This window comes from Bacillus rossius, chromosome 1 (assembly GCF_032445375.1).
Source record: "Bacillus rossius redtenbacheri isolate Brsri chromosome 1, Brsri_v3, whole genome shotgun sequence".
NCBI lineage: Eukaryota > Metazoa > Arthropoda > Insecta > Phasmatodea > Bacillidae > Bacillus > Bacillus rossius.
Window position 1 is genome coordinate 158,782,027 of NC_086330.1, and position 72,089 is coordinate 158,854,115.

The 72,089-nt window shown below is 36.1% G+C and overlaps 1 protein-coding gene across 2 annotated transcripts; it reads left to right on the top strand.

Annotated features, from left to right (window-relative positions):
- The first annotated feature begins 11,858 nt into the window (after window positions 1-11,858).
- On the top strand, window positions 11,859-58,965 carry LOC134546345 (nucleolar complex protein 4 homolog B). 2 transcript variants are annotated; one of them, XM_063389119.1, is made up of 10 exons: window positions 11,859-12,136; window positions 18,486-18,591; window positions 23,370-23,575; window positions 28,088-28,343; window positions 44,640-44,831; window positions 45,358-45,418; window positions 47,324-47,434; window positions 48,439-48,602; window positions 53,963-54,156; window positions 58,566-58,965. In XM_063389119.1, the coding sequence occupies exons 1-10, from the start codon at window positions 12,047-12,049 to the stop codon at window positions 58,686-58,688; spliced, it is 1,503 nt and encodes a 500-aa protein (XP_063245189.1). In that variant the 5' UTR covers window positions 11,859-12,046; the 3' UTR covers window positions 58,689-58,965. The 2 variants fall into 2 exon arrangements, with proteins under 2 accessions (XP_063245189.1, XP_063245190.1); XM_063389120.1 differs by lacking the exon at window positions 11,859-12,136 and having other exon boundaries at window positions 18,549-18,629.
- Window positions 58,966-72,089: the final 13,124 nt, after the last annotated feature.

A 72,089-nucleotide genomic window follows, 5' to 3' on the forward strand; every position in this document is an offset into this window, starting at 1 on the left:
TGAGTAACGATATTTGTCAATTCCACCTGATAAAAAAAATTGCAAGTTTTGATTTAGTAGCAGAAACTATCGAATTAAATGTAACTCCAATTAAAATGACATGTCTCATTAGAAAAAAAAATCCATGCAGAGAGCGGTTCCTCAGAATAGTCAGAAACACTTGAAGAAACCACAGGAATGATTGCAAGAACACGGGAAAAACCATCAAAATATTGACATTAATAATCAGGAGCACACGGAGAAAACCATCATAATATTGGCAAGAATAATCAGGAGCACACGGAGAAAACCATCATAATATTGACCAGATTAATCAGAAGTACTCGGAGAAAACCACCACATGTTTTCCTTGATATCATAAAATTACAGGAAAAAATATTTAAAAATAAAAATAAATTTAAAAAAAAAATAAAAAAATGCATAAATTTCTGGCTTGTACAAGAACTCTATCTATAGAATTGAGACGACGACATGGTGTCATGTAACTCTTCAAGCTAAAGCTAATTGTTTCCAGGAATAGATCAGTTCTGCCGAAACCCAATCCTTTTGACGTGACGTCTAATAAATCGATGAACGCCGGCTGCACGCACGAAAGTGTCCCGTTACACTGTGTCCCGTTACGCTCATTGTACGCTTGCGCCGCATCTATCTCTCTTCCACTCGATTGGAACAACCATCGATTTGACTTTTTCGAGGCACATTTAACTTGAAACACTCTCATTCGTTTCTTACTTTTCCTATCATCGTCCTATCATTAACAGAATAACACAGATTGGAAGAAGTTAAATAGCAAATATGTATAAAAATAGTTAAAATAATCTCTTCGTTAAAGTAATAAACATATTTGAATTAATGAGTGCAAATAAAAGTACATTTATCAATTAAATTGTAGATTTAATTTCACTCCTTCTTTGTATCCATACAAAATAGTGATAATTCAATAAAAATGATTCAATTTTATTCATAAAAGTATGCAATCATTTCATCAATGTTTTGTTATGACGTTGTCACGTTAATTTATCGTCCGTAAACCGACATTACAGACAACCAATTTTTTTATTCACTTTTTTTTTGTACTGTCGAGCTTCGAGCATGATTTATGATTTTAAGTAGACGTAAACAAGACACTTGGATTGATAAAAAATATCTTTAATTAATTTCTTACTTCATCACTAAAAATTTTTTTTATAAAAAAATTAATAATATTTTTACTATTTCAATATTTTATGTTAAGTACCGAAAACTGCTAAAATAGCACTATTTTACACCTTAAAATCCACATTTTTTCCGGGGGTGGGTGAACCCCCGGACTCCCTCGTTTTAATAGGGGGGGGGGGGACCATGCTTCTCAACCCCCCCCCCCCCCCCAAACACAAATCCTGGCTACGCCACTGTACTCAACACATTTATGTTTATAGTATACACGTAATTGATAGGTCAAGTTGCGATATCTGTACGCGTGGTGGTGTCAGGTATTACATTTGTGTTTACATTTTTTTCCACTAAAATACTACAAAACGATTTGTTTGTGTGTGTGTGCGCGTGTTTGTGTGTGTGTATATATATATACACACACACACACACTACTATTGCTTTGAGGCGCAGGTTGGTTACGGGAACAGAAGGATGGTTCAGGAAGAAGAGTTGGACAGAGTAGAAAAGCTCTTCTAAGCAAAGGTGAGGAGCTTGGACTCTTTGGTCCGCATTTATTTTGGATGGCACTGATTTTTAGGGGGCGGTTTGCGCCGTTTCCCGCCATGCTGCCAGCCAGCACACATACTTAAACTAGAAATATCAGTAAGAATTGTAAATGTGTAGGAGATTATTCTTGGGCGCTTCGCCAGTTAGGGTCTCGGGACCCCAAAAAGGGAAAAAAATCAGACTATAATTAGAGCCCCGCTGGGCCAAAGCACGACAGTATTTTTAGATGGCTGCGTCGGTGTTGGGAATTGTATGAGTAACTTAAAACTACGATTATACTTAATTAAACTTAATAGTATGAACTGCCAGCATACAACTGCAAGGACTGTGTTTTTGCGCTCCGCGTGCACGCGCGCGACTAGGCGGCTGGTGGGCAAGGAACGATTTCGGTCGCTTGTGTTTTTGTCACTCTACCATTCGGGTAATAAAACATGCGGGGAAGGTCGCAACAGTGTTGTTGGAAGGTTTGTCAGCAGGGGGCGGGGAAAGGACAAGCAAACCCGCTACTTCCGGGCAGCTGTCAAGGCAACTGACGGGCGGGTTAGATTTATTGCTCTAGGAGCAAAGAGGCTCTTGCCATAAAATCACTGTAAATTAAGAACGGCCAGTTAACAATTTTGAGCACCATAAACTTACTTCCCAAATCTTTCTCCCATTTACAAAAGAACAGCTTTTCTGCTGCTTTTGTCCTTGTAGCAGCCTGACGTGACGCCATGTCAAAAGCAGGCCAGTTTGTAAAGAAATGTTTAAACGAAAAGGTTTATTTTTACCAATAGGCCATATCTGAAAAATTGCCGATCATTACGATAACCGATAACGGGCCATCATTAGTTAGTATTTGGTGGAAATTCTATCAGAGAGGTCCTTACCAAAGTAAAGTCTTTGATGGCGATGTATTTTATTTTGTTTGTCGACTTTGTTGGTGGCGAATTTTCGGCGATGCGTCTTTTCTTACACATTAAACAACACTTAACCACATAGATGGCTACCAATAATAGCTCGTATCCATTAGGGTTCGAATCTTGTCAAACTGTTATTTTCTTTATTAATTAATGATTTATATTAATTCCAATACTACAATCAAGCTGATGTACATGTATATTTTAATACTTAATCAATTCATATTGATTACTCAATTAGTAATGTTAAAGTCTTGCTTCCATTTCTAAACGAACAAATGAAAAAAAAAACTTATGCTGTAAACAGAGAAACCCTAGGCTATATGAATTGGTTCCGCTTATATGATAAACAAAGGCTATCGCTTGAATGAGTTAAAATTAATTTCCCTACAGCGTTGAGAAAAACATTAAGTTCTGATAAAAACAGTCTTCACCTGGAAGGAGCAGATATTGCAAATTAGCATAATTACAGTTCTCCCTTTATGGAAATGCAGCCCGGATGACCTTATTGTGTGTCGACAATATAAATTACCTACACAGTTATCATAGTAATTTCACACGAGCCACGAGTAACTCTATGCTAGCAATCCCCGTGTATTCTTCCAAACATATTGCAGCGACGAGAATCAGGCTCTGGTCCAGACTTCAATGCATTCGGAAAACTTAGCTATTCGCCTTAAATATATATTGTATGTATTTGTTCCCGGAAATCATATCACAAGTGCCGTCCGAACATGAAACGAAGTATGCAAAAAATGTATTATTATTTTGTGGGCTGCTTACAACGTGAATCTGTGTATGAATGTGCGTGTGATAACTAACTCTTATTAGCTTATTTAGGCAACGAGTGATTTCATACCCTTTGTTACATTTCAGTAGGTGTATGCACAACTATGATTTATTTTTTGATACATGTAAATTTGCTTCTTTAGTTAGATTTGTACATTGTCATCCATTCCATTTAAGACCGTATCCAAATTCAAGTGGGCAGTAGTGTAATTGTGTCCTCGCGTACAAAATTTGCCCATATGGAGTACTTGAATAATACGGAAGGGATTAATTTTAAGCCTCTACACTACTAGCCAGCTACAAAGGAAATAAATTTCTATATTTTCAAAACTTAATTTTTTATGTTAGCACATATATGTGTAAAGATGGTAAAATGGTACACTCAATTGCAAACACATGAATGTATAAGAAAATTCTAAGTTTCTACAATCATTTCAAAAATTACATTTTAGGCCATGCATAAAATAGTTTTCACTCAATAATATATATGATAAATTAATCATTAAGAACTTTATGCTTGTTGAAAAAAGAAGCTGCTAGTGATTAAACGTATATTATATTGCCTTAAATCTACAGTCAGATATCGTCGTCTAGGAGCGTATGACTGCGACACATGAAATCTTTATATATATATTTCTTGTGTGCGTGTGTATGTCACTGAACTCCTCCTAGACGGCTGGACCGATTTTGATGAAATTTTGTGTGTGAGTTCACGGAGATTCGAGGATGGTTTAGATTCACAATTGGATATTTTATCTCGATTCTGAGTTAAGAAAAACTAAAAAAAAACACGCTTTAAAAGCAAAAATTGCAACGCATTATTAGAAGCCATTAAGTTTTGCTATTGTAAGGAACTAAGTAGAGAGTAAGAAAATAATAAAGATCCTGACAGTTTATAGTGTCGCCATATTTGTTTCAATTTTCAATACCCTTTTTGTATATTACAATTTAAATTGCAGAAATAAAATCATGTTTCATAGCCACACAAATAGTGAGGATGGTTTAGATTCACAATTGGATATTTTATCTCGATTTTGAGTTAATAAAAACTAAAAAAACACGCTTTAAAAGCAAAAATTGCAACGCATTATTAGAAGCCATTAAGTTTTGCTATTGTAAGGAACTAAGTAGAGAGTAAGAAAATAATAAAGATCCTGACAGTTTATAGTGTCGCCATATTTGTTTCAATTTTCAATACCCTTTTTGTATATTACAATTTAAATTGCAGAAAAAAAATCATGTTTCATAGCCACACAAATAGTGAGGATGGTTTCGATTCACAATTGGATATTTTATCTCGATTCTGAGTTAATAAAAACTAAAAAAAAACACGCTTTAAAAGCAAAAATTGCAACGCATTATTAGAAGCCATTAAGTTTTGCTATTGTAAGGAACTAAGTAGAGAGTAAAAAAAAAAATAAAGATCCTGACAGTTTATAGTGTCGCCATATTTGTTTCAATTTTCAATACCCTTTTTGTATATTACAATTTAAATTGCAGAAAAAAATCATGTTTCATAGCCACACAAATAGTGAGTGTGTGTCATTTCTCTATGTCCACGAGGTCTCGCCGCGTCAATTTTCTCCTTGGAGCGAACCCGTCCGCTTAATTAAATAAACAGCTTTTATCGTTGAATGATTTCATGATTTATTTAATGAAAATATGCTCTCATAAAAAAATTAGTTAGATAGACATTCAATAGGTGTCTTTCTCTCACTCTCTCTCTCTCTCTCTCTCTGAAATGTATGTAGCTTGCTCGCGGGTCAGTAATGCAGACAATCTTTACATTCTAGCTCAAGACGGAAAAAACAGTAAATGTGGTTTACAAAGACATTTTATGAAGTGTCTTCCCGTCATTAAATTTGAAAGTAGAAACATATTTACTCAAAATTTAGGTAGTAACATATTTTTATTGCAAAGACTGAAATAGAGGTGAGAAAAATTATCATTTGTGAACATAAGAAAACTACTACAACTGTATCAACTGTTATGTTATAATGTTTAAATTTCTAAATGGTGCAAGATAATACAAAATTCCATGCGGAAAAAGTCGTGGGCAAAAGATACGTATAGTTATAGGTGTGGGGCTATGCATGCTGATTTTTCAGCATCTATCTTACTATAATAAAACAGTACTTTTTCTGTCTGTCTGTACGCGATTTTGATGAAATTTTGTGTGTGAGTTCACGGGGATTCGAGGATGGTTTAAATTCACAATTGGATATTTTATCTCGATTCTGAGTTAAGAAAAACTAAAAATACACGCTTTAAAGGCAAAAAAACTAAGCATTGTTGATAATTAGCCTCCATGGCAACGGGCTTTTGCATTGTTGTTGCCTTCTGCGTAACCATGGGAAAGGTTTTTGGTAAAGGCAGTGGCGTGCCCAAGAGGAGGGGTATGTATAATGAGAAGATACAAAATGTCCAGCGTAGAAATACTTACCGCCATATCCATATCTCACAAAAAGTACATTTGGGCAGGACAATGTCTGTCGGGTCCGCTAGAAAGATATTTAGAGAGATAGAGATATAAATAGAAAGATAGAGAGAGTTATAGAGATATACATAGAGAGATAGAGAATTAGAGAGATAAAGAGAGATGCTTAGTATACGTTTAAAAAATTACAAAAAAAATTGATTGAGGCAATGCAACGCATGCCGGGCATTATCTAGTATCAATATAAATTGAGACCGTGTCAGTCATTCGGCGTACATTATTGTTGGTAAAAGTATATACAGAAGATCTCACGGCCTAGCTAAAAATTAAGGATGGTACAAATTGTAAAGATAGCCTTGGGATAGCGATAGAATAAAGAGTTATGTTTGGAAAATACTTCGTTTGATCCATACAAATTAAAATTTAAAATAAAAATTTCGCTGCAGAGGTCCTTGTTAAGATAGTGTTTATTTTTTGTACTTATATTTGGAAACCAAATATTTTCTGGTTAAATGCTGAGTATAACCTTCACTTTTGTATGCTTATTGAAAAACAATTTTTTTCTCGATTGAGAATGAAGAAAAAATTATTCAATTGAAGCACTTTTCGCGTCAGCTACTTCAGTCATTCGGCGCACTTTTTTGTTGGTAAAAGTATATACAGAAGATCTCACGACCCAGCTTAAAATTGTGGATGGTACAAAATGGAAAGAAAGCCTTGCGCTAACGCTGTAATTATAAGTAATGTGTGGACAATCCTTAGTTTGATCCCTATGAAATAAAATATATAATAAAAATCTGACTGCTGTGGTTGATGTTTACATAGTTTTATTATAAAGTACTTATTTTTCAAACTTAAATAATCTCTAGTTTTTTGCTGAGTAGAACATTCACTTTTGTATGCTTAATGAAAATAAACTGTTTACTTGACTGACAATGAAGAAAAAAAAAATTAAATTCAAGCATATTTTGCGCAGGCTACTTCAGTCATTCGGCGCACTTTTTTGTTGGTAAAAGTATATACAGAAGATCTCACGGCCCAGCTTAAAATTGTGGATGGAACAAATTGTAAAGGATACCATTAACTAACATTGGAATCATGTGTTATGTTCGGACAATCCTTAGTTTGATCCCTATGAATTAAAATTTATAATAAAAATCTCGCTGTAATGGTCCATGTTCAATAAGTGTTTTTTTAAGTACTTATTTTTAAAACTAAAATTTTATCTTGTTTATTGTTGAGTAGAACTTTCAAATTTGTATACGTATTGTAAAACATTTCTTTCTCGGTTGAGAATGAAGAAAATAATTATTTTATTCAAACACTATTCGCGCAGGCTACTTCAGTCATTCGGCACACTTTTTTGTTGGTAAAAGTATATACAGAAGATCTCACGGCCCAGCTTAAAATTGTGGATGGTACAAATTGTAAAGGATACATTTAGCTAACATTGGAATATTGTGTTATGTTCGGACAATCCTTAGTTTGATCCCTATGAATTAAAATTTATCATAAAAATTTGGAATGCAATGGTCGAGGTTTAGCTAGAGTTTTTTTAAGTACTTAATTTACAAACTTAAATATTTTCTGGTTTATTGCTGAGTAGAACCTTCACTTTCGTATGCTTAATTGAAAATATATTTTTTTAGATTGAGAATGAATGGAAAAAAAATTTTAATCCGAGCACATTTCGCGCAGTCTACTTCAGTCATTCGGCGCACTTTTTTGTTGGTAAAAGTATATACAGAAGATCTCACGGCCCAGCTTAAAATTGTGTTTGGTACAAATTGTAAATAATACCTTTAGCTAACATTGGAATCACGTGTTATGTTCGGACAATTCTTAGTTTCATCCCTATGAATTAAAATTTATCATAAATATTTGGCTGTCGTGGTCCATGTTCAGCTAGTGTTTTTTTAAGAATTTATTTTTCAAACAATAATATTTTCTGGTTTATTGCTGAGTAGAACTTTCAATTTTGTATACTTACTGTAAAACATTTCTTTCTCTATTGAGAATGAAGAAAAAAATTATTTTATTCAAACCCATTTCGCGCAGGTTACTTCAGTTTTTCGGCACACTTTTTTGTTGGTAAAAGTATATACAGAAGATCTCACGGCCCAGCTTAAAATTGTGGATGGTAAAAATTGTAAAGAATACCTTTAGCTAACATTGTAATCATGTGTTATGTTCGGACAATCCTTAGTTTGATCCCTATGAATTAAAATTTATCATAAATATTTGGCTGTCGTGGTCCATGTTTAGCTAGTGTTTTTTTAAGAACTTATTTTTCAAACATAAATATTTTCTGGTTTATTGCTGAGTAGAACCTATACTTTCGTATGCTTATTTGAAATATATTTTTTTTATATTGAGAATGAAGGAAAAAAATATTTAATTCGAGCACATTTCGCGCAGGCTACTTCTGTCATTCGGCGCACTTTTTTGTTGGTAAAAGTATATACAGAAGATCTCACGGCCCAGCTTAAAATTGTGGATTGTACAAATTGTAAAGGATACCTTTAGCTAACATTTGAATCATGTGTTATGTTCGGACAATCCTTAGTTTGATCCCTATGAATTAAAATTTATAATAAAAATCTCGCTGCAGTGGTCCATGTTCAAAAAGTGTTTTTTTAAAGTACTTATTTTTAAAACTGAAATATTATCTTGTTTATTTTTGAGTAGAACTTTCAAATTTGTATAAGTATTGTAAAACATTTCTTTCTCGGTTGAGAATGAAGAAAAAAATTATTTTATTCAAACACATTTCGCGCAGGCTACTTCAGTCATTCGGCACACTTTTTTGTTGGTAAAAGTATATACAGAATATCTCACGGCCCAGCTTAAAATTGTGGATGGTAAAAATTGTAAAGGATACCTTTAGCTAACATTGGAATCATGTGTTATGTTCGGACAATCCTTAGTTTGATCCCTATGAATTAAAATTTTAATAAAAAACTCGCAGCAATGGTCCATGTTCAATAAGTGTTTTTTTTAAGTACTTATTTTTAAAACTAAAATATTATCTTGTTTATTGTTGAGTAGAACTTTTAAATTTTTATACGTATTGTAAAACATTTCTTTCTCGGTTGAGAATGAAGAAAAAAATTATTTTATTCAAACACAATTCGCGCAGGCTACTTCAGTCATTCGGCACACTTTTTTGTTGGTAAAAGTATATACAGAAGATCTCACGGCCCAGCTTAAAATTGTGTTTGGTACAAATTGTAAATAATACCTTTAGCTAACATTGGAATCACGTGTTATGTTCGGACAATTCTTAGTTTCATCCCTATGAATTAAAATTTATCATAAATATTTGGCTGTCGTGGTCCATGTTCAGCTAGTGTTTTTTTAAGAATTTATTTTTCAAACAATAATATTTTCTGGTTTATTGCTGAGTAGAACTTTCAATTTTGTATACTTACTGTAAAACATTTCTTTCTCTATTGAGAATGAAGAAAAAAATTATTTTATTCAAACCCATTTCGCGCAGGTTACTTCAGTTTTTCGGCACACTTTTTTGTTGGTAAAAGTATATACAGAAGATCTCACGGCCCAGCTTAAAATTGTGGATGGTAAAAATTGTAAAGAATACCTTTAGCTAACATTGTAATCATGTGTTATGTTCGGACAATCCTTAGTTTGATCCCTATGAATTAAAATTTATCATAAATATTTGGCTGTCGTGGTCCATGTTTAGCTAGTGTTTTTTTAAGAACTTATTTTTCAAACATAAATATTTTCTGGTTTATTGCTGAGTAGAACCTATACTTTCGTATGCTTATTTGAAATATATTTTTTTTATATTGAGAATGAAGGAAAAAAATATTTAATTCGAGCACATTTCGCGCAGGCTACTTCTGTCATTCGGCGCACTTTTTTGTTGGTAAAAGTATATACAGAAGATCTCACGGCCCAGCTTAAAATTGTGGATTGTACAAATTGTAAAGGATACCTTTAGCTAACATTTGAATCATGTGTTATGTTCGGACAATCCTTAGTTTGATCCCTATGAATTAAAATTTATAATAAAAATCTCGCTGCAGTGGTCCATGTTCAAAAAGTGTTTTTTTAAAGTACTTATTTTTAAAACTGAAATATTATCTTGTTTATTTTTGAGTAGAACTTTCAAATTTGTATAAGTATTGTAAAACATTTCTTTCTCGGTTGAGAATGAAGAAAAAAATTATTTTATTCAAACACATTTCGCGCAGGCTACTTCAGTCATTCGGCACACTTTTTTGTTGGTAAAAGTATATACAGAATATCTCACGGCCCAGCTTAAAATTGTGGATGGTAAAAATTGTAAAGGATACCTTTAGCTAACATTGGAATCATGTGTTATGTTCGGACAATCCTTAGTTTGATCCCTATGAATTAAAATTTTAATAAAAAACTCGCAGCAATGGTCCATGTTCAATAAGTGTTTTTTTTAAGTACTTATTTTTAAAACTAAAATATTATCTTGTTTATTGTTGAGTAGAACTTTTAAATTTTTATACGTATTGTAAAACATTTCTTTCTCGGTTGAGAATGAAGAAAAAAATTATTTTATTCAAACACAATTCGCGCAGGCTACTTCAGTCATTCGGCACACTTTTTTGTTGGTAAAAGTATATACAGAATATCTCACGGCCCAGCTTAAAATTGTGGATGGTACAAATTGTAAAGGATACATTTAGCTAACACTGGAATAATGTGTTATGTTCGGACAATCCTTAGTTTGATCCCTATGAATTAAAATTTATCATAAAAATTTGGAATGCAATGGTCCATGTTCAATAAGTGTTTTTTTTAAGTACTTATTTTTAAAACTAAAATATTATCTTGTTTATTGTTGAGTAGAACTTTTAAATTTTTATACGTATTGTAAAACATTTCTTTCTCGGTTGAGATTGAAGATAAAAATTATTTTATTCAAACACAATTCGCGCAGGCTACTTCAGTCATTCGGCACACTTTTTTGTTGGTAAAAGTATATACAGGATATCTCACGGCCCAGCTTAAAATTGTGGATGGTACAAATTGTAAAGGATACATTTAGCTAACATTGGAATAATGTGTTATGTTCGGACAATCCTTAGTTTGATCCCTATGAATTAAAGTTTATCATAAAAATTTGGAATGCAATGGTCGATGTTTAGCTAGAGTTTTTTTAAGTACTTATTTTTCAAACATAATATTTTCTGGTTTATTGCTGAGTAGAACCTTCACTTTCGTATGCTTAATTGAAATATTTTTTTTTTTTTAGATTGAGAATGAAGGAAAAAAATCTTCAATTCGAGCACATTTCGCTCAGTCTACTTCAGTCATTCGGCGCACTTTTTTGTTGGTAAAAGTATATACAGAAGATCTCACGGCCCAGCTTAAAATTGTGGATGGTACAAATTGTAAAGGATAGCTTTAGCTTTCATTGGAATAATGTGTTATGTTCGGACAATCCTTAGTTTGATCCCTATGAATTAAAATTTTTAATAAAAATCTCGCTGCAATGGTCCATGTTCAATAAGTGTTTTTTTTAAGTACTTATTTTTAAAACTTAAATTTTTCTTGTTTATTGCTGAGTAGAACTTCACTTTTAAATGCTTATTGTAAAACATTTTTTTTTCTTGATTGAGAATGAAGATAAAATTATTCAATTCAAGCATTTTTTGCGTCAGCTACTTCAGTCATTCGGCGCACTTTTTTGTTGGTTAAAGTATATACATAAGATCTTACGGCCTAGCTAAAAAATTATGGATTGTACTTATTGTAAATAAAACAATTAGTTAACGCTGGAATTATTTTTTAATTTCGGAAAATCCTCTTTTTTATCCCTATGAAATAATAAATACTTATTGTTTTTGTGAGGTTAATATTTAGTATATTTTTCAAGTTCGTTTATTTAAAACAAAATTATTTTCCGGTTAAACAATTTTTTGAACTTTTTTTTTACATATTTAAGTTATTTTTATTCATTTCTGATTTTTTTTAATTAAAAAAGTGTGTCTATTATCTTGGGTTGATGTTTTTAATTAGAGGTTTTTAGTGTAAAACCATCATGGAATCCTACAGTATGTATTGTGTTGGTGTTGGTCATATACATATACATTTCACTTTAACATGTGAGCGGGAGCATGTGAATATTTGTACAATATTTGGTTAAAGAGTTGAATTATTAGTTTACAATTGCAATTTGTTTTATCGGGTGTATATTTTCAATAAATTAGTTAAAATGAAGAAAGAAATACTCCTCAAAGCTCAACAGTTCTTACAAAACAGGAAGAATGCTAATAAACTTGTTGACATCGTAGAAGAACTTGAGGTACAGTATGATTATCAAGTAACAAAAATTTTAATCAAACAATAAAATAATCTTAAACTAATAAACAATGTATAACATTCATCAATAGTAAATATTGTAAAAGAAAATCGGGAAAAAAATTATGAGAACTTAGAATACCTACATTATACCTAAGTAACTGTCAACAATCAAGATTTACGAAATATTACCATTAATAATTTTAAGAGAGTTTTGGGTAAATATGTAGTTGGGCGATATGTGTTAAAAAAAAAAATTGGTAAATATGTATAGTAGCGGTATATGCAAAAAAAAAATGCTAAAAATACGAAAATACTTTTATTATATGCTCTTTCACTTCCTCTTTTCAAAACAACCGGCGGAGATAAGAAATTCCAAATACTTTAGGAGATATCAAATTTTTTAATTTTCATAGTTCGGCGATAGTTCAGAGTTACCCAGAAAGGTGGCGCGACACTAACACACTATGCCACGGGCTACTGTATGTAGACCTAAATACCTTGTGAGATATTATATGCACCGTAGAGGCTACTACTCCTTCGGCCGTCGGGGGCGTTGAAGGCTGTCTTTGGGCGGTCTGCTGGGCGGAGAGGCACTTGCTTTATCCCGACTTTAAGTCGAGGGATGAAAAGATGGTGGCATCGCCATGACAGAGCGTCTGTGATATTTATTAACGAGGGTGGCGCCGGGATGGTGACAGAATTTATGGGTTTAAAATTGACACATAACCTCAATGTCCCATCCTTTATCCGGGCCATGACTACCCTGCTGTTATAGGGCCCCTCGCTGGGCTCAATAACTCCGTTCCGGAGCATTTCAGCAATCTGCTCCTGTATGACCTGTCGTTCCTTGGGCCCAAAGTCGTGGGGTTTGACAAAAATCGGGGTGTGTTGTTTGGTTGGTATACTATGCTCAGCTACCGTGGTCCACCTCAGCATGTCTGTGGTAGCAAATACCCCCGGCTGCTGGCCCAGCATGTCCTCGAACAGCTCCTGGTACTCCTGTGGAATATCATTGCGGATTTCCGTGAGTTTGATAGGTGTAGGAGGGACTTGGGGGTGTGGACGGCCAACGCACTACACTGTGTTTAAACCCTGCTTCCCCACATGTAACTTACCCTCACTGACGTCAATACTCGCTCCTCCTGGATCAGCCACGGGAGGCATAAGATCAGGTCCTCCCGTAAGTTCCGCATCACTAGACAGGTGGTCCGACTGCATTGGTCACGTATTTCGATGGTTACCTGTGCGCGCCCAGACCTGGGCGCGCTGGCCCCCTCCGTGGCTAGCCGGACTTCCTGTCGCTCCGGCTGACAGCTCCCCTCCATCACCAGGTGAGCCGCGATGTATGAGTGGGTCGCCGCCGTGGACTGCCGTGCCCCACGGACACAGACACGTCTCCTTTGCCTCCCCTCTGACGTCACTCGTTGATGGATACGGTAAATCACACCACGCACATGTCTTTCCCGGGTTCCCTGTCGCCGACAACATGTTCTCCTTTTCGCGGTTGTTATCTCCATGTTCCATGCTCGCCCGACACTTTCCCGCCCGGCTAAAGTTACGCGATAGCTCTGCCGCCTTATCGCTCCACTCAACCGATCCCGGCGTGAGACGCGCCGTAATACAAGCCGACTCGTTATCTTGCGCTCCGCGCCGCACCATCGCGCCGACTTACGCTCCGCGCCGCTCCGTCGCGCCGGTTTCCGCTGCACCTGCGCGCCTTTATTCCCGTCCTGTGGCGTACGTGACTTGCCCTTTCACTGTCTTTGCTGGAATTTTCCCAAATTAGAAAAAATTTGAAACTTTGAAAAAATTTTAAGTTAGAAAATTTGTGATAGGCCACCAAGTTGGGCGACACTTGTCGTCGCTCCGCTCGCCCTCCCTCGTCGCTTGACGCCCGGTTGCTCAGTTGTACTATAGCCCGTCCCACTCTTAGATTGCAGTACACGGCTTATGGCGCGCGCTGTTGCCAAATCTCTAACACATTACGAATTTCAGGAGATGCGTGTATTTGTAATTTGGATCGAACAAGAAGCATTTTAAGAAATCATATCGTAATTTATAATATTTTATACTATCACACATATAAAATTGTAATAATACCACTTTTATGTAAATTTCAAATAAAAACTACCTATTGTAGACAAAAATTTCTTATAGTTTACTTTTCTGTTCTAAAAATCCCATATATATATATATATATATATCACATTTTCATGGGCCCGATAAATGCCGTATTTTTGGACAAGTCATGTCCAAAATGATAAATAAAATACAGTAATGGAAATTCTCGGTCGAGTAAGTTATGGGAAAAATCCGAACAATTGGTTCGAAATGGGGAAGATTTTTTGAAAAACAGGAAAATCGCAACAACTCCCATAATATGAATAATATCGAATCCGTTTTAACGTATGATAACTCGGATTACCTAATGCCGAAAAATGTTTTCTAAATACATTTTTGATACGACCAGCCATAACTGCATGGGTTCGAAAAAAATTTTCACCGGACAAAAAAACGTAACTGCCTTAGTAGACACCTTATCAAATCTGTTTAAATTGTTTGTAATAATATCATAGTTATTTTCCAAAACTTTGTCTAAAACAATGTTTGATAAGATGCTTGGTGTTGAAAAGGATAGAAAAGTAATTAAAAATTTTCTACCATGATCGCTATTGAATTCCTTCGTATTTATTTCATACATTTTACATATTATGTTCAAGAATCGATTATAATATTTTTTGTTGACTAAGGAAGCCATGTATTTGAAATTGCTTGTAGGACAGAACCCCACTTATCTAAACACACGACCCTGTTTCCTCTTACGATGGCAGCGCGCGCTCTTGTACTGATAAGACACATCTTTAACAGCTATTTCCACGGAAACTGTAGAAGCAATTGAGATGGGGCTGCTTTTAAAAACTAATTCAATTCATTGTGAACATTTTTCTCACTTTCGTCCCCCATCTATCTTTAATAGAAAAAAAATTTTCCGCGGGTCAACTTTTTGATGTTTCACTTTGTGAGAAAATGCATTTCAATATATTAAAAAAATTATTTAAGTGAAACCTGTACAGTTTTTGCCTTAAAATTTGTTCGGTGGCGTCCTAAGGCATTAATTTACTAATAAAAAAAATCTGAATGAAATACACATGTAGGTTTTCTTTTTTTGATGTGAAACATATCGGAATACTTCAAAACAGTTCGCAGCGAATAAGTTATGTTTTTTAATTTTTTCGGACACTTAAAATATTGTTAAGTATTCAAAATAAGCATTGCCTTATGCGTATTTTGATTCTATACAATATGAAAAAAAGCTTGGTCCAAAAATTAAAATTTTGAATTTCGTTTGATATTTGGCAACAACGCACGAAGAAACAAGGACAGTGCTAACGGCAATCGGCGTGTGTTAGAGAGAGAGAGAATGCGCCCATTTACTTCCACACTGCAATCTAAGAGTGGGATGCTCTATAGGTAGAGTGGGGTTCGGCCAGTGTGGCCAGGGAGAGACAAGCAAGACGTATAATTAATATCCACCAGTCTGCGACGAACACCCGATTTATTGATACAAGGCCCTGTACATGGGGCTGTCCCAACCCCGCCTGCGACAGTCTGGTTGGCGCGCGGTGACACGAGGGTTTATCCCCTGACGGGATACTCTGCATTACGCTCTGGCTAACCTGCACCGTACTATGTCCGGTAGTTCAGAGGCACCCGGAAAGGTGGCGCGACACTAACACACTATGCTACGGGCTACTGTATGTAGACCTAAATGCCCCGTGAGATATTATATGCACCGTAGAGGCTACTACTCCTCGCCACATCAAAGAACAAGTTATAATTCGGAAACTGACTCCTAGCTGCCACTATGCCTGCGTCGCGATGCACTTATTACTGGTTGGCTCACAGCTCAGCGACCGTCTCGAGGCACGACTCCTCTCGTGACGCGACCGCTCCTCGTGCCTGCCTGGCAACGACTAACTCCCCTCCGCGCTGCGGTGCGGAGCGCGACGGCTCATCCCTTCCCCTCCCCCGCGTCGCCCCTGACGTGTCGCAGATGGGTGTGACGTAGTCGCCCTGTGAACATGATAAGAACTAAACATAAGCTCTTCAAATAAATATTTACAATAAAATAATGTTAATAAATATTTACAATGAGTTGTCTTGCTGTAACACAGCGTCCAGTCTTTACGTATTTTACCGTTGATTCCCCTGGCATGTGCGAATATCTGTTGCCCCCCCCCCCAGCCGCACTGCACAATTCGGCACACACTCGACACAGGGCAGGAGAAGGCATTGGCGTGGCATAACGGGCTGTGAGAGCTGGGTCGACACTTGGGTCGACGTTAACGTTTAAAATTTTAACGTTTTATTTATTATTTGGATATTGTTGTGCAAGTAATAAGTAAAAAAAAAAACATTACGTGAGTTTCTACTGTTCATCCTTTGTCCCGGTTTGTTAGGTCAGGTCAGTTACATTATACCTATATTTGTAATGTAACTAACCTGACCTAATTGACCATTTTAATTAATTAGACATTTATGAACACATGGCAAATTAAAAAATTGTAGCGGTCAAATGATTGCACAGGTCTTGTATTAAAAATAAGAACGGTGATATCTCGTTAAGTATTTGTAATTTCTTATCTCCGCCGGGTTTTAGGAAAAGAGGAAGTTAAAAAGCATAGAATAAAAGTATTTTGCAATTTTAAAATTTTTTTTAACAAATATTGCCCAACTACATATTTACAGAGTTTTGCTCTCTGCAATAAGACCTCAAAAACAGAAAAGCGTCTAAACTTTAATCATTCAAACGTGACTTAATTTTGTTGCACAGCATGCCAGCAGAGGTAAATTCTCTTTCTGGTTTGACACTTAGTCGGTGGAATCGTAATATGGTCGTATGCCTGAGACAAATAACGCCCACGATCTTCACCATTTTCAAACAGGGCCATCTCTATCCTGACCATCTTACCAAGATCATCTTCACTTGATACTGGTCTTGTACATTTCATTTTTCACTAACAGCTTTTGCAAGCTCAGCATTTAACTTTTCAGCTTTTGTTAGAGCACTTCTTTGTACTTCTGATTCAGCTTCCTCTTCTACCAATTTGAAGCTGTGAGCTTTGAGGTTCGGATGTTGATGTGGGTGGTGACCACGCTTTAGTGTTTCTAAGCAGGGTGACTATTTCGCAGCAAATTTATTCTTTAGTTGGGTGGGAAAATTCTGATAAGTTGTCATCATTGGATTGAAGAAAGTATTTTTCTGGATTCTTTAAGTTATTTAACGTTGCTGCTGTAACCTTCAATTGACGTTCTCTGTATCATATTTTTAACATGTTTAACATTTTTCGCCCACATAATTCTTTCATATTATATAATTTTTTAATTGAAAACTTAATACCCACATCTGCAGTCAATAGTGTGGCATTGCGGTGACAAAGAGCCTTTAATGCAGTTTCATTATGTCAAGAACTTTGTATAGTTTCTTTATTATTTCCCACTTCTCTTCTGAAAATTGTATGTGTGAATTTATGTCAATAAAGGTTTTTACAATGCACGTTTGCAGCTTCAAGAAGTGTTTTATTGTTGTAGCAAGACTACTCTAGCATGTCATTAAGTCACAGGTTAGTAGATTTTCCTTGTGAAAGTCTGCAGTGACATATTTTTGTAGAACATCATTTTTTGTAGGTGATTTGCGGAATAATTTGACTACCTTAATTTTGTGAAAGCAATTTGTGGTATTTAAATTGGCGTTCTGAAAGTACTAGTCATTTTTGTTATGATTCCTCCCCGTTACTTAATGCACAATTTTTCAAATCCTAAATATAAATTTGAAAAAAATACTAAACATTATCATGGCCATAACTTTAAAGGTTATCTGTGCACATTGAATAACTTGTAAGGTTTCCAATGGGTATTATTAGCAAAAGACTTTAATTGTTGTCCTACTATCAGGGTAAACATACATGTTAAAGAAAATATTTTGAAACTTAACCGGGCTGGGCGATTTTCCCCCCTCCCCTTATGCTTCACCCTCTTCATGGGCTTGAGTTTGGTTCATTTATGATACTGTTTAATTGTAAATGGTTGGATAGGTTTCAGTAGGTAAGCTAAGATAGATTAAAAATACTTAATACATAATTTTTCAATACAAGTAATTCTCAAAAATACAATTTTTGGAAAAAAAACATTTCTTCTGAAAAATTCATTATTTTTTGGAAATCGCATCAAAATTCAATATTCTTGAGAAATATGTGTAGTAAGGTTCATACATAATTAAATGTGTATTTACTCACATTGGGGAAACACGTAATGAAAATGGTGAAGAAATGTATGTGGACTTTTTCCAGGTTGATAAAGCTGTGCCCTCCACTGTTCTGGCTACGGATATGGTATTCATGGAAGTTTTGAATAGGGGGAGCATGTGTGAAGAGAACTTAAAGATAGAAGCAGAAGGTGTGTTCCTTTATTATAGTTTTTCTGTGGGATGAAGGGTGAGTTAATAATATAAAAATCACTTGAATAGCCTAGGTACTACTGTTAGTTTACACTATTATTTATTGTATATGTTTGTTTAGATAACATTTGGAGAAAATATGGATTTTGATTGCATCCAAAATGTTTATCGGGTTGTCACGAGTTTGGTTTGTACTCATATTAAAAGTATCCAGATGGTGGTCTTTTTGAATAGAGATGAACGTTTGGTAGACAACCACTATGTTTGGAATATTTAACTGGAGTTTTTAACATGAATTAAGTGATTTCTCAGGGTGTTCCTGTCTTCTTCCCCATCTTCAGCTTACTTTGCCCAATCCATCTCCACCTTCACATCTTGGTGGCCAGCTGGGAATGGCAGACTTATCGTCAAATGATCTAAACTGTAGTACGGAGGGACACTGCTTTGCTGATATATAACACCTGTTCCAAATTTCCCTTCTTTTTGTGGACATGCGTGAAGAAACGATACAATGCAAGTTGAATTTTGGTCTTTTACAGTTCCATATTATTTTATGGTCTACCAGTAATCAACATGGGTTTCCATCAACCTTAACATATAGATCACTTCACATATAGATCACTTCACATTACTACAGATGGAACAAATGCATACTTTTCCTGTTGTGTTTTTCAATTACATTGGCAGTTACTTAAGGAAGAACTAATTCTATATGCTTAACACCACTGTAAATTGTTGTGCTGAAATTGCTGACAAATTGTTCACTTTCTATTTGATACAAATTAGATCGAGGATTTCAGTAAGAATGAAAAATTAATGTTTTCACAGCTCCTCACAGTTGACAATAAAACACGCTAGGCTCAAGCATACATTAATCGATGGATTGAGCTGGACCTACAGTAGAACCTCTTTAAGTTGAACCTCGATAAGTTGAAAACCTCCCAAACTCGAAAAAATGTTGTGTTCCCTTCCATTCAAACCCCAAAACCTCCGTTGCTCGAAATCTCAACCCTCTATTAGTCAAAATTATCAGTGAGTCCCTCCAAGCCATTTTGGTACAGATTTTCCCTCCATAACTCTAAAAATTACATTGGACCTCTGTATTTCGAACATAGCAATGTAATATTTTACAACCTTTACAACTCAATTATTTGAAACTTATTAACTCTATAGTTCGAAGAAAAATAAGTTACCGACTTTAAGAATTTTTCGACAGTGTAAGTACACCATTGTTTCTTAGAAATTAATTTAGGAGTACACAATAAATAGGATTACCATGAATTTATGACTTACGTTTTTGCTTGCTTGGTGTCAGGTGTTTAATTTTATTATTTTTGATTTCATTTGAACTTTAGCGAAGCAAGTCATTTGTTGTTGACTGCTACACATAAATTTGTAGTTGTAGTTAAAACATGAGTGCTGTGAAACGTAAACTGAAAACTTTGAGTCTCGCTGAAAAATTGGGAGTGTTCGAAGCTGTGAAGAGCTGTCAAAAGAAGAAAGATGTTGCTGAACAATTTGGCCTGCCAATGAGTACTCTGTCAACAGTAATTATTAAAAATAAATCAGACATCATGATAAAAATACAAAACGGTCAAAGTTTGTCCTGCAAAAGACGACGAATTGCAGAAATTCCGGGCTTGGAGGAGTTCATTCTTAAATGGTTTTAGCAGTGTCGGAGCCAAAATATCAGTGTTAGTGGACCACTGTTACAAGAAAAAGCGGAAACATACTCTAAATCATTGGGACTCGCTAATTTCAGGGCCAGTAATGGATGGCTAAAAAAAGTTCAAAAGAAGACATGAACTTGTTTTTAAAAACGTTTGTGGGGAAAGTGCAAGTGTCAACATTGAAACCTATAACAAATGGAAAACTGAATTGCAAAATTTGTTTCATGGTTAAAAAACTGATATTACACCTATCCCTCACTTAGCACGACTAATTCGTTACTAAAAATGCTCATGTTATTCGAAATTGCGTATTCTGAAGCATTAGTTTCCATAAATAGCAAGGCTAATTTATTTAATGTGTTTCAAAATTGTGTAGGAAAATATCCTTTACGTGATATAAATGTGTTGAATAACACTCAACTATAAATATGTCACACCATTTATCTTTATATGCCTCCCATCAAACTTTCTATTGCAAATACGACACTGCGTAATGGGAGATACGTGGTTATGTACTTTATCGTCAGTCAGCTGGCTGACTTGCCCACCTGGACGTGGCCTTTAACTCACGTCGCGTACCTTTCCGAAAAAATCCCTTACTGACAGTGAAACCGATATTACTGTCTGGATAATTACATTTTAATTTTTCAAAAATTAAAAAGCTTATTCGCGTATCACCACCTTGTTCACACCAATCGTCTCAGGCCTATGATTATTTTTTTTTTCATTGCAAACCTTCATTTAACAATCTTTTCCATGTGAATCATCTGTTCATTTCTGTTCCGGTATCTAATGTCAAATATATTCCCGCTCGTACAACCAACAGCATCAGACTTATATAAAGGTGAGAGTCCTTATTTTGTACGATTGTGTGCAAATTTGACTGCTTAATTAAAACTAAAGTGCGACCAACATAAGCGTGGCCTTCATGACAATATGTGCGCCGTAATATGTACTTATAGTTTTGTCTCAAATACTTGAACTCGATGCATTATGAGTGATCAAGCACGTACAGTTACCGACAGCTGTATGGGTATACGTTGCTTTTGTTTGAGTGAATTTCCTGCCATTGGGTAGACTGAGTTCACAGCCCGGTTTGTGGCCAGGCGACAACGGTACGGCACGGAGGCATACGCGCGGACGTAAAAACATTTGGTCCTTTACACTCCATAGCAGCAATTTAACTTGCCATAGCTGATGTTTGTACAACAGCCGATAGCGTAGACAGACCTGCGTGCGCATCTCTTCCCCCCTTGTTTGGCTGACTGTATCCCAGTGCACATCTGTTGTTTGCAGAAGTTGAAACAGACTTCGTAGCATCGTGCTTAACTTATTTTTCTTTTTGCCTGCCTAGATTTCATGCTAACTGAAATTTACAGACGTGCTATTCAAGACTGGGGCAGTAAGATTCACATAGTGCTAAATGAATCCGCGCAATCTGAAGATGTGCTAAGTGAGGGATAGGTGTATCTTTAATGCTGATGAAACGGGGCTGTTATTTAAATGTCTTCCTCTAACTTTTAAAAATAATAAATTCCATGGTGGGAAGTATAGCAAGGAACGTTTGACTATTCTGCTAGCAGCAAACATGTCGGGCACAGAAAAACTCTCACCATTGGTCATCGGCAAATATAAAAAACCTCGTTTTTCAAGATGTAAATCACTGCCTTTGCAATATGAAGCAAATACAAAAGCATGGATGACTTCTGGAATTTTCAAAAACTGGCTTTATAAATATTGATAAGAAAATTGCCAAAGAAAAAAGAAAAATCTTGTTATTCCTTGATAATTGTACAGCACATAATGATATTCCACAAATGAGAGCTGTTAAAATCCTATATCTGCCCACCAATACCTCATCGAAATTACAGCCTATGGATCAAGGTATCATTAAAAACTTAAAGTCATTATATCGGAAAGAAGTTGTCAGGAACATGTTGGATAATATGGAAGAAAAAAAGAATTCTACTATAGATGTATTGAGAGCATGAGAATGGTTGATAAAGCTTTGCGAAATGTAACTGGGACTACTATAAAAAAACTTATGTACACTGTGGTTTTTCATCGTCAACAAAAGAAGCTGAAACCGAAAATTATTCTATTTCACCTCCTGCAGAATGGAATATAGTGGTGTCTGAATCAGGATTATCCTTTGAGGACTTTGTTAAGTGCGATGATGGAGTTATGACTGCTGGGACATTATCTGATGATGAAATTATCAATTCAGTAGCTCAGAAAACCGATACTAATGATTTAGATGACATAGAAGACTCGAACAATACTACATGCGCTCCATGGGTTTCCATCAAAGAGTCAAGAACCGCATTGAATACTTTACAGAATTTTATAGAGGAAACCAGCAACTCTGAAGAACAAGAATTTTCTGCTCTTTATACCAGAGAACAACCAAATTATCTAATGGAAAAAAAAATTACTGACTTTTTTTAATGCCATATTTTTTTATTTTAAGGATGTTTTGAAATAATGTTGATTTATAGTAAATAAAAATATGTTTGTCACCTCTGCAACTTGAATTTTTATTTATTTTACCACTCTAACTCAAAATGTATAAGAATGAATCTCAACCTCTTTATGTCGAATCAAAATCCGCTTAAGTTGATACCCTCCATAAGTCGAAAACTCTATAACTAGAATATTTTGGCATCTCCCTTCGAGTTCGACTTAGAGGTTCTACTGTATTTATATCTTCAACAGGGCTCCCAAAAACATTAAATAAAACATTGACCTGCTGGCGGTTGTGTCTCTCTCGCTCGCTCATTCTCTCTCATGTTATCCCTCTAATTTCTCTCATTCTGTTCATTCTCTCTTATTCACTCACTCCTGCATGTGTCTGTGTCTTCCGACTGAGTTTTAGTTCAGTTTCAGGTGGTTGTTAGGTTAGTCAGTGGCTATGATCGCTAAAGTTATGTGCTTCTATGGCTGTGGTAGAAAGTTTGATCCTAACACCACAGCATTACTCAAATAGTATATGAGCGCTCAGTTGGTATCCTAGAGGTTTGGAGCCCACTAGTATAATCTTTGAGGTATGTGCATAACTGTATGATGTAAAAACTATATCAATTAAACCATTAGATGGTGTGTTCCAGAAGTGGATGCGGAAAGTGAGTACTGTCAGTGGCTGAGAGATTGTTACGATGAAGCATGGACCAAGTTGTTGTTGTTACTCGTGAAGCACAAGACGAGTGTTCAAATCCAGGCCGTAAGCACTCTGATGAAGCTGGTGTGTCAGGAGGCGAAGCATCCTTATGTGTCTTCGTCCACGAAGAAGAGCTTTCCTCTGAAGAGGTTAAAGGTGAGGGCTTTTGAAACTGTTTGGTCGACTGTCAGTTATCATTCAGCCCGTAAGGCTCTCCAAGTATTGGACCTTCCATACAACAATGGTTTTAAGAAAATTTTGATGACATGAGGGGAATAGTGAGGTACGTGGTGGGGGAACCGGTAGAGGAGGAGAATGCATCAGCGGTGACACCACTCCAACACATGCGCTAGCATCTAGCATGCTATATGCCAGTTGTAACCGCTGGAATGGGAGACGGCAGGGGAGAGGTAGGAATGATGCAGCAGTGATACTGTGGAATTCTTGTAAAGCTGATTATGTTTGTCTACACCTCTGTTTTCGTAATGGCTAACAATTAACGCTACCCTATTTTTTTTAAATTTTATTTAAAGTATCTACAATTTATTTATTCATGTGCAAAAGAGTTATAGATTTATGCAATTAACTGTATAAGTATCATTCTTTTTTATGTGAAGAGTGAAATTGAAAATGTAAAAAAGACATATTTAAGAAGTTAGCTTTATAAGTAATTTATTTTTGGTCTGTGAACACTGTGATTTGAAATGTCAAAAGGACATAGACTCGTAAGATAGACTTTATCAGTGTAACTTATGTCCGATTGTAGTATCTTATTGTTCTTTCATTTTATTCAGCTGAAGATTGTGAATTTGCATCATGCCTAAAAATAATAAAAAGGCAGATGCGGTTAAGAATGAAAGGCAATGTGTGAATAAACAGCCAAAAGAGGCGCCAAAAAGTGCCAGTGATGCGAGAGTTCAGGATGCATAAAAAGGCTTTTTTTTTTCAATTGAGATCATCCTTACTATTCTCAATTATTATCTCTTGTTCGATAAAAAAAATATTAATAATTTGTAATGTTGCAAGACCCAGCCCTCCTCAGTTATTACAAGAAATTTTTAAACAGATTAAATATTATATTTGTTATCTTAATGCTGTAGATCAGATTTCAGTATTTTATTGCTTTTAAATGTTTATTTTATAATAATAAATTTGTATGTTTTATAGTGGTTTTAATACAGTGAGTATTGTGTGTAGAGAAAAACAGATGTGCGGCGAGACAGCGGCGCCGAAAGAAGATAATTTATCGCATCCAGTGTAAGAGAGAGAGATGTTAGCCCAGACTGTGGGAATATCTGACGATAATCCCAGAATTCGGTGTTAAATTAAAAAGAGATGGAAGGTGTGGTAGAAGGACAGAGATATGTGACTGAGCAAGGGAAGACCTCAAAGAAGGGGGTTACTTCATGATACACCAGCCCCTCGAAGTAACGCTGTTCGATTAGCGCTGTTTTGAAGTAACGACGCCAATTAATTAGGGCATGATTTGTAGTAGCGCGGTCATATATTCGAAGTAGCACTTTCTCGTCCACATAATTAATTTTATTTTCATACTTGCACAATGTAACAAACAAAATGCAACAAATTAAAAATAAAACGGCACTTGTGTAACATAAACATTATGACGAATCAAAATAAGATATTACCTTTTTATGTCATAGTTATTCGCTTCCATCGCATATTTAAAGCCTAATTAAAATTGCACAGTAAATAATATTTCGTAAATACATTTTCCAACGCCTACGTGTGTGTTTAGCTAATGTTTATACATACTACGCCGTCTTGCAACTCAGTAGCAGCTCTAGTGGGAAATGCCGGAAGCTTTCGAGGCTAGTTCACATCTTGCATGACAGGCTGCACTGACTCCTAGTCGTGCTTCGTAAGGAAATATGAGGTTAGTAGGCTATGTACAGTTCAATTATGCCGCCTGTGATTTAAATATAGTATTATTTTAGGTTATTTGAACTTTAAATGCAATTTATACATTTATATTTTTCTTAAATTGTATTTAGATGTGTTAACAGTATGTAAATACGTACATTTAAACGAAATAAATTTCATATAAGGAATAGTAAACAAATGGATTTCAGTGGCTAGAGAACCAATTATTATGAATAACATGCACTCTTATGGTATAAACGTATTTGATTAGCGCTGTTTTGTTTAGCGCTCTATTTTCCTGGAATGAATTAGAGCGTTACTTCGAGGGGCTGGTGTGATTGTAAGAGTAAATGTTGTAGCCAATAATAAGGCAGTATTTTGGGGAAGTGCCCAGCTAACTGAAATTTTCTTAGTGAGTTGTGATGTGCTGCGTTTCGTAAGTCATTGTCTGGACGAGGTACCGATAGGCCGCATGTTGGGCAGCAGCTCACTAATTATAAAGTTATGTAGTTTAAGAGAGCATTTCACGGCTGTGGTCCGGGCGCTATCATATATTATCAAACTTTTTTTTTGCGTTTGGAACTTAAACTAGAATTTTTGACAACAGTCGTCAGTAATTGCCCAAAATAAGGCTTGAGTGATCGTGACTTTGTTCGAAGGATGTAGTCCTGCGGCTTCATACCGTGGGCCTGTGTGGAACCACGGGACTTTATTACAAACTGTCAATTTAAAGAGTTATCCTTTCGGTACCTGCGAACAGTTGACATGTGTTTTCTTTCAGAGTCAAAGAAGAGTTTATGTGAGAAAGGTTGTATGTTCTACCTGTACTGTGTTTTGTGGTCGCAAGATGGCTACCTGGCTGACTGAATTGTTCTTCGAGTCTTACTAAAAAATTCATTTTAATCAGTTTGGTGTTTGGGAGACATTATTTAAGTAATGAATCAACGATGATAACAAGTGTCTGAAACTTTTATAATTTTGGCCCCAAGATCATTTTTATTTGCAAGTGTTTTATGTATGTCCACTTCAGACCGAATTTCGAGCTAGACGAGGTGGTCTGGGGTGTTACAAATTTATCTCTATCTATACCTAATAAGCAAGAAGTTTCACTTCTGTTGCATGTGGACTCCACTCACTCATTTTTTATTTTTTTTTAAGTGTCCCAAATGTTTTGTATATTAAGCTACTCTATGTAAAAGCCAAACAAAAAATGCAGTCTGTCTGGGAAATGTATTGCATCCATGCTGTTGTCATTTGTTTTAATCATTTTGTGAACAATTATTTACAAAAGTAGAAAACTTTCATCAACTCAGTATTTTTGCATATTGCAGAGATCTAGAACTTGTTTCTCATACTCTTCCAATATTAAACATGTCTGCATTTTGCACTATCTTTGACATTTTTCATTTATATAATTTTTAAGATCTATATTTTGTTATTGTTTGAGTTCTATTTTGGATTTATTTGTTGCAATGAATGCTGTTTCTTGTACGGTAAGCAATTATGGCCAAAATAAAGTTGACTTTTATTTTATTTGGGATTTGACATAAAGAATTCAAATTAACACTCTTGACTAAAAAATTTGATTGTAAAATTTTGAGGGTACTGATATAGGACGTGGGTTTTAAAATACTATAACTGTGGTACCTATAACCTCAGCTTAATGCTTCCCCGTAGCAAAACCTCTGTCCTAATTGCCATAATATGCTTTCATAATCATGTTTCATAAAAGTACAATCATTTCCTGAAGGATGTCAGGAGGGTTTTGTTGATACCAATGATGTGCACCACTCACACTATAGCATGCATCATTCTTAGTTTTCGGTGTCTATTTTAATGGGCATTTACTCTCTTTCCAATGCACAATATCTGCTATTAGTGCTCTCCTTTTTTTTAGCTGTGATCTATTACCAGTTATATCCAAACAGCACAAAATCTATAGATAAAGTGTGTAAAGTAATGATAGTGTTTTTTAAATGTACTTAAAAAAAGATTTTTGTAAGGAAAGTTTGGAATTATAATTTTCAAAATACAAGTTTTGGTTGTACTTCATCAAGAGAATCATACAATAATATTCCATTCTTACTTCTAAGGAAATGTAACCAAAATATACCATCTTGGTTTCAGCCATTTTTAGCAAATTTTTATATCATTTAGTATTTCAAATTTAACACTATTTGACCATATTGTATAGTTATTGTGATGCCATGTTATTAATAGTGACCGACAGCTACAAAATAGATTTTCCTGTGAAACGATAATTGCTGTTTAGACTTTACCTTTCAGAATGTGTACAACTGTAATACCTAATACTTTCATGAGACACTATTCTATGGTCTTAAAAAAACCACAAACAGTAAAATTTAAAAAAAAGTTATTACTAGTTATAATTATTGATGGTATACAAAATAAGAATGTTAACAAGCCAGGAAGTATCAATCTGGCAACAGTGTGTACAATTTGCTTTAATTTTACATTTTTTACAACCTGGTAACTATGCCCTGTTTTAATGTGTGTGTAAATTATAGTTTGTAAACTGCTCTGTTTTATTGTAGTCTTAAGATTTGATCTCCCCTATAGTGCTATAATTATTTTTTTTAAATTGTGTGTTTATCTTTTAATTTTTATATTTACTTATACCGTAATTATGAATTTGAACCTCATTCACATTTTTAAAGTACTTTTCAACTGTTTTAAAAATTCCTTACTGCTTTTGTATTAAGACTAATTCTTTATTGAGTTTTGTCATACTTATTTTGAAATTAATTAATATAAATTTATTTTCAGCTTATTTTGCTAGCACTTCTATCATCAGAAAAAAGCATGTCTCTTGCGTTGTCAAGGTTTCAAGAGTTCACAGAAAAACCAAATGTGTTTTATTTTGTTTGGAGTTTGCTGCCTAATATTGCCAGAACAGTGAAACATCCAAATCAAATATTTATCAAGAACTTTCTTGACTTGGTTAGCAAAGTTCCAGTGCCAAAAACTAGTCCAAAAACCAAAGAAAAGGATGCTGAAGCTACAGAATCTCTTGTTGAAAGCGGTGAGTTAACATATAGTTTACTAGTCATAAAACTGACAATTTAGGTATGAATACAAATACAATTGTTTTTTCTCTATAGTGTTACTTTAATTATATTTGTTTTTGCTGTTTATATTTGTAAGTCTGGTTGATTGTTTGCCTTTATGTTTAGGTTTTTCAAGTGGGCATAGTTTTCAATTTTTTAGAGAGCATCCCACTTCAGTGAAAGTATTTAAGTGCCCCACCTAATTGGGCACACACATACGGTGTGCAGAGCTTAGGAAAATACCACGCAATTTGAAAACTGCTCAAGATATCTGAGAGGGGTCTGTTTACGAAAAGCATTTCAAATTTGCGGAGGGCCGATTTTGTTTCCAGAATAAGTTTTTAAACAATATTTTTAAAAAAGTTAAAATTGCTAAAAGTAGTATTCTCAGAGTAATTTTTTAGGCATGAAACAATGGGTACAGATTATTGAAACCACTTAAGGGACTTTGCATTACAGCTTTATCTTCAATCCTCTGTCATATAATATCATGGTCACAACTCAAGTATCGTAGTTGCCCTATACATGACGAGAAGACTGCCCGCCAGACCACAGCCTTGCGTTTAGAAGCAATACCATTGAAGGTTGCTGGGGTTCAAATCCAGCCAGCGACCTCCAATCACTGCCGTCACTATAAATAATTAAAAGTTAGATAAGTAATACTAATTGAAGCACAGAACTGTAAACGACCGTAATGATACAGGATGAAGCCAGATTAGTGAGTCCACAAACAAAATTATGTTGCAAAAATTTTGACAAGCTACTTTAATGAATTTTGCAACCAAGAAATAAACAGAACATATTTTATATCAAAGCATTGTATTAATGTTTTTTTACAATAGTAATTATTCTCATTGGATGAGGTACAGCAAAAATAATATAATACACACAACCCTGGGATTATACGTGAACCATACGGGGGTGCGGCGTTTGTCCTAAAATCGTTTGTCCTAAAGCGTTTATCCTAATTTCATTTGTCCTAAAAATTAGGACAAACGACTTTAGGACAAACGACGTTAGGACAAACGACTTTAGGACAAACGACTTTAGGACAAACGAATTTTAGGACAAACGACGGAAAGGCTTCAAAATATTTTTACTCTGAGTTTTAGGACAAACGACTTTAGGACAAACGACATTAGGACAAACGACTTTAGGACAAACGACTTTAGGACAAACGACGGTTCCAGTATCGATAAATCCTTACTCTGAGTTTTAGGACAAACGACTTTAGGACAAACGACATTAGGACAAATGACTTTAGGACAAACGACATTAGGATAAACGACTTTAGGACAAACGACATTAGGACAAACGACTTTAGGACAAACGACATTAGGACAAACGACTTTAGAACAAACGACTTTAGGACAAACGACTTTAGGACAAACGACTTTTAGGACAAATGATTTTAGGACAAACGACATGAAAAACCAAGTTAGGACACATGACTTTAGGACAAAAACTTTGAGTCAAACTATTCTATTTAAAAACCACATAGCATGTGAGAACTTACAGTAAAAGAAAACGTTTGAAAAAATAATGTTATATACTGGGGAAATACTTTACATTCTATGTAAAAAAAATTCAGCGTTTACATTCGTTACATTTTTAGACATCTAGGATTGGACGACTACGGTTTCAACGACCTAAATCTGTTTTTTTTTTTTTTTTTTTTTTGCCATCTTGGATCCGCCATATTTAAATAGAGTGCCCCACTCATTATGATGAAATTTTCGTCATGACCGCCATATTAAATTTTTCTGTTCCACTGGAGGCCGCCATCTTAGATGCAGTCGACTTTGTTTCTGTTCTTTGTTCCTAGATAGTGCCAGCAACGCTCTTGATTTTTTTTGTTCTTCTGGAGGCCGCCATCTTGAATACCGTTGACTTTGTTTCTGCTTGCTGTTTGTTCCTAGAGAGCGCCAGCCTAGCTCTTTATTTTATTTTATTTTTGTTCTTCTGGAGGCAACCATCTTGGATACCATTGACTTTATATCTGCTGTTTGTTCATAGAGAGCGCCAGCGTCGCTCTGAATCATCACATAAGGTCGATGTTCCATTACCTACCATATTAAATTTAATTTTTTTAACAAAATACATTGGAAGCGCTGTGATTCGAACCATTGCAGCTCTGATCTCTAGGTTGGAAAACATACGCCTTTAACCGCACGGCCATCGAGACATTTACCAAACTTAGAATAAAATAAGGTATATATAAAAATAAATTGCATATTCGGACTTGCATTTTTTTTGATTTGAAGTAATAATAGCACCACCTGTTCGAGACAGAACCACCATCATGTATTAAGACGTAACTGTAACAATTATCATTACGGTCACAATCTTGAATATCCGTAATTGTTTTGTTAGAAGATCGGGAAAAAATTTAAAAATCATTAAAAAATTAATATATCGAATTAAATAATAATTTTTTTTAAAAAACACCGTTGCACTTTTCGTTACGGTCGCCATCTTGAACATACATAAGTTTAATGCTAGAGATTCGAGAAAAATTCCAAAATTCATCAAACAAATTACTTATTAGAATACTGATTAATTAGTTCGATTCCTGTCCTTGCTTCGAAACTATTAGAGCAAAAAAAAAAAGATCCTTCCTCCACAGAAGCCGCCTACAGACTGATCTACCGCCACCAATAGCAAGGTATATATATATCGTCAGCTGGTATGACGACATGTCCGCCATCTTGTCTTCATCCACTGGAGACCACCATCTGGTTTTCGTCTGCTAGAGTTTGCTGATACCATGTTAGTATAATATTCTGTTCACCATAACTTTGTACTCAACTGTTGGCATTGAACTTTGACCTTGACCTTGAAATTTGACCTTAACCTTGACCTTGAAATTTGACCTTGAACTTTGAACTTGACCTTGGAATTTGACTTTTACCTTGACGACCATCATGGATCCGTCATTTTGCGTTCAGTACATGCTACCAGGAGCTACCACCTGCTAGAGGTCATTGCCACCATCTTGTTTTCGTCTGCTGGAGGACACCATCTTGTGCGTGTACTCGTCTTATAGAGTACATTTCCATCATACTTGTCTAAGTTTTACTTGCTAGAGTGCAGTAATCATTTATTATTACTGGAGTGCCTGCCATCTTGAAATTTGGGTGCCATCTTGGAATCGTGTAATTATTTAGCTAGAAATTCTGGAAAAAATTCCAAAATTCATTAAAAAATTCACTCATTAAAGTAATGATTGATTATATCAATTCCCGTTCTTGGTTCGATCCTTGGATGATGCGAAAAATTAATATTATGGAAAAAATAATTATTATAATAAATTATTATCAAAGTTCTAAAGGAGACTTAAAATCATCTATTACCATCATCCTTTAAATCATTACGACCGCCATTTTAGATATTTGTATTTATTGACTTATTAGTTTGGGAAAAATTCCAAAATTCACCAAAAAAATCACACATTATTTTACATATTGAATCGAAACTATCTTCAATCTATGAACGAAGCTGAAAATAAATTTAATTTAAATACAAGAAAAATGTCAGGTTCGAGAAATAAAACACCGCAAGTTCTTTTACAAACATAATATTTATTACATAATTTATATCCTACTAAAGGATCACTTGCGAAAGCCAGAAATCTTATAAACATTTAGTCCTGCATAGACGTGAAATGACTAATTCTTAGATCCAACAGCTCCAGAGGCTCCAAATACTCCAAATGCTCCAACAGCTCCAAATGCTACAAATGCTACAAAGGCTCCATATGCACCAAATGCTCCAAATGCTCCAACAGCTCCAAATGCTCAAAATGCTCCAACAGCTCAAAATGCTCCAAATGCTCTAAATGCTACAAATGCTCCAACATCTCCAAATGCTCCAACAGCTCCAAATGTTCCAACAGCATCAAATGCTACAAAGGCTCCAAATGCACCAAATGCTCAAACAGCTACAAATGCTCCAAATGCTAAAACAGCTCAAAATGCTCCAAATGCTCCAACAGCTCCAAATGCTCCAAATGCTCCAACTGATTTCAATTACTTTTTTTTATCTAACTTTACATGATTACATGTATGACTTTATTAGTATACATTTTAGATGTCAGTGGTAACTTTTTACACCTTTAAGTTATAAATTTATTTAGAAATGAGCTTTCGAAAAATGATAAAAGACATTTACAAAAATCTTAATTTTTCTTCAAGTTTATACACATGCAATTAATGGAAACCATTATTTTATGTAGCCAGCTTCCCTCAGTTCTTTAAGTATGAAGGATTTTTCTTTGATGCTCGAATAGTTTCCTGCACAAAGTGAACCATGTAGAAGTCTTAGCCTGTCAACCAATATGTTAAAACCTTCCCATGAGGTATAATCAATCTCTCTGCTATGTTCATCTTCCTTGTATGTTTATAATAAATATCATTATCCCTGGTGTCTTCTGTTTCAACACCAACCACAAGGTCACTTTCGTCATCGAACCAGTGATTATCACAAGCTTGATTAGGATAATTTATTTGGTTCCGGAAATTAGGCATTTCGTCACCTTTTTTTAATTTTTCTATAATTTAATTTTTTTGTTGAAAATCTTATTTTTTTAATTTATCTTGTTGTTAAGGGGGTGATTTACTCTTTGTTAGGCCGGTGTACGCCACGTGTTTAAAATTTGTGCCAGTGGACCAAAGACCCCTTTCCCAGGGGGCCTATCTGATATTTTGCTTTCAAATGTGGACGTGGGTAGCCCTGTTGAAATTTCTGTCGACTGCAGTCACGTCCCGAGTTTGTAATTTTATTTCTTATCATGACCAAAATTGCATAGAGCAGCTTCTGGGCTGCAAGCTGCTACTTCTTAGAGGCCTGCTGAGAATAGCAAGTCTCGTCACGAATGGGTCTCCAGTGTACCTGTGTTCCCACCTTAGTGGCTATTTCTGTCCCCCACATCCTCATACTCCACCTCACCTTAGTTCTGAGAAATCAAGTCGGGAGCAGTGACCTGACGTGAACTTAGCCAAGACGATGGGCTAATTCAAGGACTTTCTCCCTGGTCTCACAGAGACGTCCACGACATCTAGCGGCAGAAAAAGTAACGGCGGACCTGGTCGCCAGCGTGTAGAGCACACCCTCGTGACACCTGGTGGCAAGTCAGCTCTCCGCCTCAGTTAGTTCCCCTTTACGCCACTAGAATGCAGCGCCGCGGCGCCATAAGGCACTATGTTTCTTCTCGCGGCCTGTAGAAGTCGATTGTTTGTTGCCTTCTGTACTTGCCGGTAGAGAGCGCGCATGTCGTGTTTTTGTCACGACTGCCTCGGACTCCTTCGCATGTTTTCGGCCATGAGCCGAACCTTCCCCCTCTTTTTTCCTAGGGCCGACCACCCGATTTAATTAGTAGCTTTGACCGTCATCGCCGGGACTCAGTAGTCTGACCTCGGCTGTTGACCACGTCTTCTCGGCGTCCTCTGCGCTAAGAGGATTTTCGCGGGAACGGCGATTTTCGGTTGCATAAAAGATGTAGTAAGGTGCTTAAGAGATGTGATCCCATTTGTACAGTAGCCAGGCAGATGTAGTTTTTAGAAAAAGTCATGTGTAGTTAAAATGTTTATTTTTTTTATTCTTTAAAAATTTGTTTTCCTAACGCGCATCCACGATTTCTCGGTGCGTGTCATCCTGATGACGGCGCGAGACACCTGGGAGGCCCTGTTTCCACACCCTTTTTGGTGAGTAATTCGTTTTTTTTCCTCCCCATATTCCCGTTTGTTGGCCCATCGCGCCGACTGTGTATGACTGTCTGGAAGCAGGTCTAATTCGTTTTGAATTTGACTTGTGTTTCAGACAGGTTCCAAGTTTATGAGGAGAGAAATTGCTCTCCGCATGATCTTCGGGACCTCCAGCTGATTTCCCCCTTTAGAAGAGTTTTCGTACGGTCCGACGTCATCCTGGGAAGACCCGGGTGATAAGTGCTATATATGTTTTGATCTCAAGCCACCATCACTGTCTTTGCTCTTGACCGCTTTAGGTGCTTCATCACAGTACTCAATTATGTCAGCATCACAAGCTTGATCAGGAAATTAATTTTATTACATCGTTTCCATCGTTTTGGTCTCAAGCCACCATCACAGTCTTCGCTCTTGCATGATTTAGGTGCTTCAGCATAGTACTCATTGATGTCAGCATCACAAGCTTGATCAGGATAATTTATTTTATTACGACGTTTCCATCGTTTTGGTCTCAGGCCGCCATCACAGTCTTCGATCTTGACCGCTTTAGGTGCTTCAGCACAGTACTCAATCATGTCAGCCTTAGATTTGTCAGCACAGTCATCGATCATGTCAGCCTCAGATGTGTCACCACAATCTTCAATCATGTCAGCTTCAGATGTTTCATCACAGTCTTCGGTCTTGTCAGCTTCAGGTGGTTCTCCATCTTTCACATTTTCATGGAGACGACTAGATATTGATGTAAATATCTTTTATTTCTAATGAGGTTGCTACTTTAATCTTTTTTTTTTTTTTAATATATTGTCTTGATCTGTATCAGTATTTTTGGCATTAGCTTTTTTACATTCTTTATAATCATTATTGTCGTCTAATATTCTGCCTTCGTTCCTCTTCCACGTTGTTGGAGCACAGTCTTTGTTATCTTTATTCATCTTAGTTGTACAGTTCTTGCAATGTCTATCCAAGTAATATCTTCAACTAAAGGATTTATGATACTGACTGCAATTATATGGTTTTTGACAAGGACCCAAATTATACTCCTTCTCTCATGTCATTTAGCATTCTTTCTCAAGGTAAACACCTTGCTGCAGTATCTACAGTGATGTCGTTTTGATACAGCTACAGGCAACGAACCAGGGTACATGTTAGATTCTGCGACTAATGGCAGATGCAAACTAAGAGTTTTAAATTAAAACCATTACTTAAATAGAATTTTTTAAATATTTCGTCAGCGAGAGTCAAAATATCTAATGCAAAAGTACTGGTTGTAAGTAGTTATGCTTTTCAACAACAGATGATGCCACGTGTTGCTGCAGGTAAATAATATTTATTTCTTTTATGCGGGATGCGGATGTTCACTAACGATCGCAAAAGAAGGATGGCTTTGCTAGACTCCAAGGAGAAGGAAGTTTGTTCATCCAGTTAGTGTTTCTCAGATTTCTCAGGGCATATTATTATTTGACTGAATAATGAATTTTTTAAATTCCACCTGATAAAAATATTGCAAGTGGTGATTTAGTAGCAGAAATTCACTAATTAAATTTAACCTTTAAATAAAATGACATGTCTCATTAAGAGCAAAACTCCTTCATGGAGAGATCGGTTTCTCAGAAATAACCAGAAGCACTTGGAGAAACCACAGGAATGATCGCAAGCACACGGAAAAAAACTATCAAAATATTGACAAGAATAATTAGGAGCACATGGAGAAAACCATCATAATATTGACATGGATAATCGGGAGCACATGGAGAAAACCACCACACATTTTCTTTGATAAATTACAAAAAAAAAAAATCAAACAAAAATTACAAAATATAAAAAACTGATTCTGCTACCTTATGAACTTCTCATTATTGAGCAAAGATAGAGTTCTAGTCCAAGCCAGAATCAGTTTTTGTATGTTTTGTAATTTTTGTTTAATTTTATTAATTTTTTTTTTGTAATTTATGAAAGAAAATGTGTGGTGGTTTTCTCTGTGTGCTCCCGATTATCGATGTAAATATTTTGATGGTTTTCTCCGTGTGCTCCTAATTATTCTTGTCAATATTGTGATGGTTTTTTCCGTGAGCTTGCGATCATTATTGTGGTTTCTCCAAGTGTTTCAGGTTATTTATGAGAAACCGATCTCTCCATGAAGGAGTTTTACTATTAATGAGACATGTCATTATAATCAAGGTTAAATTTAATTAGTGAATTTCTGCTACTAAATCACTACTTGCAATATTTTTATCAGGTGGAATTTAAAAAAATCATTATTTAGTCAAATAATAATATGCCCTGAGAAATCTGAGAAACACTAACTGGATGAACAAACTTCCTTCTCCTTGGAGTCTAGCAAAGCCATCCTTCTTTTGCGATCGTTAGTGAACATCCGCATCCCGCATAAAAGAAATAAATATTATTTACCTGCAGCAACACGTGGCATCATCTGTTGTTGAAAAGCATAACTACTTACAACCAGTACTTTTGCATTAGATATTTTAACTCTCGCTGACGAAATATTTAAAAAATTCTATTTAAGTAATGGTTTTAATTTAAAACTCTTAGTTTGCATCTGCCATTAGTCGCAGAATCTAACATGTACCCTGGTTCGTTGCCTGTAGCTGAATCAAAACGACATCACTGTAGATACTGCAGCAAGGTGTTTACCTTGAGAAAGAATGCTAAACGACATGAGAGGAGTATAATTTGGGTCCTTGTCAAAAACCATTTAATAGCAGTCAGTGTCATAAATCCTTTGGTTGAAGATATTACTTGGATAGACATTGCAAGAACTGTACAACTAAGATGAATAAAGATAACAAAGACTGTGCTCCAACATCGTGGAAGAGGAACGAAGGCAGAATATTAGACGACAATAATGATTATGAAGAATGAAAAAAGCTATTGCTAAAAATACTGATATAGATAAAGACAATAATTTAAAAAAAAAAACAAATGATGAAAGTAGCAACCTCATTAGAAATGAAAATATATTACATCAATATCTAGTCGTCTCCATGAAAATGTGAAAGATGGAGAACCACCTGAAGCTGACAAGACCGAAGACTGTGATGAAACATCTGAAGCTGACATGATTGAAGATTGTGGTGACACATCTGAGGCTGACATGATCGATGACTGTGCTGACAAATCTAAGGCTGACATGATTGAGTACTGTGCTGAAGCACCTAAAGCGGTCAAGATCGAAGACTGTGGTGGCGGCCTGAGACCAAAACGATGGAAACTTCGTAATAAAATAAATTATCCTGATCAAGCTTGTGATGCTGACATGAATGAGTACTGTGCTGCAGCACCTAAATCATGCAAGAGCGAAGACTGTGATGGTGGCTTGAGATCAAAACGATGGAAATGACGTAATAAAATTGTAACGCTTCTCTTGCCCAAAAACTATATTATTTTAAATTAATTAAAAACACCTTGGAAACTGCTGGGCAAAATATTAAGAAAATTAAAGTTAATTTCCAGAGGGGACACGAGGCGGTGAACAAGACAAAATTTACACTCCCTGCACACTAGTAACTTGGGAGTTCGTGGATCGTTATGTAGAAGAAGGTATAAGATAAATAAATACACTATATAAATAATTTGGTCTCTAGGTTTTCCTGGTTTATTATTAAGAGGTTTTGTTTTAGCATTATTTCGACATGATAATAAAGATCTTAGTAATTAACAAAGTTAAGGAGAAGCCCCTACATTATTTAAAACAATACATATTACACCTTAACAAACAAACGATTACATTAACAAAATTTCAAGTATAGCACCAAAAATTTGATTCTCCCAACGATTACATATATATTAGTTTCCTTGATTTTACATGTTCTTGAGGATTACGTTCTTAAAGCACTGCTCGCTGGTATCTTTTTAATGAATTTAGTTCCTTCTATGCAAGCAGAAAATATATATATCTCATATCACCCAGGTCTTCCCAGGATGACATCGGACAGAGAGGAAAACTCTTCTAAAGGGGGAAATCAGCGGGAGGTCCCGAAGATTATGCGGGGAGCAATTTCTCTCCCCAGAAACTTGGACCCTGTCTGAAACACAAGTCAAATTCAAAACGAATTAGACCTTCTTATGACAGCCGTACACAGTCGGCGCGAAAGGCCAACAAACGGGAATATGGGGAGGGAAAAAAAATGGATTACTCACCAAACAGGGTGTGGAAACAGGGCCTCCCAGGTGTCTCGTGCCGACATCAGGATGACGCGCACCGAGAAATCGCGGATGCACATTAGGAAAACAAATTTTAAAGAATAAAAAAAATAAAAATTTTAACTACACATGACTTTTTCTAAAAACTACATCTGCCTGGCTACTGTACAAATGGGATCACATCCCTTAAGCAACTGGCTAAATCTTTTATTCAACCGAAAATCGCCGTTCCCGCGAAAAGCCTCTTAGCGCAGAGGACGCCGAGAAGGCGTGGTCAGCAGCCGAGGTCTGATTACTGAGTCTTGGCGATGACGGTCAAAGCTACTAATTAAATCGGGTGGTCAGCCCTAGGAAAAAAGAGGGGGAAGGTTCGGCTCATGGCCGAAAACATGCGAAGGAGTCCGAGGCGGTCGTGACAAGACACGACATGCGCACTCTCTACCGGCAAGTACAGAAGGCAACAAACAATCGACTTCTACAGGCTGCGAGAAGAAACATAGTGCCTTATGGCACCGCGGCACTGCTTTCTAGCGGCGTAAAGGGGAACTACCTGAGGCGGTGATCTGACTTGCCACCAGATGTCACGAGGGTGTGCTCTACACGCTGGCGACCAGGCCCGCGGTTACTTTTTCTGCCTCTAGATGTCGTGGACGTCTCTGTAAACCCAGGGAGAAAGTCCTTGAATTAGCCCATCGTCTTGGCTAAGTTCACGTCAGGTCACTGCTCCCGACTTGATTTCTCAGAACTAAGGTGTGGTGGAGAGAGAGTGAGGGGGGACAGAAATAGCCACTAAGGTGGGAACACAGGTAAACTGGAGACCCATTCGTGACGAGACTTGCTATTCTCAGCAGGCCTCTAAGAAGTAGCAGCTTTAAGCCCAGAAGCTGCTCTATGCAATTTTGGTCATGAAGAGAAATAAAATTACAAACTCTAAACGTGACTGCAGGTGAGAGAAATTACAACCGGGCTGCCCACGTCCACATTTGAAAGCAAAATATCAGATAGGCCCCCTGGGAAAGGGGTCTTTGGTCCACTGGCACAAAGTTTAAACACGTGGCGTACACCGGCCTAACAAAGAGTAAATCACCCCCTTAACAACCGGATAAATTAAAAAAATAAGATTTTCAACAAAAAAATTAAATTATAGAAAAATTAAAAAAAAAGGTGACGAAATACCTTATTTCCGGCACCAAATAAATTATCCTAATCTAGCTTGTGATAATCACTGGTTCGATGACGAAAGTGACCTTGTGGTTGGTGTTGAAACTGAAGACACCAGGGATAATGATATTTATTATAAACATACAAGGAATTTGAACGTAGCAGAGAGATTGATTATACCTCATGGGAAGATTCTAACATATTGGTTGACAGGCTAAGACTTCTACATGGTTCGCTTTGTGCAGGAAACTATTCGAGCATCAAATAAATATCCTTCATACTCAAATAACTGAGGGAAGCTGGCTACATAAAATAATGGTTTCCATTAATTCCATGTGTATAAACTTGAAGAAAAATTAAGATTTTTAAAAAATGTATTTTATTATTTCTCGAAAGCTCATTTCTAAATAAATTTGTAACTTAAAGGTGTAAAAAAGTCACCACTGACATCCAAAATGTATACTTATAAAGTCATGCATGTAATCATGTCAAGTTCGATAAAAAATGTAATTGAAATCAGTTGGAGCATTTGGAGCATTTGGAGCTGTTGGAGCATTTGGAGCTGTTGGAGCATTTGTAGCTTTTGGAGCATTTGGAGATTTTGGAGCATTTGGAGCTGTTGGAGCATTTGGAGCATTTGGAGCCTTTGTAGCATTTGGAGCTGTTGGAGCATTTGGAGCATTTGGTGCCTCTGGAGCTGTTGGAGCTGTTAGAGCATTTGGATCATTTGGAGCAGTTGGAGCTGTTGGAGCTAAGAATTAGTCGTTTCACAACTATGCAGGGCTAAATGTTTATAAGATTTCTGGCTTTCGCAAGTGATCCTTTAGTAGGATATTAATTATGTAATAAATATTATGTTTGTAAAATAACTTGCGGTGTTTTATTTCTCGAACCTGACATTTTTCTTGTATTTAAATTAAATTTATTTTCAGCTTCGTTCATAGATCGAAGAAAGTTTCGATTCAATATGTAAAAAAATGTGTGATTTTTTTCGGTGAATTTTGGATTTTTTCCCAAACTAATAAGTCAATAAATACAAATATCTAAAATGGCGGTCGTAATGATTTAAAGGATGATGGTAATAGATGATTTTAAGTCTCCTTTAGAACTTTGATAATAATTTATTGTAATAATTATTTTTTCCATAATATTAATTTTTTGCATCATCCAAGGATCGAACCAAGAACGGGAATTGATATAATCAATTATTACTTTAATGAGTGAATTTTTTAATGAATTTTGGAATTTTTTCCAGAATTTCTAGCTAAATAATTACACGATTCCAAGATGGCACCCAAATTTCAAGATGGCAGGCACTCCAGTAATAATAAATGATTACTGCACTCTAGCAAGTAAAACTTAGACAAGTATGATGGAAATGTACTCTATAAGACGAGTACACGCACAAGATGGTGTCCTCCAGCAGACGAAAACAAGATGGTGGCAATGACCTCTAGCAGGTGGTAGCTCCTGGTAGCATGTACTGAACGCAAAATGACGGATCCATGATGGTCGTCAAGGTAAAAGTCAAATTTCAAGGTCAAGGTCAAAGTTCAAGGTCAAGTTCAAAGTTCAAGGTCAAATTTCAAGGTTCTAGGTCAAGGTCAAATTTCAAGGTCAAGGTCAAAGTTCAATGCCAACAGTTGAGGACAAATTTATGGTGAACAGAATATTATACTAACATGGTATCAGCAAACTCTAGCAGACGAAAACAAGATGTGGTCTCCAGCGGATGAAGACAAGATGGCGGACATGTCGTCATACCAGCTGACGATATATATATACCTTGCTATTGGTGGCGGTAGATCAAGTGTAGGTGGCTTCTGTGGAGGAAGGATCTGTTTTTTTTTTTTTTTTGCTCTAATAGTTTCGAAGAAAGGACAGGAATCGAACTAATTAATCAGTATTCTAATAAGTAATTTTTTTTGATGAATTTTGGAATTTTTCTCGAATATCTAGCATTAAACTTATGTATTTTCAAGATGGTGACCATTACGAAAAGTGCAACAGTGTTTTTTAAGAAATTTATTATTAAATTCGATTGATTAATTTTTTAATGATTTTTAAATTTTTTCCCGACTTTCTAACAAAACAAATACGGATATTCAATATTGCGACCGTAACGATAATTGTTACAGTTATGTCTTAATACATGATGGTGGTTCTGTCTCGAACAGGTGGTGCTGTTGTTACTTCAAATCAAAAAAATTGCAAGTTCGAATATGCATGTTATTTTTATTTATACCTTATTTTATTCTCAATTAGGTAAATGTCTCAGTGGCCGTGCGGTTAAAGGCGTATGTTTTCCAACCTAGAGATCAGAGCTGCAATGGTTCGAATCACAGCGCTTCCAATGTATTGTTTTAAAAAATTTATATTTAATATGTCGATAAGGACCATAATAGCTATGGTAGGTAATTGAACATCGACCTTATGTGATGAATCAGAGCGACGCTGGCGCTCTCTATGAACAAACAGCAGAAATAAAGTCAATGGTATCCAAGATGGTGGCCGCCAGAAGAACAAAAAAAAAAAATAAAGAGATAGGCTGGCGCTATCTAGGAACAAAGAACAGAAACAAAGTCGACGGCATCCAAGATGGCGGCCTCCAGTGGAACAGTAAAATTCAATATGGCGGTCATGACGAAAATTTCATCATAATGAGTGGGGCGCTCTATTTAAATATGGCGGATCCAAGATGGCAAAAAAAAACAGACTTAGGTCGTTGAAACCGTAGTCGTCCATTCCTAGATATCTAAAAATTGTAACGAACGTAAACGCTGAATTTTTTTTACATAGGATGTAAAGTATTTCCCCAGTATATAACATTATCTTTTCAAAAGTTTTCTTTTACTGTAAGTTCTCACATGCTCTGTGGTTTTTAAATAAAATAGTTTGACTCAAAGTTTTTTTGTCCTAAAGTCATTTGTCCTAACTTGGTTTTTCATAATGTCATTGTCCTAAAATCATTTGTCCTAAAAGTCGTTTGTCCTAAAGTCGTTTGTCCTAATTTCGTTTGTCCTAAAGTCGTTTGTCCTAATGTCGTTTGTCCTAAAGTCGTTTATCCTAATGTCGTTTGTCCTAATGTCGTTTGTCCTAAAGTCGTTTGTCCTAAAACTCAGAGTAACGATTTATCGATATTGGAACCGTCGTTTGTCCTAAAAGTCGTTTGTCCTAAAGTCGTTTGTCCTAAAGTCGTTTGTCCTAATGTCGTTTGTCCTAAAGTCGTTTGTCCTAAAACTCTTAGTAAAAATATTTTGAAGCTGTTCCGTCGTTTGTCCTAAAATTCGTTTGTCCTAAAGTCGTTTGTCCTAAAGTCGTTTGTCCTAATTTTTAGGACAAACGAAATTAGGATAAACGCTTTAGGACAAACGATTTTAGGACAAATGACGTGTACCCTATACAATTTAAATATGTAAATATGTTTACACTCTTTTGAGATAAATACTGAAATGGTTTAAATGTTAATTCTAACGAAAGATGTCAGGGACAGTAAAAAACTTCAAAGTCACAAGCTGTTAATCGTGCAAGAAACAACCATGAAGCGGGATTCACCAGATTACGAATCTTAACAAAGGGGGAAAAAAATGCAATAATTCATATTTGCAAGTTACAAAAGTAATACAGCCCAAAAATACACACGACTGTCGCAAATCCTCTTTAAGGGGTGTTTAGAAACACTTATTACATTCCCCATGATACAAAATACAAATAGTAACAAGATTAACATTGGACACGTTTGCATCCTCTTTGAAGACAATATCATTTCCTTCTCAGGGAAAATGAATACCTGGTGCAATGATAATCACTCCCAAATTTACTTTACTCTGCAAAGGTAAAAGTAGAAACAGCTTGTATGTGGCACGAGAGTACCGATCAAAAACCTTAACAATTTCCCTACCAAAATAGTACCAACATCGATCAATAGTATGAGAGGTAATGAAAATAGTAATAAATAAGGGAAATGTGCAAAGTGAAAAAAAATCCAATAGATAAGCTAGCTTACATGACACGGGACGACGTGACATATCCTACCAAAGTAAGTCGAACAAACTAATTGAGTAAGAGAAATTGACCAAGAACAGGAAGTTACATTGGCTAAGTGCAGAACCCTAATGTATCAGTAGAAACAACATGAGACAGAGCCACCTCTGCTGAGGTGCAAGGCTATATTACAATTACAGATACCTGCCAAATACATGCCACGTTAATCGTTCACGTAGCACATATTAATAAATGAAAGGTTTTTATAGTTGAACAAGTTACAGATTGCCTGACCACTGCAAGTAAATGTTAACATTATGAGCTAGTGAAAGACAGAGAAACTAAACTGGAGGTCAGGTGCTACTACATGATCAAAATGATGCTCTAATAAAAACTGGTTTAAGTCCTCTGCAATTTTATTTAAAAGCAGAGATGGAACTCAACGTGCATGTTCAAAGGGGAAGAAAGGGAAAGCCAAAAGACATAGGAATGTAGGGTCCAGACGCTGAAGGAAGGTAATGAGCATGGGGAGGGGGGGTGGAGAAGAAGTTTGACGTCCATGCCACATCACTTCTAAATACCACACGGTGAACTAGTTCACCACGCTGAAAGAACCAGTGAACATCGCACTTATATCCCGCCTCACTAACACACATATACACATGACTAGGTGAGCCCCTTAATGCTGCAATCAATGGTTCAGCATACCAATTGAGCTAATTGAGCACTAATTGAGCTGATCACGTTTCATATTATTTCAAGTGGATTCCGGCTGTGTTCAATTTAGGCACACGTTTGTATCTTGGGATTGAGGTCACAGGACGCTACAAAATTTAATTAATACATAATAAATGTGGCTGACCCAACCCAACCTACTTTTCACAAATTTTTACTGTATTTTAAATATAGTTTACCTAACCTATCTGGCTATTCACAATTTTTGTTTGTTTTGAAATGTAGTTAACATAACCTAACCAACCATTAAAACTCTAATTTACTGGTAAACTATTTGAAGTATTACAATGCAGCTTTACAGAATGATTAGAAAATAATATGTTAGGAAGTTAGTAAAAACCAATTCAGATTTTTAATTATATTTTTTTCATGTACCTCTTTCCTAGATAATTACCCAAAACTATACTGACGTTTGATTACCAGGCAAAATCGCTGATCCAACATGGTGCACTCCCAAATGTGCTGAATTGAAGACCTTTCCTGTAATTGAATGTTTAAGTCTGTCTCTTATTTTAATTTGTTTTCTAGAGGAAACACCATTTGAAATCGACATGCAACACATACATGGTTGGTTGAACAAGGTGTGGAACCACGCGATAAGGTGGAAGCACTCACGTGCTACTCAGAAGCAGCTCTTGGTTTTGCTGTTGGAGAGTTTTCTGGTCCATTTGAAAAAGCCAATTCTCCTCACTGACTACCTTATGGACTGCATGGACATGGGTGAGACATACAGCCATATGACCATATGAGTCGTGTTTGTTATGTTCTCTCTGCTTACAATGACTATACATTGTTTTATTATGTTATTTATTGTTAAACAGTGTGACTGTCTATATGATGTTCATCATTTATGAATACATAATTCTTTTTGTTTATTGACTTGTGTTCCTCATAACTAATAAAACTCATAGTTGAAAATATGTTTGCTAAATTGTTATTCTTACACAAGTGATGGCACTTAAGGAGGGAATGGTAGCATTATAAAAAACACCAGCCATGAACATTGTCCACCATTGTATCAATCCTTATTGGCTGTGACCGCTTGATGCATCTGAATTTTTGTGACGGTACAACTGTATTTCATCGCTGCTCCATCTCGTGGTTTTTTGCTCATCCATCTTCAATAACCTTGATGTTGCCAAGATGTTATACACTCATTCATTTACGCATCTTGTGCTTATGTGAAATAAGACTTTATAGTAATGTTCTTAGTAAGTTAGATAATTTAATTTTGGATGATTTCTAGGTGGCCCCATTAGTTTACTCGCTCTGCAAGGAATTTTCACCCTTATACAGAACCACAACATGTGAGTATAATGCTTCCCATATTGCATCAACTGAAATATTTTCACAGTAGTGTGAAAGATATGCTGCACTGATAAGTATCACTGTATGCTGTAGATAAATTTTTTAGACATGACGGGTTTAAGCAAGATGATGTAATGCACAATGCATTGAATCTTTGGCTTATGGTTAAATGAATGAAAAGCAAGGGGGGGGGGGGGGGGGGGTGCTACCTTTTTTCCCTGAGCTTGAGAAAGGCTTTATGTGTAGATGTAAGAAATGGCCAGCAGGTCATAAAATACCCACCAGTCTTACTGACTGTGTCTCAGTTAAGGGTTTTGCCATATTAGTTATTTCATTTTGTACATGAACTATGCGGTAACTATACAGTTGTACATTTGTACATAGCTGGTTTGTGTCAATTGCAAAGCATATTCTAATAAATTTAGCAGACTTCTGTGGATCTCTCTTTTTTAATTGAAATTTAATTTTTAATTTAATATCACATTCACGAGAATAAAATATTTTTGTGATCAAAATGATCCATCCAATGAAAATTTTTTTCCCACAATTCTCAGCAGTCCAAGAAAAATTTATCCAAAATAGAGTAAAATGAAAAAAGAGATAAATAAATATGGAATCATTAATATAGAGGTGTAAAAAGCAAGAAAACAAAAAAAAACCTGAAAATGCATTTTGTTAAATTACAAAAATTTTCACTTTGAAAATGGTTTTGATGATCCAATTGATCATATACATAAATATAGAGTATTTTTTAATAAATTTTAATCATGATTGCAGATTAATTGTTATATATATATATTTATATTTATATGTCATGCATGTGCTATGCTGCAGAAAACAAATCCAAATATATCAATAAATCTTAGCTTCACACGTTTTCAAATACTTGCAGACCCCTAAAATTTATGCTTGATGTTGTACCGATAACCAAAGCATATATTATTCTTATAAAGGTAATTAGCTTCTCCGGAAAATAATGTACCTATTGCCTCTAAGAAGAGCAGTTTGAAATTTGTTTGTTTTTTGATTTTTATTACGAGAAGTAAGAAGTAACAACTATCTTTCAAACTTCTACTATTTATGAAATAGTTTTAAACTACATTGATGATATTTATAGTTTATAATTCTTTATCAAACTGACACACATAGTTTCATGTGTAATGGAAATGTTCATTTTTTTATATTAATTGAATTAATAACTGCCAGAAGTAGCTTTGGTTTTATTGACTAAATCTCAAAATTAACTTTCATCTAAGCCAAAATTGAGGCTCTGAATGTAGTCATTACCATGATTTTCATGAAAGTGGTCATAAATGTAAATATGTTTATCTAATCTCTGTAACAAACTGTATAATAAACACCTAACATCAAAGTAAAAATTTTCAATTAAAACAATTATTATGGTTGTACTGAACTATAATCATATTACATAAAAACTTCCCATATTAAATAAACTAAAACACTTTGTAGGTTGAGTACTTAAAAAATATTTTTGTGAATAAAATAATTTTTCATGTTTGTCATACCTATTTTTCATTACAGTAATTGGCTTTTAACTATACAAATATACTCTAGTGTCCAGACAAGTATCTGCATGTTGCAATGAGTATTTAGTTTTTTTCAAACCTAATATGTACATAGTTCATTAATGAATTTAAAAAAAGTTCCTTTTTAATTTTTTCTCTACAATTTGGCTCAATTTATTCCCGCCAGAAAGTGTCGTATTTTATGCAAACATACTGAGACAATCTGAATACATAATGTAAATGATTTTCCTCTTTGGTTATTCTGGCAGTATTTTTTTTTAATGTGGTTGTTCACTGTTTGTGTAGGTGAGTTCATTTGAATGCTTGCCCGTATGTTTACCTTCTTAACTGTGTGTGGTGTTTTTTTTTTTTTTCCAGAGAGTATCCTAATATTTACACCAAGTTATATTCTTTGTTTAATGCTGAAGTTTTCCAAATGAAGTACAAAGCTCGACTTTTTTTTTTGGCTGATGTCTTCTTGAGCTCTACGTGAGTAATTTTGTTCTAAGGTACTTTTTTGTATTGTTTTTATTTTTTTGTTTATAATTTACCTAATGCCTCTAGTTTTAACAAGGGATAAAATTCAATGAATCAACTATTGATGGATTTACATTGAGTTGATATTTGGTCATAAAGAGCTGATGATGTGTTTTTATATGTTGTCTACCAATTCAGTTTTTTTATTCAAATAGATTAAATTATTCACAAATATCAAATTGTAACGTACTGTGAACCTTTTTTTTTTCCACACTTCACGGGATTACAATAGAAATTAATCCAAAACACAGTTAAATGAAAAAGAGGAATAAATATATGGAATCATAATACAGATGTGTAAAATTAAAGCAATTAAAATAAATCTGGCAATGTATTTTCTTAAACCAGTAGAATTCTAAGTTTGAAAATAGTTTTGTTGATCCAACTGATTATGTACTTGAAAATAAAATATTAATAATTTTAAATCTTAATCACAGATTATTTGTTACATATAGAAACAATTGTGTGTAATGTTGCAGAAAGCAAATGTAAATTTTTTAATAAAACATCTTAGCCTCAGACATGTTAAAAAATTTTCAATAAAATATTTTTTTGTGAATGAGTCCCACTTGGTGTATCTATTGAAAACAAATAATTAAAAATATATATATTTATTTTGAAATGTTGAATCTAATATAAAATTATGTAAAATATTGATTATTTTTGAATATTCGCATATTCCTAATGGAGTATTGACTAAATAAACACGTGGGTAAAATGGAAGTGTACTTAGAAAACCCACTGACTCGCTGCAATGTCGCCACTTTTCCCCATTTATCAAAAATTCTGTTTTTGACCCCACCAAGAATAAAATTCAAATCACCTGATGTATTTTTTTTTTGTTTAGCCCTTTCGTCAGCAGTTTAGCTTATGCTTAAATCTTAAATAGATATCACTCTCTGTACATTGACACAATGTAGAAAACCTATTCGTTCAGTTTTTGCATTGTTCTTCAGGCACTTATCGGCCCACCTGGTGGCAGCGTTTGCGAAGCGACTATCTCGTCTCTGCCTGGTGGCCCCACCGCAGGATATCAAGATCCTTCTAGCATTTGTCGGCAACCTCATACTTAGGCACCCCGAGTTGAAGAAACTGATCCACCATCCTATTGGAGGGGAAGGTTTGTGTGTAAAAGTTGGCATCTCTTGTGCATTCCAGCTTACCTGAACACTTCCAGGCTCGGTTTCACACAGAGGTGGTTGTTTCATTATTGTCACTACTGTTACATACCATAGTTACCCAAAAATAATGTTAGACTGAATATAATGTGACCCCATATTTTTTGATTATGAATTTATAAAAAATTCTTAATGGATGGGAAATTGCAATTCATGTCCTTGAAAATTACTTAAGTTATTAATTTTTTTTCATATTTATGAGTTCTTTTCTAGGGCAACCTTAGTCAGAGGAATTTATTTACATGGTCTCTTTTGAAACAACAAGCCACTGTTGGAAAAAAAAAAATGTGTTTTATTACTGTAGTTAAGAAGTGGTGGCAGATTTTCAGACAGCAAAGAATAGGGTTATATACAATGGTCCCCTGGGAGGGTTAATGAGGAGGGGAGGGGGTGCCTTCCCCAGAGGCCACAGTGAAGAGAAGCAGGCAGAACCCAGTCACACCCTCTCTCTCATCCTGCATCTCTCATCTGTCATGCATGTGCAGAGGTACAGGAAGCCCCGGACTAAAGTGACTTAAGTGATGCAGTTTACAGAGCATGTAGTTTTTCAACTAAGTGGAGGGTTAGGAGGCAGTAATTAACAGCAGTCTAAAAGTGGCATAAGTGACACATTTAAGAGGCAGAGCCTGTAGTTTTTCAACTAAGTTGTTCCCAGTGGCAAGATTCAAGTTTGTGATTGTAATGGGACCCCCACTTTCAGTTTTCACTGTTTTGGTAAAAATCATAGCATTATATTCAGGTAAATATGGTTATTAAGACATTTTTCTGTAAATTTATTGCAATAGTTTTCTGTTATTAGTTGTTGGGTTACAAATTTTAGATATTTACTGAACATTGTTTCAATGTGTTAAAAGGTCTTGCAAGTGATCATAATCATGAACACTTGCATGACTTTTGACCCCTATTAGTTAATACGTTTGAAAACTTTGCTTAATGGAATGTGTGTAAGGTAGGTAATGTTTGTTAAATTTTTTGATAGGTCTGGCCATGTTGAACAGGAGGTACAGTTGTTCAGTAGTAACATGCTGCTTCACCAAGGTTATCTAGTTAAATTTCTCATGTGGTTTTGGTAAAACAGAAATTCACATTTTGGAAAGGCAGGGAAAATTGAGTAAGTTTTATTTGGTTAGGGAATGTACTTGAAATCCATGAAAAGTCATGAAAATTCCCTAGTCATAGAAATTTGAGGGAAAATATCTTCCAGTCTGCCACACCCAGACTGTGAATGCATCATTTTTTCAGATGGTTTAGTGCATAGTCACATACATAATAAAATGGCACATGTAAGGTTCTGTTATAAATAAAGATAGTGGAGATAGCACTAGGCCAGCTTTGGAGATGGTGTAGGCTGTATTTTCTTTATTCCAAAAAATTTCCAGATAAGTGTAAATTATATTTTTAAAAAAATAAGTCAGGGAAATTTGAAATTTTTGTCAGAGAAAGTCAAGGAAACAGCATGGAAATTTAATTACAAATTTGTGTGGAGACCTATTAAACCCTAATTATTTTCAAGTGAGACATGTGGAAAACACTTCTGTGAACTGGTTGGGTTTTTTCGAGGTGTTCCAGTTTTCCCTACCATATGCACGCCATCGCTGCTCCATCTTATCACTTCCCTCCATCCATCTATAATGGCATGAATGTCGACCAGACTTCAGACCTTAGTTCGTTCCTTAGTCACACCTTTTAAGCAATGTCTTTGAAAGGGCGTGAATTATAACCATTCACAGGAGCACTCAACTGTAAGCTGGGTGGAAGGCTAGACTCTTTCTGCCTGATAATTAAAGTTCACTCACTTGTATGGATGTTGAGACTCTGCATAGTCTGTTCACTGTAGTATCTTCATTCTTTTCTGAAGCCCTTCTAAAGTTCTTCCAGATAGCTCATGTTCTTGCACCACATGTAAGTGGCATCCATGTGACAGCTGACAAGATAGATGGTCTTTTAATTTGGAAAACAACACACAAGAGAGCTTTATTTCAATGATGTGTCTAATCCAAATCACGAATTCTGTTCTTAAAAGAGTGCCTCAAATACGAATGTAGATCTCAAACAGTCAGGAATAAAATTATATGTGAGCAAAAAACCACCAAAATTTAAGTTTTAAAGAAAAATTAAACTTGTTGAATTTTTATTTTTACAATAAAAGATCTATGTAATTGTTTATGATATAAAAAATTTATTTTTGTTACATAATGTCAAAAGATTCCTGAAGTGTTAAAATAAATACTCCCAGCGCACTATAGCTGGTGGCAGACAAACATTTCTTTGATAGTTTTTGTTAGAGATAAAAAATTTTGGCATAATGGGAATGCCTAGTCTGGATACGGCTTCTGTTGTGAAAACGGAGGCAACTGGACATGAAAGAATGTTGTAAGCTTCAGGGCACCTGAGCCGGTGGAGTGTGGGAGGGGCTTGAGGCGTCTCCTGCATCCCAAACTGTAGCAGTTACCATACTAGCTTACAGACAAATTACCATGCAAGCCCGCATGTGCATGAAAAATCTAGGCAGTAGTGCAGGGCGACCTCTGTTGATACTGGGATTCCCAGCTGAGGTTTTCTTTACCACTGTGAGGACTCGCACTGGCAATTGGTGGCTCTGATCAATTAGAGCATGTGGGTCTCCTTCCCATTGAAGGGCAGACACAGTGAGCGGCGAAACAGCTCCTGCACTAGTATGGATAGCTAGTAGAGGTTTGGGTAAACTTCAGATAGATCTCAGGCTCTCTGGGTTTTCTAAGGGGTCCCAGAGATGTAATAGACTTGGTTAAGCACCATAGGTTAGGTAAATTGGGGGAGGCAATGATGCTGGGATGAGCCTCTTATTGTAGCACCTCATCAAACATCTACAAGTTGCCATGAAATGGCATATTTATTTCCTTATGGCTCTAGGGAGCTTGTGTAGATGGTTTCATCCCTTAACGGGAGTACATGCCAGTAAATCTAACACATTAAACCACTGCAGATCTTCTGCTGAAGAACTGTATTGAATACATTATTATGTTTGCTTTTTGTTACATGACTGTATATAATTTTCTATCCCTAAGTATTGGAATGTCACGCTAGATAGCACAAGCTTAGATTGTGCCATTGTAGCAGGAACACAAAAAGGAGTCTCTGCTGTAGGGATGTTGCCAACTGCAGTGATGTTGCAGCAGCATGCAATTGCTCAAACATTTTTATTTCAACTCTAATTGTGAATTAAACTGCTTGATTATTATAAAAATGCAATATTGACACTTTAAAGTACAGTACTCACCAAAATCAGAACTGTTATATGAATTTTGAATAAATAAAGATTAGCATTTGTCTGTGTTTGCTGAGCACATTTTTTCTTCTGGAAACCAGTGCTCATTATTTCTTTACACCAATCTAGGTTCTTATAACCTAGAATTGTAAAAATTGTAATTTAATTTAAGGGAATTGCCTAACTATTGTGTTAATATGTGTAGTTATAAAATTCTTAATCTGTTGCAAGTTTGGATACACTATAACAAGAATACATGCTCTTAAAAAGTACAGTACAGTTCCCAGTTTTAAGTGTTTGTCTAGTAGAATCCTATTGCAAAGTATATACTTCATTTTAAAGTGTGTGTGTATGTATGTATATATATCTGTTTATATATATATACACACACACACACACACACACACACACATTGTAAACTCTTTATAACGTCACTCGATGTAATGACAAACTCCTTAAAATGTGGAAATTGCTTGACTTTGGTTGGTTCACCTTGTTTTCTATACAATAATACACTCTATATAGCGTAACGCTCACTCTATTTAACGACAACAATACGGCATTATAAATCAAATAAATCATTCAGCAGTACTTTCTAAGTTGACGAAGTTGATCAGAACTGCACCTGTGTACGTTCTTTTGTTTGCTGTTTTGTTGTTGTATTATCTAGTACGTGTTTACCTCGACTGACGTACCGGAGATTCTAAGAAATAATGTCTTTTGTTTTTGTATGATGAACTTGCACATGTTTACCTCGGTCACTAGACTTTTGTCAAGTTGTTACACTTTATCATTATCGCAGTTGCTTACAGACTTTCAAACTGTAAACATGGCGAGTAAACGAAAACCTTTGTGTATTGACGAAAAAGTTTTATTAATACGCTCAATAGTGGCGGGAGAAAAGATAAGTGATGTTGGAAGACGCTTTGGATTTAGCCACTCTACAGTGTGTACAATATGGAAAAAACAAAGAAAAATAACAGACTATACGCAATAAGTGTTGTTATTTGTATGAATATTATTGTTCGTGAGTAAAATGTGTACTATATTAGTAAAAACTTATTATTATAGAATAGTAAAATATTATCTTTTATTTCTCGCCATTTAACGACCACTCTCTATAAAGTCAAAAAATGCTCAGTCCGTTAGGTGTCGTTATATAGATTTTACAGTGTGTGTGTGTGTATATATATATCCTTACATTAACTATTATATTATGTAACAGTGTGGTATTAAGTACTTTCATTGCTAAGTACCAAAAGTGAGGGTTATTAATGTACATTGTAATGAGTCCTCAGTTTTTATTTTATGTTGTTTACTGTTTTATAATGGTAATTATATTCATAGGTAGTCTGTCTCATGCTTAAATTGCAGTACATAGCAAATGGTGCCCACTGTTGCTAGTTTGATACTACCCAGTTTCTTAACATAAAAATTATTATTTAGTTTATGATTGATAATTATAGTATTGTTTACTTTTTTTCTATTTTACTATTTGTTAGTTTTTCTTAGACCATAAACTAGTGTCTTTTACAGTATTATTACAGTTGTATCATTCTGGAAAAAAAAAATTCTAAACACAAATTATTATATCATATGACTTATGAGAAACTATTTGTAGCAGTCTGTCACTGTTAATAACAAGACATTTCATTAATTGTGTGCTATGGTGAAACAGAACCAAATTTTTTTATGTTAAATTTAAACTGAAGTGTTCTTTAAAAGTAAGAATGGAATGTTATCAGATGAGATACAACAGAAAATATATTTAAACATTTGCTTTCCAATTTTTCCTTATAAAAAATTTATTTATTTATTTTCAGATATTTATAAAATTTGGCAAATTGTGCTCGTGTGTAATTCCTTGTGGCAACAGAGCACATTGTAACAATTTCCACTAATAGCAGAAACATGCATTGGAAAGAGAGAGTAAAGCCCATTAAAATCTAAGGATGAGACATGTATAGTATGTGATGTGACAGTTGCCTTTATCCACAGATGCCTTCTGGGTAAAGGCCCAAGACCAGGGACCACTCGAGTGTGTTGTGCCAACAGTGAGCTGCGACCCGTTCGTTGCGGATGAGGCAGACCCGTTGAAGAGCCGAGCCATGGACAGCTCCCTGTGGGAGGTCGCCTCCATGCAGCACCATGTGCTGCCGGGCGTCGCCTCCGCTGCCAAGTTCATCAACACCCCGCTGCCCTCCGTCGAGTGGGACATGCACGCCCTGCTGGAGAGTTCCGAGGACGACGTGCGTGGCTTCTGCTGCATGATAACTCCTTAATTATGTGTTGGGCTTTCATGCTGGAAGTTCTTTTTTAACATTTATACGTCTTATAAATTGGAATGCTCGTTTGAAAAATGGATTGTGACGAAAAAAGATAAGATTTTGAAACATTTCAGAAAATAAACCGGGCTTTGAATATTAAAGTTGTACATATTGTGTCGCCAATTAGTATTTTTGGCACAATTCTAAATTTGAATTTTTTAAAAATAATGTCGCCAGTCATTTTTTGCTGCAACAACTTCAACTTTTTCCACCTCCTGTACACTCCCGTTTAATCTTTGTGAGACCTGTCTACCCAATCATTCCCAGTATAAATATAATTTTGTCTACTATCTAATGACCCAGCAAGTGCTATCGTCTTTTCCCCGCCCCAGTGCACGAACGGCGATTGAAATTCACTCCGCCTGTTGTGACTAGAACTGCTTGTGGCTGCAGCTTCACAGGTTACCTCGTACGTTTCTCAGAGCTCGCCTGAGGCGAGCACTTCCAGCCAGGACCTGGAGTCAGTTTCCCTAATCCCTAGTCACGTCTCCAGGCCCAGTAGAGCATATTTCCCACTGCTGCAAATTTCCACCTCTCCCCCCCCCCCCCCCCCCCAAACCTTCCCTCTTTTCCACGAATCACCGCCCAGAGCATTGACCGGTGCATAACCCCGAGCCAATCTCGAGGCCAAAACTCTCCCCTCTAGTAGCAGAGTTGCGAGTTATTTCTCCTGGGTGTTTGAACGCCCGCTAAACGCCTTCCCCCTGGCGTCTCGCAACAAACAGTGCCCCGCAGTTCATTTCCAAGCCTCCAGAGTGCTACACTAGTCCCCTCCATAAGCCCAATTCTTTAGCAGTTGCCTCGTGTGAGTCGATCTCTCCTTGTTTCGGACACTCCTCAGTAGGTCGCACTGACATCGGCCAGTACCACCAATTTCGAGATATCGAAGTTAGTATTTCTCGTCCACTCCCTTGGAAATCTTCAGAACCTTTCGGTCCAGTAGCCGAAGCCTCCCCCCCTTTTATGATTGACTTAGTCTTTTAATTACGAGTCGCTGCCATCCCAAACTTACTTCGCACTGCATCGTCGGTGAGCCGCACATCAAGCTTCACTCCGGTCGTTGTTTAAAGATGTAATCAGCTAGGCAAGGGATGTGATCCCCACAACTTTAGTAATTAGTCAGTCTGCGTACCTCGTAGAAGTAGTCATGCTTCGTTAATAATACTTCATAATATTTTCATTCTTTTGAATCATGGAAACGTCAGCGTGTTCGCGAGCTCCGCACCCTCCCTGTATGGTGAGTTCTTGACAAACCTTATTCCCCGACCGCAATCATCTTTGTTCTTGCACCTTGTTTTGTGCTTCTGTTAGCTTCAGAACCTCAATAACAATAAGAAAACCAATTTCTAGGGCAGTTAAAACTTTTGTGTATCAAACCAATGTTTTTGGGTTTAGAATTGTATGGTTTAGCGACAGATTGGAAAATCAGAGCAAGTTAAAATAGATACTGTAAACTGTAGAATGAATGAGAAGTATTGAACATGTCTAGAATTTAGAGATGTGCGAGAAGTCCTTTTTAAAAACAGAGACGAGATTGAGACAGAAATACTAAAATTCTCGAGAATTGAGACGAGATCGAGAATTCAGTTTTTTTCTTATTTCAAAATTGCAATTTGGTGTCAGTGAAGTTTTCCTCAACGAGATTTTAGATGCAATAAATTGGGCCCACCCTACTCTTTCCTCTTGAGTTCTTTGTAATTCTTGATGTGCAAATATCAACAGTTTTACATATATAAGCTATTTAATTAAAGAAATGAAAGGACTACATATACGCTATAGAATATAAATTTACAAAAATGAATCCACAAAAATAAATAGGCCTGCACTGTAGTCACATGAGCATTTCAATAGGCCTATTATTGAAAACAGTCAAATTATTTGGTAGCTCACATTTAAAATCTGCTGTTTAAAAAGACAAGCTGCTCTATATTTTCGGCCAACAAATTCTCTCTTCTGGATGTAACAGTGTTACCAGCACTGCTGAAAAGCCTTTCGCTTTCCACCTGCGTGGCTGGTATGGCCAAATATTTTCTTGCAACTCTGGCAAGAGCAGGGAAACGCGACTGGTTCTGCTGCCACCACATAAGAGGGTCACTTGATCGGGGGATAACATTTTCACCAAGATAAATGGTAAGTTCATTTTCAACTCTTGGTGACTTTACGGAGGAACAGCTTGATTTCTTCAGATGTTCGAAAGTATTCCACAGAGAACTGGTGGTTTCAACTGTATCTGATTAATTTTCTTCTGGAATGGGTGCTGTTTTATTATCTACAACCACTTTGAGATCTGAAGTATTATGCTGCACACACATAAGATTTTCGTGGTCTTGCAGCAAAATGTTTTTGAAGCATGGGTCAAGTACCATTGCAATCATGTCTTCTTTTACTGTTGTGTACAACGGAAACCTAGATTTAATACTTTTCTGAAGCGAGATAGCAAATGCAATTCAAGGGTAATTTTTATCTTCAACATAGAAAGTGTTGCCTCAATGCCATACAGCAAAGGTATTTTGGAAGAGATAGTGGGAAATTTAGATTAACACAGCTCTCTTGTGGCTTGTTCTATTGGCTGTAACACACTTACTACATTAGCAGCAAGCTTCCTCTCACTCAATGTGAAATTTTCTACTGCCATTGAATCTCCTAGATCTGCAGATAAAGGTACCTGCTGCTCAACAAGGCGGGAGAGCATTGTAAACTCACTGTTCCATCTTGTCGGCACCATTGGTAACAGCTTGTGTACAGGTTTGTTCAACTTTAGCTGCAGAGCATGAAGCCTTTCTCGAGCAATATTGCTGTGGCGATAATGTCCTACGATTGCCCGGCCTTTTGCTAGAAGGTCTGCAACATTGTGTTCACTTTTAGCATCTTGAACTGCCAACTGTATGTAGTGTGTGGGCAAAACACCGTGTGTGGATCCATGATGTTTTGTTTATGGCAGCTGTGAAATTCTTAGCATCTGTAACTACGTACAATGGAATTGAATTGGTGGGAAAATTCCATTCGTCTATAGCTGCTGTCAGCTTTTCTTGTATTGCCAGAGCAGTGTGCGAACCGGAAAAGTGGTAATTTCCAAGGACATGATAAAGTCTTTTGTCAAATAGTGACTTGTGAGAGAAATAAAACTGTCCTGCCTTGCGGATGACCACATGTCAGTAGTAAATGAAACAGACTGAAGTCAGTCATCAACATCTCTCTTTATTTCTTCTGCAAGTTTGGCTTTTTCTTCATGGTAAATTTTTGTTACAATAGACCTGGAAAATGTAGTGCGAGATGGTACTTCATAACCTGGTTCTAATTCATTGAGCAGTCCTTTAAATCCGCGATCCTCTACAATGCTGTATGGCTGAAAATCACATGCCATCATTACACCAATTTTCGTGTCAATTATGTTTTTTCTAGCTTTGCCAACTTTATGTTTCTTTGTGACACAGTCTTGAATTGATAACTGTCTATAAGAATTTTCTTTTTGTTTTGTAGCTTTTTCCTTTGTTAATTCCAAATAATCCTTTTCGGCGGCTGTATGAAGTTTCAAGTGTCGCAAGAGACCACTTGTTGAACAAGTCGGCGTCTGAATATGTTTTCTGCACACTTTACACTCGCCCTCACCCTTTCGTTTTTCATAAAAGTTCCAAATGTGCGACAATTTACGGTCTTGAACATTTCCATAACTATCAGCCATTCTAATAATTACACGTATTAGCGCTTAAAATAACTTTAAAAAAAAACTGGTACGATCCTTTATTTCCCGGTAATTTAAACTAAACTTAACCCTAAAAAGAAAATAAACAAAGTATTGAGCTCTTTCCATAGATTACGGGACACACAAACAGTGAGTGTTCACTTCTTGCCATATCCGTGCCGTTGTTGCTAGCGATCCAAGCTATGTTCTTTCAAAATATGGTATATTCTTAAAGTGCTACATGTATTGGTGTTCGTTTTAATTGTGAAACGTCACTGTTTTTAAAAAAAATTACGTGAACATGGAATATAAACGATAGAACATACACTGTGTTATGTCGGCATGTGGTCACTGATTCAAGTTTTTATTTTAAGTACCTAGTAGCTCTTTTTTTATGTGTAAGTAAAAACTTTGCTTTATTTAAATGCATAAGTAGACAATCAGAGCTAAGCAATACAAATTCTCGGAAATTCTAAAATGTTCTAGAGACAAAATTGAGAATATTTTGATCTCGATAATTTCTCGACATTACCGAGACTCACACGTCTCTACTAGAATTGAGTTTGTGCGTGTGAATAATTGTTTATTGATGGCAATGTGTAAGATTTAATAGAATACTGATGTAACAAAAATTATCTATTCTTTCCAGATTTTCGACAAGGAAGCCAAAAAGAAAGCTAAAGAAGTGATGCTCACATTTGAGAGGCCAACATCTATTGCTCTTCCTAGAGGAGAAAAGATGCTTCAGTTTTGGAGTATTACTGAAACCTGAGTAATTTCAGTGTTTTCATGGTGAATGAGTAGAATTGTGACTTCTAAGAAATAAGTCGAATAACAACTGAAGTGAAATTTTGGTTTAGGTTAGCTACTTTAATAATAAGTAAAATGTTTATCAAAATAATTTTAATGTTAAAAAATATGTGCGTTATTTTTCGCTTTATTTCCGAGAATCTGTGACTTTAGACATTTACTGTTTTTTATACTGCTATTTTGTCAGCTGCATTGTAATACATGTTATTGGTTGTACAAATTAAAACATTTTGACAGTTTGCATAGTGACACACCTCTTCTATTAGCTTCCTGCACTAAAGACTTCCTCTGTGCTTCTCTCTGTTGCTTGTACAGTAAAGTATGCTGTAGTTCCATGAAAACATTGCAGTGGATTACTCCAGATAAAAGTGTACATGTTTTCAAGACTCTAAGGGGCTTATCTATTAATATTTGTTCCACTTGGAATTTCAAAATTATAATGCAGTTAAAAAAATATTGTGCCCATATGATACTCTTAACATGGTTACATGCAATTTTCAAAGTCTCTGAGAATTGAACTTGAAAGAAATAGTTATTGATTCGGAAGCAAGACAAAAAGCCTGTATTCTGCTAAACAAATCTGATCATTTACAGTGTATGGGTGTGACATCAATAAGCATGAAAATTCCCTTTTATAATATGTAGTATAGAAAAATATGTATGGCAATTTGTAGTTGGAATGATAATGCAAATAAGAACATTTAACATACACAATTACACAATACGTTCAAACTAAGTTACACACCGTGTTATTCCAGGTTAAGTGTAAAAATAAATATTAAAGAACCTCAGTTCCACACAACTATGTAATCGTAGGATGGTCGCTACGAATGGAATATTTTCATATGGGGCACAGTACATTATAATATAAATAGAGATGGTGATTTATAGCATTTAAAATAATAACATTTAGCATTTTGAATTTGAAATTTAGCATTTTGTAGCATTTTTAAAACCAAGATTTAGCCAATTCTCTCATTTTACATTACTGAAGAAAAGTATATTTTTAAAAAGCATTAATTAATACACATATTAATTATTAACAACCACAGAAATAAAGATCTAACACAACTACAAAGATAGCCTATCTTGGCAGGTTTCCAAACAACTTTTTAGCACTTATGAGTGCAATAAATTGAATACTTAAAATTACAATAAATATTTTTTTGTTCATGGCTATAGTTGATGTAGAGTGCACAAATAATGTTATTGAAACTCTTTTTTTTTTTCCCCCCTTCAATTTTCGCCTTCTTTTGGTTTTCGATCATGCCAGAAACCGTTACTTACCGTTTTACCGACTTTTTTTCTTCATCCGATTAATCGGTGAATCTTTTTTTTTCCACTCCAGACGGCGATTGCATAAATTGCACATTAAAATATTCGTATCAATTTCGTAGAACTGTTCATTATTGTATTCATTTATGTGATCGCGAATGGAAATTACGTTTCGTCCCATTTTTACCACGAGAAATAATAGTATACAACACATTCACGAGTATGCACGTATTTGTAAACACACCACCTTCCACAGACTACACAAGAACGCTGCTTTCACGTGAAACAAAGACAGAAAATGGGCGCGGCGAAGCAGAGATGTCGCAATATGGTGGCCTAAAAACTTGTACTCTGCAAGATGACGGACACTCTTCCAGCTAGTTGTTCTTTGCTTTGTTTACAATCGCGAGGCACGGATGGCCATTTTTCATTCAATATTTACGAACAATAGTGTTGTGAATGACGTGACAATAAGATACTTGTGCTGAATACGCCATAAAATGATGGTTTCTTTTGATACTGAACTGAAACGAAATACAATCGGTAAATAAATTGTGTAGAGTGAAGACGAATCTAAGTTTTTTACCTTGATTTCGCATTTATCTCGGAATAGTCTAGATTTCGCATTTTATAGCGGAAAAAATATAATTTAGCATATTTTCGCATCTATTTCGCGAAAACGAAAAATCACCATCCCTAATTATAAACAAATAATGTCATAAAATCTGCTACCCATAAGCGGGTAAAACCTATAGTTGTCATCAGCGACAGCAGTTTATGTAGGGCCGAAACACACACATAATATGTTGTTCAGTTAACTAATCTTCATCATCAGCTTGCCGAATGTTTTGGATGACAATAACTTCGTTTTTGTTGATTCTTAAAGTAATATACCGTGTTTTATCGCATAATTGTCGCACCGTTATTTTAGGACATCAAAATTTTAAGAGAGAAAATTATCTCGCATAAACATTGCATGATTATTTAGATTCCAAGTGCTTTGAGTAGGTAGTTTTCCCGTATAAAACAATGTATTTTAAAGTTTAAATCTAATATTCATTCGGATATTACAGCTTAATTATTTAATTAACAGAAATACTAAGTTGTCTGATGTGTAAATTTTCTTTTAAAGATGCCTTCAAATGTTATAACGTTTATCTTTTGATCTTCGTCGCCACTGTGTACTGCTTATTAAAATGTCACCAGTGCTAGTTGGCATCATTCAAGTTTGCATACGTTGATTCCCGTACTGAGCGTGCGCACGTAGTCGAATATCGATACACACGGCTCATCGATTGCATGCATCGCGCGCACTCTGTCTAGTGCCGAGTTAACTACATTTAATAGCCCACGCGTTCTCGTGGTGTGCACTACTATGATAGTTATGCGCTTCGACTGAAGTTCGCATCACGGTTTTGGTTTTTCTTTTTAAAGTTGAACAAAATGTTTTTTGTTGCATGACTTATTAATTTAAACTGTTTGGCCTGTTTTTGTATACTCTACTTTTTAAATTAACATACTTTCCTTGAATCGGTTTTGTTTTATGAATAACTTTACCTAACAAAAAATGATTTTCTCACATAAACGTTGCACCCCTACTTTTCAAACTTGATTTTAGTTTAAAATGTGCGACGATTATGCGATAAAACACGGTTTATAATACTTTATACGAAATATGGATTTAAATAACTCCCTAAAATGGATACAAAGAGTTCTTGCTATAATCCTCCTTTTCATCAGGTTATTCAAATCATACTCATTTCCAAAAGTTCCAGAACTGATAACAATCATAACTAAACAAGTATTTTTTTACATATAGCAAATATTTAAGTTTTATAACATTTAACAATAAATGCTCTTTTTTTACTAACATGGATATATTTACAAATTTTTAGTAGAGCAGGATGATTTAAAATTACTTTTACTGTTCAAAGTATTGTTCAATGACATTGCCAAGAAAATAAACATTTCAGTTTTGTGGGATGTAACTCCACTACTCTATGGCAAATATTTTTCAAAAATTAAATATTCACCATATACAGTATCTCCTCTACTCAACTACACACGAAACCCCAAATGAAATAGTCCTGGGCAAACCTCAAAACACAAGATGTAAGTGTAATAATGACCTTTCCTAGGCTAGCCAACAACTAACATCTGCATCATGCATTATCCTGTATCAATTAACCTCTGGGTCCCGCATCCTGTTTTTATTACTCGCCATATGTCCAAGAAACTATAGAGTCCGCACCATGGCACTGTTCAGCAGGGCCGTCGAGACAAACAAAGGTCCAGGGGAAAATAATTCTAGCCTGGCTCCCACCTCATTACCTAATATTAGTGTATAACTTTTCAAACCCCGCACAATAAATATTGAAGACTAAAAATATTACCTTGGCTATATCTAGGGGTAGTCAAATTTCCTTAATGACGAAATAGAGAAATTTTAAAAAAATCATTTGCACATGATGTGTAATACAAATAACCTTACTTGGTAGTGATAAGACGTTAATATACTGCATTTCGTTTTAACAAAATTTGCTGTGATGCGCGAAATCCATAGTTTTTTACGAAATATGACGAAATCGCAATATTTGCGCGAAATTAACCTTTTTTATCGCGTAAATCACGTTGAATCATTCTGGAACCTGCACAAAACGTTTATTATTCCAAAAGGTTATGTATGAGACGCCATCTTTGCTTTTGTTTTTCTCTAGCACCCATAGAGTAGAGAGTGGCAATAAACATCATCACTTTAGCTACTGGCGGACAAATCACAGATAGCGTTGGTAGTTACGAGTGTCGAAATGTTCTATGATTTTATTTTCACGAGTGCGTGTCTGTCGAGTTGAAGTTCTTTATTTCCGAGTGGATGCAATATGTAACTCTTCCGCATTCTATGATCGTTTTCCGTTAAAGTTTTTGTGGCATGTTGGTCATATTACCGTGGTCACTGTGGATAAAGGTATAAAATGCCGAAAGTTGTGAGTGTTTTCGAAAGAGCTAAAGAATATGACGACGAAGGATTTTACGTGTTCAGTAAAGAAAAAGGCATCATGATGTGCATTTCGACTGGAAAAGAAAAGACACGTGTGAAAAACACTGTAAATTTAGATTATCGCACAAGGTGGACAAAGATAGGTGTCAAGCATCGGGTTCTGGAACTAAGCGTCAAGTTACTCTAGAACCACATATTTCACGAATGAAAATTATTACATCCTGACGTACGCCTACTCAGTCTCTGTCATCGCACACGTTCCTACGAGACGTAGAAGGCCATAAAACGACAGAAATCACATTATTTATTTCCGACCACAAATGCGTCTGGTGACGCCATCGTCGAAAGGCCTTAACTCACTCTTTGTACCTTTCTCTGAATTAGGCCAAATGCAGTCCAAAAAAATAGCGTCACTTCCATATTAGCCAATCAAATTATAACTTTCAAAATGCTTATTGTTGTATCTGGGCGTCCTAGCCGAGGCAACTGTTTATTTTTGTAGTTGTCACGGCAACGCACGAAAATAAATGCAGGCCAAGAGTGCCAACATATACAGGAACAAATACCGCACACGCAGTTGAGGCGGTGAAAAACGTAAACAAATAAAAAAACAATACTCTGTACTGTTGAATAAGTACAGTGTTTTGGAGGGGACTAGTTTGCAGGAAATATATAATAGCTGATTTTCAGAGATAGTCTAAATGGACTTGAGCCACTAACGTTTCTGATCAGTTTCCGATTTTTTTCCTATGTAATCTTGAGAATTTTAATTACAAATGCAGCATGCTAAATTTTAGATGTACATGTACTTTAAAACATTGTTTTTGATAAATTTTGACCAAATAAAACAATAATTCCATCAAACTTATATATGTGTATAAAATTAGAATGATGAAATAGTTATTTTTTCTAACTAAACAATTTTTTTTCACCAAAATTTTGCTCCGAAATAACTCTTTTTATTCACCGAAATGGGCCTTTTTTATTTACCATTTTTCATTGGCCCTAGCTATAGCTATAAATGTGAAATGTGTGTATTACATAACTTGTAAGGTTTCCATACAATTCTTTTATCAATAGACATTATTTTCATACTATTGTGACCGCCGATGTCAATATGCTTAGCCCGTATATTGGAAGACCAACAAAGATAGTAATTTGGTTACTACCAAATCTGAGAAGCTCTAAAGAACATATATGATCTCTGAGTATATGTTTATAATTATTGCTGGTGAATCAGTAACAATCAGTAACACTTTACGTTAAGGTTATCCAATGTGTTATTAACACGCACAAAATTATAGGTACTTTATCATTAATCTTAATTTTTATTCCAATTCAAAGAATAACACAAACGATTCACTGTTGTAATATTACTAGTTGTATTACTGAAAATGAAATGTTCACATTATAGCATTATAATTTGAATTTTTACACAAATAACTATATTCAGTAGAATGGTTTAAAAGATTAATATTGCACAACCTGTGTAATAGGACACCTCTTCAAATAAAAATTTAATATTTATATTGCAATACTATCTTGGAACTTGATATTACAAATCTTGCTATATCCAAATGTAACAAAGTTTTAACATATTTTAGCTCAATCGGGACTCTTCAGTTAGTATCACAGGTTATATAGGTGTAAGTAGTTGAATCAGAAATAAGATTGATAAACTGTTATCGGGTTATGTACTGCTACTAATTAGAAACTTGTGACGTTAGAAAGATGTAAAAAGTTCTCGTAGTTCATAGTTACCTCAGAATATGCCGCAAGTTAAGGACAATACAACCTTAGGGTATTTCAACTATACAGTGAACTGCGCATCTCAGTGACTATATTCGTAATGACGTAGTGATGTCCTCGTTCTCGATCTTCACGATGATGGCTCCACAGGAACAGCGGCCCTCAGTGTATACGGCTTAGTGTTGAACAGGTTCCGATGTGGACAGCGATTGGTTGTTGATGGGTCTCAAAATCGGTGATTCTTGATGATGACGAAGGACAGTTCACATTCTTGATAATGATGTAGTTCTTTACTATCCTCGATGACGACTATGTAGTTCTTGACTATCTTCGATGACTATGTAGTTCTTGACTATCTTCAATGACAACTATGTAGTTCTTGATGAATAATGGCAGCGATGAACTATAAGTTTTATATAAATTTTAGAGTCGTATATCTCAAAATCTCAGTCAAGTCTGCTGCTTATCATTTTCTTTTATGCTCACTGTTCGAATTCCCCATTCCTAATAAAAACCCTCCATCGACCTTCTAATTCAAAAGCAAGAATAGAGGAAGTAGGCAAATCAGTATTTAAAATCCAAAGATATCGTTAAAATTTACTATCAAGTAAAATGAAAGAAAAAGAAGAAAGTTCCCCAAAAACACAAGTTGTGGCAATACTTCACAAATAAATATATACAAATTTTGAAATTAAATAAAATTATCAATTACTTTAAACTACTGGTTGGTTTATACTATCAAAGTAAACTTATGCATTAAAAAGTGAGGAAGTTTTTCAGTACTTGCCAGTAATATGTAACATCTAACCTCTGTAATAAACAAAATCCTGTTTACATTGAGTGGAGTTGAGCAACTTTTTTTGGACCTACTCCCAGTTTGCAATTTTTTCCCATTTTTACGCTGCCTATATTCTCACATGTACTCTGCTCTTGATTTACCCATCCCTATAAATTAAATAATGAACAGAATCTTATTGATTCGGGAAAGTATTATTAAGGACATTATCATAGCTCCCTTACAGTGAACGATAATTGGCCCTATTGTACTATTGTACGATCGTGTGTGTCTTTCTTACGGATATCATTACTTTTGGAGTGTGGTTTGTTGTTTGGATGTACCGTATTAATAAACCGCGCACAATTCTTCGTAAAATGTGTGCTGAGAAAGCAGGGTAACGGCTTATTCAAAATTTGACAACGTTGCATGGCAACGCCGCATACCACAAGTTTTGTTAAGCTCCAACGTTGGGAAACCTGCTTTTAGTAATCGGACGACGGACATGTTGAACGTGGTCACTAGTTAAGAAAATTTTTTAGTTACGGTCATTTACGGTTGCTAGTACCATGGGTGTGTGTTACGAGTGTTTGTCATAAAAATAACAATCATGGCAACTGTCAGCAACCCGAAAAAGAAAACATACAGGCTGTATCAAAATTCATGTTACAACGCTTGAGGGTAGAAAGCTCTTATTATTTGCAACCATTTTTGCCAATAAACATTTTGCCGGAAACGCGTAGTAAAGCCCCTGTAGCCCCAGAAAGAGTCAGTGTAGGCAAACCGTTGTAGAGTGTTATGTTGTGGATGTGCGGGCGTTTGAGTAGAGAAATAACCTTTTAAATCGTGGAACAGATTTTAATTTCACTCTGAAATCAATCACAGCTTCGGCTTTGTTTCACAACATTGAAATTGTTGCATACGTTTTAACAATGTGACAGCCTAAAGAAACGGCTCAAAAACAAGCCCACCTTGAGTGACACAGAGGTGGCAACGGCGAATCATGTTTTCACGGATACGCTGGAGCATGTGTGGAGTCGACATTATGATTTCGAACGCTTCAATGATTCGCTGTGTAAGCTCTTCTACCGTTTCTACTGGTGTAGCGTAAATAAGCCCTTTTACGTAATCCCACAGAAAGAAATCTAATGGGTATTAGGTCCGGTGACCTTGGCGGCCATGCGACAGGGCCCGCTCGTCCAATCCATCGGTTGGAAATGTTTGGTTTAAATACTCTCGGACTTGCAGGGAAAAATGAGGTGGTGCCCCGTCATGTTGGTACCACATAACACGTCGGACATGCAATGGAACCTCTTCAAGAAGACCTGGTAGTTCGTTCTGAAGGAAGTGGAGGTATCCGGAGCCGGTAGTCGTGGCGGAAGAAAAAAAGGCCCGATGAGTACGCCGTCAACAATACCGGCCCACACATTAACTGAAAAACGTTCCTGGCGAACTGTAACACATGTTGCATGCGGATTGACATCATTCCAAACATGACTGTTGTGCGAATTGAGAATAGCGTCTTGAGTGAACTTGGCTTCATCGCTGAATAAAACCGCTAACTCAGGTTTCTCAATACTCTTCGAATGTACCAACGAGAAAGAAAGAATTAGAAAAGAAGATAGTCCGCCGGACCCATGTGTTACACTTTTTGAAGGTGGTACGGGTACAAGAGTTGCTCATGAAGAACTCACCAAACAGCCATTTTGTCAGCGTCCGTATCGGAACCTTCTGCCCTTGTGCTTGTATCCGGACTCTCCTCAAATCTCTGAAGTACATCTTATTCAAAACTGGGAGTACGAACCCTGCGTGGAGCACCAGCATTTGGTCTTGTGACGGCACATGTACCAGTATCACGCATTCGCTGAGTTAGTCTTGCAAACATGGTGTGAGCTGGAATCCTACGACCCGTATATCGTTCTTCGTACAGACGACGGGCGGCTCGTCCATTTTGTCTAGCTTCCCTGTAAACAAGCAGCATGTCCGTGTACTCACTAAATGTGTACTCCATTGAGCTCCACTAAAACGTCGCCCTTTTCAGAAACACAGCGAAAGAAATGACACCACTAGTTTGCTTGTACGACAGAACAGTCAACGACAGACCACCAGTGATATCAAAACACACTGGGACACTGCGATGTCACGCTGCGCAGTGCTATGGCACGGCACGAACGGAAGAAAATAGGTGAGGGCGCCACCAACGGAAGTAAAAAGGGGCGGGGGTCAGCATTCGACATCATACAGTCCTCTCGAGCGCTGCCCGGCGTCGTAAACATGTAATTCACCACAGCATTGTCTGTCTCGCACAAAGCCCAACGGGTTGCCTACGCAAACTCTTTCTGGGGCTACAGGGGCTTAACTACGTGTTTCCGGCAACATGTTTATTGGCAAAAATGGTTGCAAATAATAAGAGCTTTCTCTACCCTCAAGCGTTGTAACATGAATTTTGATACATCCTGTATAATCAAGTGTTTTTAGAATGTTACAGCAAACAGTATCCTTGGTCTTCTCGTTCATGAAGTGGAAGTAATTTTGCCCGTTGTACTATTTGTGCGTGTGACATAAATGTTTCCCATGGCGGCAGAAATGATCTAAAGGTTCATGAAGAAACAAATAAACATAAAAGAAGTGCTTCGTGTGATAGCAGCGCAAATAAAATAAATTCCTTTTTCAGCAGCACTCAAAGTGACGATTACAGTGTGATTAAAGCAGAATGTTACTTCTCGTCTTTTATCATAGAACATAACTTTCCTCTATCCGTCGCTGATCATGCAGGGCTTTTATTCAGGAAAATGTTTCCCAAGAGTGAAGAGGCCAAAAAGTACGGCTGTGGGCGCACCAAAACAACCGCAATTATAGGTGAAATGGCAGCTGAATGTCAAAATGATCTTGTAGGTATTTTGAAAAATACTTCATTATCTATTGCTACTGACGGTAGCAATGACAATTCTAAGCTGTATCCAGTAGTAGTGTCATATTTGGATGTAAAAGAGTCTAAAGTTGAAAATGACTTGCTTTCAGTTGTTTCTTTGGAAGGTGCAGCAACCGGAAAAAATATTGGAGAAATGTTAATAAGGACTCTGGAAAGCTGTACCATCCCCATCAAGAACTGCATTGCACTGGGTTCAGATAATTCTGCAGTAATGGTTGGGTCCAAAAATGGTGTTGTTGCTGTAATGAGAGATAGAAATGAACATATTATTGTTTTGGGTTGTGCATGTCACTTGTTGCACTTAGCAGCAGAGAAAGGTTCCACAGGACTGCATGTGAATGTTGACGAAATTCTTCTGGACATATACTACTACCTAGAAAAAAGTGCTAAGAGAAAAGACAGGCTTAAAGACCTACAGAAGCAATGTGATGAAAAAACCAAGAAAGTTTTAAAGCACATTTCCACACGGTGGCTTTCGCTTGGTATGTGTCTTCAAAGGTTAATGGATTTGTGGCAACCACTATTATGGTTTTATAAAGAAGAGGTAGACAGTAAGTTTGCAGCCCCATCGTCTTCATTAAGTTTGTTCAAAATACCAATGAAATGTTAAGCGGATTGATCGATGCAACCGCTTTTGGTAAAAGTGATGCCAAAGTTAAATTATTGTGTGCTACTACAAGCTGCAACAAAAAAGCTCCTCAAGATAAAGATAAAAATTCAAGTGTGTCTCATTAAGTTGAAAGTAATTGCAGCAAAAGATCTTTAGTATCATATGATTTTCCTACTGGTAATAAAATGAAGTCACATGGTTCAGAAGAAGAAAAAACTACACAAATGCTCTCTCGGCAAGAAAGGGTTTTCCTGTTCCTTTCTTCAGACCTAAACAAGGCCATTTGTTGGTTTTTAGTAAATGTGATACCAGTGTTTGACAAGACTAATATAATTTTGCAGTCACAAACACCTCACATACATGTTTTAAAGGACTTATTAACTGAAATGTTAAAAGAATTGCTTCTAAAATTTGTAAAGCCAACTGTAATCAAAACAACTCCAATACTAGATATCAAGTACTGCAGTATTGCAACAAATCAGAAGACAGATGAAGATCTTGTTGTGTGTTGTAATGCATCCAAACTAGTGGATTTATTAGAACCATCTGACAAAGCAAAGTTTTACACATCAGTGAGAAGTTTTTTTAATTATCAAATGATTACATTGTACTGAAGTTTCCCTTAAAAAATGACATTTTAATGCACGCAGTAGTGGCTAATTTAAAGAACATTTGAGAGTTCTTCATTTTCGTCACTAAAATTTTTTGTCAACAAGTTTCCGATATTTATCCTTGTTAAGGATAGTGAAACCCCTGAAGAAGCATTGGACTTACTTCAAGAACAGTTTTCTGTGTTGCAGGCAGATAATGGCATTCCTTTTGAATCCATGGAGGGTAAGGATTATCTGTGGTGTTCAGTTGGAAAAATGAAGAGGGTTGATGGTAGTTTAAAGTATGATAGAGTTGCACATGTAATGCTTTCAATATTAGTCATACCACACAGCAATTGTGAGTGTGAGAGGATTTTCAGCAGTGTTAAAAAGAACAGGAATATATTTAGAGCATCGATGTCACACCAAGTGCTGAACAATATATTGGTGGCGAAATCTGATCAGAAGTGTTATGAGCAAGAATTTCAACAACATTTCCTGAAGAAAGCTAAAGCTGCCACGTACAAAACGCTGCGGAAGGCAGAATGATTAATACCCACCTACTTTTCTTTAAAAACCAACCAGACGAACATTGTTAGTTTAATTGAAAACAATATTTTTAGTAAATATTTTCCTATTTTGTTTGTAAACAAAACCATATTTTAAAAATTGTACTATTTTTCATTTTCACAAGTTGGCAGCTATGCATTATTTGTTCTATTCCAATTCCATAATTTTTTATGTTCCAATTTCAAAAGGATTAATTAATCCAGCTATGAACCCCCTCCCCCTTTCTGGATCCACCAGTGTGCGTGACTCCAGCGTCCGATACATTTTGAAGTGTTTTTCAATATGTATTGCATGGTGTGTGGAACAACTGTATGACTAAAAACTAAAATGTGTGGTTGTGTTACATACAGCATTTTCAGTATAGTTTTGCAGTCGTCCGGGTTCTCGTGTTCGAGGCCGGGTGTGTATCCTAGCGGGAAACTGGCTCTTATTGAAATTGTGTTCCGGGAGGGCGCCAGGTTAGCTCAGCGTCTAACCAAATTTGGGTTTCGTGGGTGCGTTGCCCCTGCGTGGCCCGCTAGGACCGTCAGCGAAGTTTGTGGTTGCAGGGGCACCTAGCTGGTCTCACATCACAAGCCCTGTGCAGCATAATACACAGATTCCTAGCTGGGGTAGGGAAGCTCAATACAACAACAAACACGAACTCGAGATTTATACTGTCGCTGACACGTCGCGTACAAAGGGTGCGGAGTAGTCGTTTAATCAGGTGAACGATTGCAGTCGCAAATTACACTGACATTACACTTGAACAGCATACAAGGAATTACCCTACAAAATTGCACTTGATTCAATATGAGTGCTCGGACGCACTGTCACTAGTTAAGCCCTCACGCTAACCGAGGTTAAGGGGGAATTTGATTGAAGTTGGCCAATCCCGAAAATTGCTAATTTGGCGGCGCCCGTATTCATCTGTGTGAATCGTGGCCCACAGTGAAATTAGATACAAAGTTTACACGTAGTTGTCGTTGACGCCTGTGCACTCGACATTGAATAAAAGTTCATTGGTAGCGGGAGTCGGCCCGTGCCGTAAGGTGAACTACCCCACGTAATGTCTCGCGTGGGGAGTTTAAAGTTAAGCGGCTGGGTTAGGCCCTACACCATAAAAGGACCGGGGACGCACTGGGAGTTAACGTAAACGAAGAAAATAGGTTTGGGTTGTATGACTATAATTACCAGAAGTACTGTTCAGTGTGGACTAAGGATGATGGTTCCCCGTGGAACGCACGTCCGCCCCGGTCCGCGAGTCGCTCAGTACTGGCGTTTGGCCTTGGCGTGAGGGAAGGTCTCAGCGTTCTCTCGCGCCAAAGTTGCTAAAGTTCCGTTATTCGAAAATTATTTTAATAATAATAAGCTGAGATCAGCTCTAAATTCATACATTAACATTAATTATTCCTAATTAATCTGATTGGCAGATGCTCTTTAATAATTATGGTTAGTTAATTTAAGTAAATTAAGTTTAAATGTTAAGAGTCACACCAGAGACTGTTCGTCGCTTGCTGACTGCTCCAGTGGCTAGTTATACATAAAAAACGGGGAGGTAATACTTACATTAACACAACACTATAATTAATTAAGGCTGAAGGCCGCAATGGAGGCACTCGCAAACTTATTATGGTAAGATCACACGTGAGTGACTCGGGCACTCCTGCGTCACACTTTCCTTGGGCGTGGGTTTTAATTAATAGTGGAGTTACTATTAAATTATGTTTGATTGTTAATGAACTGGGGTAGAGGTGTTTAATTAATTAAACACGGCCCTTGGTTCTACCTTGGCATCGGAGGCTCGCCTGACTCGGGTGGGCTATGGTTAGGGGTGCGTTCCGTTAACAGGGTCGGATACTGGCGGGTGCAGGTCGAACTTTGG

Excerpts from the sequence above, each read along its gene's own strand:
- LOC134546345 (XM_063389119.1), top strand. The coding sequence starts at position 12,047 with ATGAAGAAAGAAATACTCCTCAAAGCTCAACAGTTCTTACAAAACAGG. Across the intron at positions 12,137-18,485 it reads ACATCGTAGAAGAACTTGAG|GTTGATAAAGCTGTGCCCTC; the intron begins GTACAGTATGAT and ends GACTTTTTCCAG. Across the intron at positions 48,603-53,962 it reads CCATCCTATTGGAGGGGAAG|TGAGCTGCGACCCGTTCGTT; the intron begins GTTTGTGTGTAA and ends TTGTGCCAACAG.